The sequence below is a fragment of the Elaeis guineensis genome, chromosome 6 (assembly GCF_000442705.2).
Source record: "Elaeis guineensis isolate ETL-2024a chromosome 6, EG11, whole genome shotgun sequence".
Taxonomy (NCBI): Eukaryota; Viridiplantae; Streptophyta; class Magnoliopsida; order Arecales; family Arecaceae; genus Elaeis; species Elaeis guineensis.
In genome coordinates this window covers 122,997,465-123,069,553 of record NC_025998.2, presented here as the reverse complement: position 1 = coordinate 123,069,553, position 72,089 = coordinate 122,997,465, and the positions used below count along the sequence as shown (strand labels likewise).

Below are 72,089 nucleotides of genomic sequence, written 5' to 3'. Positions count from 1 at the left end.
TGCTTAGGGCTGAAAAGTATGCTTGAAATTTTCTTTTGAAACCCTTCTCTTTTTCTCTATCTTTCTTTCATTTTGTTGATTCCCACCTTTAAGTCCCTTTATATATCTTCAAATAATGGTGGAGAGTAATCTGGGCTAAAATAGAACTGTTAGACCACATTAAATGAGCATTAAATGCACTTAAAATGGGTTAAAAACTAGCCGTTGCAGAACTTTTTCGTCACAGGGGTCGACTCATAGGGTCGACTCATGCTCATGGATCGACTCATGGGGTCGACCTCTGTGGAAAACAGTAAAAAATAATGATTCTATAATTTTGGCCTAAAAACAGCAGAGGTCGACTCATGGGGTCGACTCATGCCTGGGGGTCGACCCATGGGGTCGACTCACAGACTGTGCCAGTCAAAAAATTTTGCGTGCCATTCAGCCCTTTGTGCCATGAGTCGACTCATGGGGTCGGCTCAATTTTACAAATATGAATATCTTTCAAAATACACATCCAAAAATTATAAAATTTTCTCCAATGGATCACAAATCTTCTGTTCTTGCTCTTGATGCTTTCAAATCAGAATTTGATAAAATTATGATTTTATCCCTGAAATACAATAAGTCTTTTTCAAGCAAAAATCATTAGTAACCCCCTCAAATACTTTGTAATCATCAAAATCATTCAAGGAGCAATACTTACCCCTGCAAGTCTAATACTCTGTCTGTCAATCTCAAAATACATCCCTCAAGCTGCTCAATGCATACCGACAGATCAGTAAGCATCTGAAAAATAGAAGAAATGTGAGGGATCAGAGTCTGGTCTGAGTTATCCTGAGATGTCAATCTCTGTGCAAAGACTGAAGTGGCAAACTGCTGAGATAGAATAGAGACTACACGCTGGGACATCATCTCAATCTGATCATCTGCTAGTCTGAACTCTGAAGGATGTATCCTATTTTCTGACTGTGAAATTGAAGCATCGTCCTCACAGACTCTGAAGGACCAACCTCGTGATCAGATATGAACTGAATATCTGGAGATGCTCTGTGATCATGAAAAGGTGAAGACAGTCCCTCCTCCTCTGCTTTATCCTCTGCTCTCTCCTCAACATCCTTTGTCCAATCGCCATCAGTCTTAGAAAAACCTATACGATATAGTGTGTGACGGTTGATGGTGTCGAAATGAGATAGTCTAGCAACTGCCTCCCCCTCAAAACTGATTCTGAACCTTCTAAAAATTAAGGTAAGTGCCATACCAAAAGGCAAGTGAGCCTTAAACCTGTTCAGGGTTTCCCTCGTGGCCTCAAACATCAATGCTGGAAGGTTCAGGAGGATTTGGATGATCACATGCTACATAATGTAAATGTCCCTACCAGATAGAAGGTCGTGTCTACCACTCCTAGGGACAAACAGTTTGATTACCAAGTGATGTAACAGCCTCATCTCAACAGAAAAAATTTTTGCTTCTAATTTATTTAGACTTCCAGTATAGGTTCTTACTAAGATAACATTAATTCCTTCTTCTTTAATAGAGAGCTTCATATTGGTATAGCCTTCATAAGGCAAATGCAGTATCTGTCCCAAATGTACTGGATCAAGAATAACATCAATACCTTTTACTATAGATTTCACTGTTCCATTGCTATAGCTCAAATTTAAGTAAAATTTCTTGACTAGATCAACATAAGTATTTTCCTTTAAAGAGCAATAAAATTTCTATCCTTGATACTTAATCTTCGATCCAATAGTGAACCCTTCTTTTTCAAAAAACTTGAAATCAATATTTTTTTCGGGCTCCACTTTTCAGTCAGAGAGAGGTACCTTGCTTGGGCTGATTGGAGACTGAGTGGAAGCTAAAGTAGGACCTAGAGCAGAGATTGGAGCAGGAGAGAGCTTGACTGCTAATCTCTTTCTGCGCACACTCTCTTCCAACCCACGAACAGATTTTCTTCTCTGTGGAAGCTTCATTTTGGGAGCCATTTGGTCAAGAGAGACTTGAAAGGAGCTTAGGAGACTAAATGTGAGGCAGAGAGGAAAGGATTATGGAAGAAAAAAGACAAAAATTTGAGGAGTTAAATCATCGGTTTGGAGAAGAGGGGATGATTCTAGGGCAAGCTCGAACCGCCCCAAATGAGGAAGGGAGAGGAGAGGAAGTTGGTTCCTTAACGGGTGATTTGAGAAGTGAAAATCGGTGGGAGGAAGAAGATGAAGGGCTGAGTCGGCTCAAGAAAAAATTTCCAATAAGAAGAGAGCGCCCAAAGGATTTTGACAAAATTACAAGTTTATCCTAGAGTCGACTCTGGGGGTCGACTCATGGCACAGAAAAATTCAAAAGAATGATGGGACAATTTTGAAAAAAAAATTTAAAACTCTGAGAGAAGGATGTTTACCCAAATATTTATCATGTGAATGATAGTTTTGAGCTTTTGAGCTCTTAAGAAAAATGAGAATTGAGCTCAATAGATTTGGTTCAATAAATTTTTGACATTAAGAATTTGGAATCAGACAGATACTTAAGCTGATGGATCAAGGATTCCTAGTTCTCTCCTAATTTTATAAAATCTATCTTCACTTATGGCCTTGGTAAAGATGTCAGCCAATTATTTTTCAGTACAAATAAAATCAAGAATTATATCTTTATTTTGGATATGTTCTCTTATGAAATGATGCCTAATTTCAATATGTTTTGATCTAAAATGCTGAATTAAATTTTTAGTTAGATTTATAGCACTGGTGTTATCACATCTTATGAGAGTTTCATTGAGTTTGATGTCAAAGTCTTCAAGTTGTTGCTTAATCCACAAGATTTGAGTACGACAACTTCCGACTGCAATGTATTCGACCTCGACCGTAGACAGTGCTATCGAGTTTTGCTTCTTGCTAAACTAAGAGATTAAGTTAACTTCAAAAAATTAGCAAGTTCCACTAGTACTTTTTTTATCTAATCTACATCCAGTAAAATTGGCATCTGAATATCCTATCAAGTCAATTGATGAGTCCTTAGAATATCATAGTCTTAGAGTTTGTGTACCATTTAAATATCTAAGAATTCTTTTAACTGCATTCAAGTGAGATTCTTTCGGATTTGATTGAAAGCGAGCACAAACACAAACACTAAACATAATATCTGATCTACTAGCAGTTAAATACAATAGAGAACCAATCATACCTCTATAAAATTTTAAGTCTATATTTTTACCTCCTTCATCCTTATTAAGCTTACATGATGGGCTCATGGGTGTATCAATTGCTTTGGAGTTCTTCATTCTAAATTTTTTGAGTAGTTCTCTTGTGTACTTGCTTTGGGTGATGAAAATTCTTTCCTTTGTTTGTTTGATTTGGACTCCGAGGAAGAATGTAAGTTCTCCCATCATGCTCATCTCGAACTCTTCCTGCATGAGCTTAGCAAAAATCTTGACAAAGAGTTTTATTAGTAGATCCAAAAATAATGTCATCAACATATATTTGTATAACTAATATATCATTTTGATTTCTTTTAATGAAAAGGGTTGCATCTACATTTTCTCTTGAAAAATCATTATTAAGCAAAAATTTGCTTAGCCTTTCATACTAAGCCCTAGGTGCTTGTTTCAAACCATATAATGCTTTATTTAATTTAAAAATATGATTAGAAAAAATATGATTTTCAAAATCTGAAGGTTGTTCTATATAAACTTCTTCATCAATATATCCATTTAGAAAAGTACTTTTGATATCCATTTGGAATAACTTAAAATTCATAAAGCAAGCATATGCAAGTAGAAGTCTAATTGTTTCTAATCTAGCAACAGGTGTAAAGGTCTCATCAAAATCAATTTCTTCTTCTCAATTATAACCTTTTGCAACTAATCTCACTTTATTTCTTATCACATTTTCATATTCATCCAATTTATTCCTATATACCCATTTTGTGTCAATTATTGAATAATTTTTAGATCTTGAAACTAAAATCCATATATTATTTCTTTCAAATTGATTAAGTTCTTCTTGCATTGCATTTATCCAATTGCAATCTTTTTCAGCTTCATCTATGATTTTAAGTTCAAGATGAGAGACAAAAGCAAAATGATTGAATGCATCTCTAAATGAAGAGCAAGTTCTTACACTATATGTAGGATCACCAATGATTAATTTCTTGGGGTGATTGTGATCATACCTCTATTCTTTGGATAGATCATTTGTACCTAGAGGTTGTTCTTGTTGTTCTTCACCTTCTTCATCCTGTTTGTCTTCATGTTCTTCATCATCTTGAATGGTTGAGTCTTTTAGAGTGATCTCCTTCATCCCTTCTATAAGAGGATCTGCATCATCAACACCTTCATTCTTCCTTGAAGGAAGATCATTAGTTTCATCAAAAATAATATGTATTGACTCCTCTACTATTAAAGTTCTTTTGTTGAAAACTCTAAAAGCTTTGCTAGAAGAGGAGTAAGCAAGAAAAATCACTTCATCAGATTTAGCATCAAATTTTTCCAGTCTTTCTTTACCATTGTTCAAAATAAAACATTGACAATCAAAAATATAAAAATATACAATATTTGATTTTCTTTCTTTCTAAAGCTCATAAGAGATTTTCTTTAAAATTGGTCTAATTAAAGCACAGTTTAATATGTAACATGCCATGTTAATTACTTCCGTCCAAAAATATCTTGGAATGTCGCTTTTGCATAGCATGGTATGGGCCATTTTTTTAAGGATTCTATTTTTTCTTTCTACTACCCCATTTTGTTGGGGTGTCCTAGGTGCTGAAAAGTTGTAGTCAATACCTTTTTTATCACAAAACTTTTCAAAATCTTAATTTTCAAATTCGGTTCCATGATCACTTTGAATATTTTGAATTGAAAATTTTTTTTCATTTGTGACTTTTCGATAAAATTTTGAGAAAACATGAAAAATTTCATCCTTATGTACTAAGAAGAAGACCCATATAAAATGAGAGAAATCATCAATAATCACAAAATCATATCATTTTTCACCTAGACTAGTAGTTCTAGTGGGTCCAAATAAATTCATGTGCAATAGTTCTAATGGCCTAGAAGTTGAAATAATACATTTAGATTTGAATGAGACTCGTGTTTGTTTATCCATTTGGTATACATCACAAATTCTATCCTTTTCAAAATTTAATTTGGGTAAGCTGATAATCAATTCCTTTTTAATAAGTTTTGAGAGTGAATGCATGCTAATATATGCAAGCCTACGATACCAAAGTCAACTAGTCTCATTAATCTTCGCATTCAAGGCTACTAGGCATTATATGTTTATTTTGAAAAGATCATTCAAATCTACCATATAAATATTACCATATCTATGCTCAATAAATTTAATGCCTTCATTAATAGGACTAGTTACTATGCAAACTGAAGATTCAAAAATGACTTTGTATCCTTTATCACAAAATTGACTGATGCTTAATAAATTATGTTTTAAACCATCTACTAATAAAATATTTTCAATATACTTGGAGGGAGTGATACCAATGTTACCTATACCGATGATCTTTCCTTTGTCATTATCTCCAAAGGTGACCATCCCTCTATTTTTAGCATCAAGTGTGATGAATTGGGATTCATCACCAGTCATGTGTCTTAAGCACCCGCTATCAAGATACCATCTCTGGTTTGCTCTTTGGGATGCAAGACACACCTATACACAAGAATCAAGTTTTGACTTTAGGTACCCAAGTTTTCTTGGGTCCTTTTAGGTTAGTCATAATGGTTCCTTTTGGAACCCATATTTTTTTTATATTGAAATTTTCAGATTTGTTGGAAAAATATGAATAAGATTTGTGTCCTACTTTACCACATTTAAAGCAAGTTATATTTGAAAACTTGTTGTATGATGAGTTTACAAAGATATTTTTCAAAAATTTTTATTTCTTTAAAGGGTTATATCCAAGACTGACTTTATCATAAATGGTCTTTTGATTGTCAAGTATCATGTAAAGCTTATTTGAACTTAAAGTAAACTTTTCAACCATTGATTTTAACTTGGCAATCTCAATTTTTAAGTTTAGATTTTCTTGAGATAAGATTGATTTTTCATTTGAAATATTCTCATTTTCTTTTAGTAAAAATTGATTCTTTGATTTTAATTCTTTGTTCTTTACCCCTAGCTTCTTTAGTTCATCAATTAGATCATAAAATACTTCATGAAGTTCTTCAAAGGTAAAGTCAATAGGGGTTTCAGTATTTACCTCATTTTCATATGCCATAAGGTACAAGTTGGCTTGTTCATTTGAGTCTTCTTCTTCGGAGCTTGACTCATCACTTCCGCTCCATGTAGCCATCATGGGCTTCTTCTTATACTTCTTGAGATCCTTCTTCAGTTGTGGACATTCAGACTTAAAGTGTCTCGGTTTCTTACATTCATAACAAATAAGGAATTGCTCCTTATCCTTTTCTTTGCTATGTTTCCTTTTTATAGGTGGCCTCTTCCTTATTCTTTGTCTTTTTTTCTTCAAAAACTTCTTAAATCTTTTAATAATGAGGGTCATTTCTTCATCCTGCTCTTCATTTTCTGTATCATCAGATTCTTCATCAGATTGAGCAGTAGATTTGAGGGCGATTGTCCTCTTCTTTTTGACATCTTCTTCTTGGTGTTGTTTCATGCTTAGCTCATGTATCATTAGCGATCCTAGAAGCTCCTCCAAGAGTAGGATATTCAGATCTTTGGCTTCTTGGATTGCGGTCATTTTGGCCTCCCAAGTCTTTGGTAAAGACCTAAAAATCTTTCTCACGAGATCACTGTTAGAATAAGACTTACCAAGACTTTATAGATCATTAATAATATTAGTAAAATGAGTAAATATTTCAGTTATTGATTCATCATACTCTATTTTAAAAAATTCATATTTATGCACAAGCATGTTAATTTTTGATTCCTTCACTTGATTAGTTTCTTCGTGAGTTACTTCTAATCTATCCCATATTTTTTTAGCTGACATGCATGTTGAAATACGATTGAATTCATTAGCATCTAGAGCACAATATAAAATATTCATGGCTTTAGCATTTAGTTGAGCCATTTTCTTATCAACCTCATCCCATTCTTTTTCGGATTTGATTGATTCCACACCATCAATTATTCTAGTGGGTGTGTGTGGTCTATTTACTATGATACTCCACATATCATAGTCAAGTATTTGAATAAAGATTTTCATCCGAGCTTTCCAATAGGTATAGTTTGACCCATTGAAAAGTGAAGGTCGGTTGGTGGACTGCCCCTCGGCTAGTGAAGCACCAACTTGAGTTGCCATAGATCTTTAGCTCTTTAATGGTTAAATCAAAGTAGGGCTAGAGCACCGAGCTCTGATACCACTTATTGCCCAGCTATGCAACCCAAGAGGGAGGAGGTGAATTAGATTTTTAAAAATTAACTTACAACTATGAGGATTATTTAATAATGAGCAGAATAAATATGGAGAGTAAAATTTATGCAAGATGTAGAAGTTGGATGCAAGAATATAAGAAGATAAGAAAATTTAAAAGGAGAGCAAGTAAGCACAACACAAACAAAAAAATTTATAGTGGTTCGGTGCCAACCTTGCACCTACGTCCACTCCCTAAGCTCCTACTTAAGAATTCAAATCTACTAAACCGTATTCAACCCGAATACAACGTCAAAACCTTCGACTCTAGCTATTCCAAGCTAGAACACTTAAGCCAACCCAATATAATTCAATTCAAGATTCGGGTCAACCTTTCCACGTTTTGGAATCCTTCTAAAATAAAATATCAACTCAAAATAGAGTATAGCAGTTAATCACACAGAAATATAGATGTAGCTCTTTTAATGAGCAAATAAAGCTTTAAATATACTTTACACAATAAGAACGAAGCTCTTCTAATTTTTCTCAAGGTAGTTGAAGACTTGAATGAGCTCTTGAGGGGTTGGTGAACTTGAAATAAAAGCTTCTTGAACTTTTAAGAGGGCTCTTGCTTAGGGTTGAAATGAATGCTTGAAGAACCTTTTCAAAACATTATTTATTTCCTCCTTTAAGTGCCTTTTATAACTTCAAATAATGGTGGAGAGTAATCTGGACTGAAATAAAGCTGTTGGAGTACATTAAATGGGTATTAAATATAGCCAAAATAAGCTGAAAACTAGTCGTTGCAGAATTTTTTCGTCACAGAGGTTGACTCATAAGGTCGACTCATGCTCATGAGTCGACTCATGGGGTCGACTTCTGTGGCACAGAATAGAAAATGACTGTTCTGTAATTTTGGCCTATACAGCAGCAGAGGTCGACTCATAGAGTCGACTCATGCTCAGGGGTCAACTCATGGGATCGACTCACAGAGTGTGCCAGTCAAAGAATTCAGCGTGCCGTTCAGCCCATTTTACCATGAGTCGACTCATGGGGTCGACTCAAATATATAAACATAATTTTCTTTCAAAATATATATTCAAAAATATTAAAATTATCTCCAATAGATTATAAATCTTGTGTTCTTGCTCTTGAGGCTTCCGAATCAGAACTTGATAAAATTATGATTTTGCTCCTGAAAAATAATAATTTTTTTTTCAAATCAAAATCAATAGTAACCCCCTCAAATGCTTTGTGTTGGTGCAAAAATTCGCTTGCGCCGGAGAAGCTGGAGTCGAGGGAGTCGCGGTCGCCATCGGGATCTGCAAAAGAAGTCTAAACCGGAGGTGGGGTTGCTCCGGCAAGATCCTCCGACGCTCAAGATAGTTCTCTGCCTCAACAAGATTGGAGTGCTCGAACGAAAATTTTAGCAGAGTTTTGGGATAGAAAATAGAGCTTAGGGAATAACGTATCTGGGGACTCCCTTTTATAGACGGAGGGAGCAACAGACTGATAGTGATGTTTGTAACCATCTGGCAGTGGGCTGTCCATGGTCAGAAGGAGTTTGTAGCGAAGGGTAGTGGAGTGAACTCGTGGCTATCACCGGGGCATGCCACGTGGAGTCTGCCGTGGGGAGTGGAGCGGCATCCGTTGTCGCGACTTGCCAGAGGATGGAAGAATCGTGTGGTATCCGTCGCAGGAAGTGGAGCAGGATCATGGCCATTATTGTGGCCTACCAGGGAGCGATGGAGCCGTGTGGAATCCGTCGCAAGAAGTGGAGCAGTGCTGTGGCCGTTACCGCGGCCTACCAGGGAGTGATGGAGCCACGCGGAATCTGTCGCAGGAGGTGGAGCAGAGTCGTGGCTGTTGCTGCGGTCTGCCAGGGGGTCCAGGCCTGTCGGCCGGAGTTCGATCGGAGTGTCTGGCAGAGAGAGGTGGCTAGCCCCCCGTTTGAGAGGAGCTCGGAGTTTGGCTCTCATGGGAGTTCGAATGGAGTCTTCCTTCAGTCAAAGTCGGGGGCGAGGTCCGGCTCCCGTGGGAGTCTGGACGGAGTCTTCCCGCAACTGGAGTCGGAGATAAGGTCCGGCTCCCGTAGGAGTCCGGGCGGAGTCTGCCTGCAATTGGAGTCGTGGGCGAAGCCCGACTCCCATAGGAATCCGGGCGGAGTCTACCTGCAATTGAGGTCGGAGATGAAATCTGGCTCCCGTAGGAGTCCGGATGAAGTTCACCAGCGGTCGAAGTCGGGGATGAAGCCCGGCTCCCGTAGGAGTCTGGGCGGAGTCTTCTCGTGGTTGAAGCTGGGAGCGAAGTCCGGCTCCCGTAGGAGTCTGAATGAAGTCCACCTGCAATTAAAGTCAGGGGCGAAGTCCGGCTCCCGTAGGAGTCCGGATGAAGTTTACCTGCAATTAAAGTCAGGGGCGAAGTCTGGCTCCCGTAGGAGTCCGGATGAAGTTTACCAGCGGTCGAAGTCGGGGATGAAGCCAGACTCCCGTAGGAGTCTGGGCGGAGTCTTCTCGCGGCCAGAGTCAGAGACGAGGTCTGGCTCCCGTAGGAGTTCGGGCGGAGTCTACCTGCAATTGAGGTCGGGGATGAAATCCGGCTCCCGTAGGAGTTCGGATGAAGTTTACCAGTGGTCGAAGTCGGGGACAAAGCCCGGCTCCCGTAGGAGTCCGGGCGGAGTCTTCTCGCGGTTGAAGCTGGGAGCGAAGTCCGGCTCCCGTAGGAGTCTGGATGAAGTCCACCAGCAATTAAAGTCAAGAGCGAAGTCCGACTCCCGTAGGAGTCCGGATGAAGTTTACCAGCGGTCGAAGTCAAAGACGAAGCCCGACTCCCGTAGGAGTCCGGGTGGAGTCTTCTCGCGGTCGGAGTCAGAGACGAGGTCTGGCTCCCATAGGAGTCTAGGCGAAGTCTACCTGCAATCACAGTCAGGGGTGAAGTCCGGCTCCCTTAGGAGTCCGGACAAAGTTTACTAGCAATCGGGGTCGAGGACGGAGCCCGGCTCGCGTAGGAGTCCGGGCAGAGTCTTCCCGTAGTCGGAGATGAGGTCTGGCTCCCGTAGGAGTCCGGGTGGAGTCTTTCCATAGTCGGAGTCGGAGACGAGGTCTGGCTCCCGTAGGAGTCCGAGCGGAGTCTTTCCGTAGCCGGGGTCGGAGACGAGGTCTGGCTCCCGTAGGAGTCCGGGCGGAGTCTACCTGCAATTGAGGTCGGAGACGAAATCCAGCTCCCGTAGGAGTCCGGATGAAGTTTACCAGCAGTCGAAGTCGGGGACGAAGCTCGGCTCCCGTAGGAGTCCGGGCGGAGTCTTCTCGCGGTCGGAGTCGGAGATGAGGTCTGGCTCCCGTAGGAGTCTAGGTGAAGTCTACCTGCAATTAGAGTCAGGGGCGAAGTCTGGCTCCCATAGGAGTGCGGACAAAGTTTACCTGCAGCTGGAGTCATGGGCGGATTTCGGCTCCCGTAGGAGCCCGGACGGGGTCTGCAGGTGAAGTCGTGGGCGAGGTCCGGCTCCCGTAGGAGTCCGAGTGGGGTCTGCAGGTGAAGTCGAGGGCGGAGTCCAGCTTCCGTAGGAGCCCGGGCGGGGTCTACAGGTGAAGTCGTGGGTGAGGTCTGGCTCTCGTAGGAGTCCGGACAAAGTCCGCCTGTGATTAAAGTCAGAGGCGAAGTCCGGCTCCCGTAGAAGTCCGGACAAAGTTTACCTGCAGCTGGAGTCGTGGGCGGAGTCCGGCTCCCGTAGGAGTCCGGACGAAGTCCGCCTGCAGTTGGAGTCGGGGGCGGAGTCCGGCTCTCGTAGGAGTCCGGACGAAGTCTGCCTGCAGTTGGAGTCGGGGGTGAGGTCTGGCTCCCGTAGGAGCCCGGGCGGGGTCTGCAGGTGAAGTCGTGGGCTAGGTCTGGCTCCCGTAGGAGTCCGGACAAAGTCCGCCTGCGATTAAAGTCAGAGGCGAAGTCCGGCTCCCGTAGGAGTCCGGACGAAGTTTACCTGCAGTTGGAGTCGTGGGCGGAGTCTGGCTCCCGTAGGAGTCCGGACGAAGTCTGCCTGCAGTTGGAGTCGGGGGCGAAGTCCGGCTCCCGTAGGAGTCCAGACAAATTCTGCCTGCAGTTGGAGTCGGGGGTGAGGTCCGGCTCCCGTAGGAGTCTGGATGTTGCGAAGAATCCGGTCGACGCTGGCGGGGTCCTGTCCATCGACGAAGCTTGGGAGTGTGGTGGAGGCTCGGCTGCTTGGGAGGTTTGAAGAGATGTTGCCAGAGGTCGAAAGTCAGTTGGATCCCCGGAGGGTCACTCTCGTCACGAACTTCGGCTAGGAGGTATTTTATACCCAACACCAGTCCCCCTACTTTCGAGTTCGAATTTCGAATGAAAGAAGTACAGAGAAATTTTTGCAGCCGCAGTTATCCCCTTGAATCCTGTGCACGATCGCCCCCAGATATTTTGGCATTAAATGCACGCGTGCTGGAGTCTTTTCGAATTGGGGTGATTCGAAGGGATCCTTCGAAATTCTCGCTGATATGTTGGCCCAGGTACGATACAGTAATGGCTCCGTCAGCTGTCCGCCACTTTTAGCCGCCTGTCGAGGCGAGTGGGACATGTGTCGAGTGCGGGTCGGCCTGGGGGATTCGCGATCATTATGGCATCGGATCCCAGGGTCTATTTAAACCTGCCTTTCCGCTTGGAAGTTCTATCGGTATCCGCCTTTTCTTCGAAAGCCCTGACCCTCCTTGGCGTCTTCTTTGGCCCTAGGCATCTTTCGAGTCATCCCTGTCCTCGCCCCCCTGCATCCTTCAGAGTGATCTAGGTTAGTCCCAGAACCTTCATTTTTCTTCTTGCCATTTAGGGGCCTTTTCTCCTCCATTTTCTTCTGTCGTATTTCTCTAATTTGGTCTCCCGCAACCTCTCGTCCTTTGTCCCGTCTAATTTTTTCAGGATCTTTAGGGTCTTCGTTTGAAGTCATTCAAAATATCTTCCGGCACCTCCGTCTCTAGCAGTTCCGGTAGTTCTTCCGCCTCAGCCCCCCTAGAGCCCCACTCTGTAAACGAACCCACTTCTGGGACCGAGCTTCGCTCGATTTTTGCGCTGGGTGCCATTCCCTGCTCCCTGACTTCGGATGAACTCCTACTGATAAGGGTTCAGTATGGAGTTCCTCCGGAGTACGACCTGGAGCTTCCTGGCCCCTCCGATCAGGCTAGCACTCCCCCACCTGATCGTTTCTGCCTGTATCAGGAGGTGTTCCGTGCCGGACTCCGGCTTCCACTTCCGCCCTTTGTCATCGCCCTTTTCCGCTTCTTAGATATCTCTTTAGCTTCAGTTGCTTCGAATTCCTTTAAGTTTTTGATAGGGTTCCTTTTCCTTTGCCACGTAGTCGAAGTTCAGCCATCTCTCTCTTTGTTTAGGCATTTTTACACCTTCAAGCATCACCCTTTGGCGAAGGACTGGTGGTATTTCTCCCCCCAGTTTGGCAAGAAGGGGTTGCTGAAAGGTGCTCCCTCTTCAATCCATAATTGGAAGGAGAAATACCTCTTCGTCCACTGTCCAACCTTGAGGCTGGGCCTGCCCCCTTGGGGCTCTCTGAGGGATGACGACCTTCAGGCCGTCCGGAAGCTTCTTGACTATTCCGCTCCTTCCCTTCCCAACCTTCTGAAGGAGCAATTTTTGTTCAACATCGGCTTGAGCCCCCAGGATCCTACGAGTATTCCATTTTTTCTTTTCTCTTCTTTTCTTCCGTCCTTCTTCTTTCTCTCTTCTTTCTCTCTTCTCTTTTTTTTTTTTTTTTGCGTGTCACTTCTTCCTTTTTTACCCCATTACTGATTTTCAATTTTCTTTTTAGGAATGGACGCCGAAGCGGCACGGATGCTCGCCAGGGGCCTCAAGGCCCACAAAAGAAAAGGTGCCGCGGCCTCCGGATCAGCAAAGAAGGCCAGGGTGGAGGAGACGAGCCCGGCCGCGTCTGTCCAGGCGGCTCCCGCGGTCGACGTTTTTTCGGACTCCGAGCCACCGGCCCCCCGGGCCTCTTCAAGGAGTCCGCCGACTGGGGCTCCCATTTTGGGGGGCTATTCCATGGAGGTGCCCAGAGTCGAGAGGGGGAGGAGAAGGAAGTCGGTGGCCCACAGGATGAGTAGCCACCGAGCTGTCGTTGAAGAGTCCCTTGGTTCCGAAGAAGAGCCAGAGAATCCCTTCAATGACAAGGACTTGATCAAGCAGTTGATCGACGGCTGCATTCTGCCTGAAGTCATCGAGAGGATTGACCGCACCGATCCTGAGCAGCGGGTTTGGGACTCCCTAGGGTCCTTTCTCGAGGTAAACAAGTCTCCATTTAATTGGCTTTCCGACCCTTTTCTGATCCCCTAGCCGCCCTTGCAGATTGGGCACCAGCTCTTTGCCAACATTGAGGCGACGAATCGGGCGAGGAGGGACGCCATCCAGGCGGAGGAGCGTCACCAGGCCGAAGTCGCCCGTCTCAAAGAAAAGACCGCTGAAGTAGTTGCCCTCCAAGAGGTCCTGGAGAAAGAAAAGCAGGCCCGGGAGGAAGAGAAGCAGACCTCGGAGGAGACGGTGAGAAAGGCGGAGGTCGAGGTCACCAATTTGACGGAGCAGATTCCGATCCTGGTCTCGGAGGTCAGGGTTCTTGCGGTAGAGGAGTTCAAGACCTCCGCAGAGATGAGGGATCTGAACATCCGATTCGGCCAGGAAGCATTCATCAAGGGGTTCGAGCTCTGCCAGGAGAAGGTGGCCAGGAAATTTCCCAAGCTCGACCTCAGCTTCTTGGGTGAGGAGTCTGAAGATGAGGCCGGCCCCTCTCCTGCCGCTACTGCTACCGTAGCCCTCCTTCCAGGGACACCGAGCTCCCCAACTCCTACCGCAGAGGTCTGAGACCTCCGACCTTGTATTTTTCTTTTACTGTAATTTTTTCTTTTCTTTTTGTCTCTAAGAAACATTCAATCAATAAAGTTGAATTTTTCATCGTGGATGGCTTCTCCTTTCTTCCTTCCCCCTTTTTGTTTTTCTTTCTGCGATGAGATGCGCCTTGACGCTTTTGTCTCCCGATGGCAGTGTCCTGTCGAAGTACTTCCCCAGCCCCTGGGGATTCCGCTGAAGTCTACGATCCAGTGGCTGAAGAAGAAAGTTCTTCATTTGATAAAAAGGTCGAAGAAGATGGAAGGCGAGTTTCGCAGGTTGAGGGAGGGTTACTCTGAAGCCACCTCGGAGGCCACCCGCTTTCGGAATCTCCACGTGAAGGGGATCATAGAGTACAGCCGAAGGAAGGCGGACTTCGTGAGGGAGCTTGAGGAACACAAAAAGAGCGCCAGCGATCGAATTTGGGCTCAAGCTGCCAAGATCAGTGCTCTCAGGGTGGAACTGTCAGCTGCGCAGGAGAGGATTGGCCAGCTGGAGGAAAGTTCATCCCGGCTCTTGGCTCGGGTCGACGGCGATCGGGAGTGGTCGAAGAAGGTCTCCGACCTTCAGCAGCAGCTTCAAGATACCGAGGTGGGTTACGACGTGCATCAGACCGGCTGGCGCAGGCAGGTGGATGAATACAAAGGGAGACTCAGAGTGGCGACCGACGAAGTTGCCCGTCTTCAAAGGCAGTTGGCTGGCAGGGTTCAGCTCGCTTCCGCTCGAGATTCCAGCGAACTCCAATCCCTGAGAAGAACTACAGAAGAGCTTTCTATCGCCCTTGGGGGGAGGACGGTCGAGCTGCAGCAATTGAAGATCCAGCTGGCATGTGAGCAGCAGGCCGTCAAGGATACGGAGGCAGAATCTGAGGTCCTGAGAAAGAGGCATCGAGAGGCGGAGAACGAAAGCCAGCGACTCCGTCGGGTGCTCCAGGATGCGCTGCTGAAAAAGAGAGAGCTAGAAGAAGAAGTTAAAAATCTGAGGCAGTCTTGGATAAGGGGTGAAGCAGATAATTCGAGGTCGGAAGGAGCAGAGCTTTCCTAGGGCTCTTTTTGGCCTTCCATCTTTCCATGCATATATTTTCTCTTTTGTTGTTTTGTTTTGTTCTTGTGGTTTTGCCTTTCTTCCTTTGGCCCTCTAGGCTTCGTGGTGTATATTTCGCAAATAGAATGAAAAAGAAATTTTGGGTTACCTCGTCCACGTATTGTATTAAATTATCGTCCGCCGAACTTCTTTTATCTTTTGACTTGTCTGACGTTGACGTCGTTTGGAGGTGCCCAGTCGTCGCCATGCTGATTTGCTTTTCTTATCGTCCATGGCCGTAGGCTCGAGCTTGATGGTCCGAACTCCGTATTACCTCGAAGGGGTCATTATTTTTCTGACCTGTGTCGAGAGCCTTCCCGTCTTTGTTGAGACGAGGCTCCCTAGGTCTTTGGTGTGGTTTATTTTTCATCTATAGCCGATGTAATTTGTCGCTTTCCTTTTTAACTTTCCTCCTCTTTTCCGAGCGAGGGTCCTCCCCTTGCTTTTTGTGGGGTCGCGTAGAAGTGTAGAGGTGCCATTGAGGGGACTTTTCCCTTTATCCAATTTGGTTGGGTGGCCGAGTTTTTGTCATCGTCGGGATGAGGTTCTCCTTCTGTTCTTGACGTAGTCGATCTCAGCTCAGGTTAAGATGAGGTTCTCATCCTGTTCCCAATGGGGCTGTGGGGGCACATAAGGGTCGTTGTAAGGGCCTCTCCTCCCACCCGATCTAAAAGAACCGGGCCTTCGACTTTGCTCATGTTAGGGCGAGGTTCTCCTCCTGTCCCTAACATGGCTGTGGGGGTGTATGTGGGCGCTATTCGGCCTCTCCCCCCATCCGGTCTAAGAGAATCGGGCCTTTGACTTTGCTCATGTTAGGGCGAGGTTCTCCTCCTGTCCCTAACATGGCTGTGGGGGCGCATAAGGATGTTGTAGGGCCTCTCCCCCCATCCGGTCTAAAAGAACCGGGCCTTTGACTTTGCTCGTGTTAGGGCGAGGTTCCCCTCCTGTCCCTAACATGGCTGTGGGGGCGCATAAGGGCGTTGTAGGGCCTCTTCCCCCATCCGGTCTAAAAGAACCGGGCCTTTGACTTTGCTCGTGTTAGGGCGAGGTTCTCCTCCTGTCCCTAACATGGCTGTGGGGGCGCATAAGGGCATTGTAGGGCCTCTCCCCCCATCCGATCTAAAAGAACTGGGCCTTTGACTTTGCCTAAGTTAGGGTGAGGTTCTCCTCCTGTCCCTAACGTGGCCCTGGGGGCACTCAAGGGCCGTTATATAGGCCTCTCCCCCGATCCGATCTTAAAATAATCAGATTTTTATTTTGCTCATGTTAGGACGAGGTTCTCATCCTGTTCCTAACATGACCATGGGGCACTCAAGGGCCGTTATATGGGCCTCTCCCCCGGTCCGATCTTAGAATAATCGGACTTTCATTTTGCTCATGTTAGGACGAAGTTCTCCTCCTGTTCCTAACATGACCATGGGGGCACTCGAGGACCGTTATATGGGTCTCTCCTCCGATCCGATCTTAAAAAAATCGGACTTTCATTTTGCTCATGTTAGGATGAGATTCTCCTCCTGTTCCTAACATGACCTTGTTTTAATTGTTTGAAGGGGTCGTCCCCAATCGTAACAAATCCATGCCAAAAAAGAAAGACATGCAAAGTCGAAAGGACTTTTGATTCAAAGCAAAGTCGTGAGTAGTACATTTACAAGTTTCTCGAGTTCCATGGTCGCGGAAGGTCTGCTCCTCCTTGAGGCCCTCCGGTGATGGAGTCGATGGTCCCGATCGGAGGCCGATCTCCGGGCTGCTCCTCCCTCCTTGGCGGTTCAGGTTGCGACAGGGCTCTTGGCCGATCTTCTCTACCCTCAGGCCGGCGTCGAATGAACCAATCGAGTCGACCTCATCGAATGAGTTCCTCGATCTCGTCTCAGAGCTGGATGCATTTCTCCGTGTCGTGACCGTGGTCACGATGGTAGAGACAGAACTTGTTGGGGTTGCGCTTCCTGGGGTGTGTGCGCATCCTCTCCGGCCTAGGGAGCTGCTCCCTGACCTCCATCAGTACCTGGATCTTCGAGGCATTGAGGGGGGCGTAGTTGCAAAATTTTCTCGGTGGAGAACCCCACCGAAACCCGAGATCCGGACCTCTCTGCCTACGTGCCCGGGGAGGAGTATGGACACGCTTGTGCCCAGGAGGGGTTCGAGAACGTGGCCGAGCTTCTCTCGGTCCTTTTTCGACTGCGGGCTTAATCGAGTCTCCCGTCTGTCGCTCTCTCGCGGTCTCCTCATCCTTCATTTTGAAGGCTTCTTCCACTCGGACGTACCCTTCAGCTCGAGCCAACAAATCAGCAAAATCCCTGGGGTACTTCTTCTCCAGGGAGAACAAAAGGTCATTCTTCTGAAGGCCGCCCTTCAAAGCGGCCATTGCTATCGATTGGTCCAAATTCCGGACCTCCAGCGCTGCGACATTGAAACGGTTGATGTAGGCCCGAATGGACTCCCCCTCCCTCTGCTTGATATTGATGAGGGACTCCGAACCCTTCCGGGGGTGCCGGCTGCTGACGAAATGGGCCACAAATTGATGGCTCATCTGATCGAAGGAAAAGATGGTACCCGACTTCAGCATCGAGTACCAGTTTCTCGCCGCTCCCTTCAAGGTGGATGGGAATGCTCGGCACAGAATGGCGTCGGGCGCACCGTGAAGCAGCATCATCGTTCGGAAGGCCTCTAGATGATCGATCGGGTCCGAAGTCTCGTCGTAGCTTTCAAATTGGGGGAGCTTGAAGTTTGGCGGGATCGGTTCCTGCATGATCATTTGAGAAAAGGGGGGGTCAGTACAAATATCCTCACCATAAGCGGGAGGAGCGTGGCGGAGTTCTTCGATCCGCCGGTTCATTTCCTGGAGCCTCCGGTCCAGAAAATCCTCGTGACTACAGGTCTCGAGGGTCCTCTGGCAGAATGGGGGAAGAGATCTCCCAGGGGTGGAGTCGTGGTCTGATTGAGGGCTCTCCACCCTCAGGTTCGTCTCCCCAGGAAAGACGGGGCGGCCGGCCCAAGTGGCCGCCCCGTCGTCGGATTCTGACGTTTTGGTGACACTCTTTCCAGGCGCACTGATGCCTGCAGCTGCTGCTGCTGTTGCATGGCCTGCACAGCTTCGGTGAGGCCTTTGACCTGCTGCGCCAGTAGGTCGAATTACTTCGTGCCAATCGCCATTGCCGGAGGAGGAGGTAGAGGCTGGGAGACTGGAGGTGAAGCCGAAGCCTGAGATCTGACCGCGGAGGCCGTGGATCGCCGTGTGGATGTCTTGCGGGGAGGCATCGGGCAAAGACCAAGTGGAGGAAGGAGGAGAGGGCGTCGAAAAAGATGCCCGGGGGCAATCCCGTTGAGCGCTCCTTTAAGAACAAGGGTACTGCGAAGGTTCGCCCTTCCTCTAGCACCAATCCTGTTGGTGCAAAAATTCGCTTGCGTCGGAGAAGCTGGAGTCGAGGGAGTCGCGATCGCCGCCGGGACCTACAAAAGAAGTCTAAACCGGAGGTGAGGTTGCTCCGACAAGACCCTCCAACGCTCAAGTCAGTTCTCTACCTCAACAAGAATGGAATGCTCGAACAAAAATTTTAGCAGAGTTTTGGGATAGAAAATAGAACTTAGAGAATAACGTATCTGGGGTCCCCCTTTTATAGGAGGAGGGAGCAACAGACTGATAGTGATGTTTGTAACCGTCTGGCAGTGGGTTGCCCATGGTCAGGAGGAGTTTGTGGCGAAGGGTAGTGGAGTGGACCTGTGGCTATCACCGGGGTGTGCCACATGGAGTCTGCCGCGGGGAGTGGAGCGGTGTCCGTTGTCGCGACTTGCCAGAGGATGGAAGAATCGTGTGGTATCCGTCGCAGGAAGTGGAGCAGGATCGTGGCCATTATTATGGCCTGCCAGGGAGCGATGGAGCCGCGTGAAATCCGTCGCAGGAAGTGGAGCAGTGCTGTGGCCGTTATCGCGGCCTACCAGAGAGTGATGGAGCCGCGCGGAATCTGTCGCAGGAGGTGGAGCAGAGTCGTGGCTGTTGCTGCGGCCTGCCAAGGGGTCCAGGCCTGTCGGTCGGAGTTCGGCCGGAGTGTCTGGCGGAGAGAGGTGGCTAGACCCCCGTCTGAGAGGAGCTCGGAGTCTGACTCTTGTGGGAGTCCGGATGGAGTCTTCCTTCAGTCAAAGTCGAGGGCGAGGTCCGGCTCCCGTGGGAGTCCGGACGGAGTCTTCCCGCAGCTGGAGTCGGAGACGAGGTCCGGCTCCCGTAGGAGTTCGGACGGAGTCTGCCTGCAATTGGAGTCATGGGCGAAGCCCGGCTCCCGTAGGAATCCAGGCAGAGTCTACCTGCAATTGAGGTCGGGGATGAAATCCGGCTCCCGTAGGAGTCCGGATGAAGTTTACCAGCGGTCGAAGTCGGGGACGAAGCTCGGCTCCCGTAGGAGTCCGGGCGGAGTCTTCTCGCGGTTGAAGCTGGGAGCGAAGTCCGGCTCCCGTAGGAGTCTGGATGAAGTCCACCTGCAATTAAAGTCAGGGGCGAAGTCCGGCTCCCGTAGGAGTCCGGATGAAGTTTACCTGCAATTAAAGTCAGGGGCGAAGTCCAGCTCCCGTAAGAGTCCAGATGAAGTTTACCAGCGGTCGAAGTCAGGGACGAAGCTCGGCTCCCGTAGGAGTCCAGGCGGAGTCTTCTCGCGACCGGAGTCAGAGACGAGGTCTGGCTCCCGTAGGAGTCCGGGCGGAGTCTACCTGCAATTGAGGTCGGGGACGAAATCCGACTCCCGTAGGAGTCCGAATGAAGTTTACCAGCGGTCGAAGTCGGGGATGAAGCCCGGCTCCCGTAGGAGTTCGGGCGGAGTCTTCTCGCGATTGAAGCTGGGAGCGAAGTCCGACTCCCGTAGGAGTCCGAATGAAGTCCACCTGCAATTAAAGTCAGGGGCGAAGTCCATCTCCCGTAGGAGTCCGGATGAAGTTTACCAGCAGTCGAAGTCGGGGATGAAGCCCGGCTCCCGTAGGAGTCCAGGCGGAGTCTTCTCGCAGCCGGAGTCGGAGATGAGGTCTGGCTCCCGTAGGAGTCTAGGCGAAGTCTACCTGCAATCACAGTCAGGGGTGAAGTCTGGCTCCCTTAGGAGTCCGGACAAAGTTTACCAGCAATCGGGGTCGAGGATGGAGCCCGGCTCCCGTAGGAGTCCAGGCGAAGTCTTTCCGTAGCCGGAGTCGGAGACGAGGTCTAGCTCCCGTAGGAGTCCGGGCGGAGTCTTCCCGTAGTCAGAGTTAGAGACGAGGTCTGGCTCCCATAGGAGTCCGGGCGGAGTCTTCCCGTAGCCGGGGTCGGAGACGAGGTCTGGCTCCCGTAGGAGTCCGGGCGGAGTCTACCTGCAATTGAGGTCGGGGACAAAATTCGGCTCCCGTAGGAGTCCGGATGAAGTTTACCAGCGGTCGAAGTCGGGGATGAAGCCCGACTCCCGTAGGAGTCCGGGCGGAGTCTTCTCGCGGCCGGAGTCGGAGACGAGGTCTGGCTCTCGTATGAGTCTAGGCGAAGTCTACCTGCAATTAGAGTCAGGGGCAAAGTCTGGCTCCCTAGGAGTCCGGACAAAGTTTACCTGCAGCTGGAGTCGTGGGCGGAGTCCGGCTCCCGTAGGAGCCCGAGCGGGGTCTACAGGTGAAGTCGTGGGCGAGGTCCGGTTCCCGTAGGAGTCCGGGCGGGGTCTGCAGGTGAAGTCGAAGGCGGAGTTCGGCTCCCATAGGAGCCCGGGCGGGGTCTGCAGGTGAAGTCATGGGCGAGGTCTGGCTCCCGTAGGAGTCCGGACAAAGTCCGCCTGCGATTAAAGTCAGAGGCAAAGTCTGGCTCCCGTAGGAGTCCGGATGAAGTTTACCTGCAGCTGGAGTCGTGGGCAGAATCCGGCTCCCATAGGAGTTCGGACGAAGTCTGCCTGCAGTTGGAGTCGGGGGTGGAGTCCGGCTCCCGTAGGAGTCCGGACGAAGTCTGCCTGCAGTTGGAGTCCGTGGCGAGGTCCGGCTCCCGTAGGAGCCCGGACGGGGTCTGCAGGTGAAGTCGTGGGCGAGGTCTGGCTCCCGTAGGAGTCCAGACAAAGTCCGCCTGTGATTAAAGTCAGAGGCGAAGTCCGGCTCCCGTAGGAGTCCGGACAAAGTTTACCTGCAGCTGGAGTCATGGGCGGAGTCTGGCTCCCGTAGGAATCCGGACGAAGTCTGCCTGCGGTTGGAGTCGGGGGCGGAGTCCGGCTCCCGTAGGAGTCCGGACGAAGTCTGCCTGCAGTTGGAGTCGGGGGCGAGGTCCAGCTCTTGTAGGAGTCCGGACGTTGCGAAGAATCCGGTCGACGCTGGCGGGGTCCTGCCCGTCGACAAAGCTTGGGAGTGTGGCGGAGGCTCGGCTGCCTAGGAGGTTTGAAGAGACGTTGCCAGAGGTCGAAAGTCAGTTGGATCCCCGGAGGGTCACTCTCGTCACGAACTTCGGTTGGGGGGTATTTTATATCCAACACCTTGTAATCATCAAAATCAATTCAAGAAGAGCAATAAGCAATAAAGAAATGAGCAATAAGCAATAAAGAAATTAGTAATAAACAAAATTATTAAGTAAATGTGTCAAAGAACCAAAATCATCAGCTCCTTTTTTATCTAATTTTTAAAGTAAATTTTAAATTGATCTTCAAACTGCTTATGATGTATTTCGTTCAAATACTTGGCTATGATATTGAAGTGATGCATCATCATAAATTTCAAATTCATGTTCAATGCTTTATATATGCTTTTTCTCAAATATTTTGTCATCATCAAAAAAGGAGAGATTGTTGCTCCTTGAATTGATTTTGATGATTGCAAAGCATTTGAGGGGGTTACTAATGATTTTGGCTTGAAAAAAGATTTATTGTATGTCAGGGGCAAAATCATAATTTTATCAAGTTCTGATTCGGAAACCTCAAGAGCAAAAACACAAGATTTGTAATCTATTGAAGGTAATTTTAATATTTTTGAATATATATTTTAAAAGAAAATCATGTTTATATATTTGAGTCAACCCCATGAGTTGACTCATGGCAAAAGGGGCTAACGGCACGCTGAATTCTTTGGCTGGCACACTCTGTGAGTCGACCCCATGAGTCGACCCTTGAGCATGAATCGACCCTATAAGTCGACCTCTGCTGCTGTGTAGGTCAAAATTACAGAACAGTCATTTTCTGTTCTGTGCCACAGAAGTTGATCCTATGAGTCGACTCATGAGTATGAGTCAACCCCTGTGACGAAAAAATTCTGTAACGGTTAATTTTCAGCTCGTTTTGGCTATATTTAATGCCCATTTAATGTGCTCCAACGGCTCTATTTCAGTCCAGATTACTCTCCACCATTATTTGGAGTTATAAAAGGTACTTAAAGGAGGGAATAAACAATGTTTTGAAAAGGTTCTTCAAGCATTCATTTCAACCCTAAGCAAGAGTCCTCTTAAAAGTTCAAAAAGCTTTTATTTCAAGTTCACCAACCCCTCAAAAGCTCATTCAAGTCTTCAACCACCTTGAAAAAAATCAGAAGAGCTTCATTTTTATTATATAAAGTATATTTAAAGCTTTATTTGCTCATTAAAGGAGCTACATCTGTATTTCTGTGTGATTAACTGCTATACTCTATTTTGAGTTGATATTTTATTTTGGAAGGGTTTCAAAATATGAAAAGATTGATCCGAACCTTGAATCGGATTGTATTGGGTTGGCTTGTATCCGAAAAATAAGTATTCTAGCTTGAAATAGCTAGAGTCGGAGGTTCCGACGTTGTATTCGGATTGAATACGATTTAGTGGATTTGAATTTTCAAGTAGGAGTTTGGAAAGTGGACGTAGGTATAAGGTTGGCACCGAACCACTATAAATCTTTTTGTTTGTGTTGTGCTTACTTGCTCTCCTTTTAAATTTTCTTATCTTCTTACATTCTTGCATCCAACTTTTATACCTTGTATAAATTTTACTCTCCACATTTATCTTGCTCATTGTTAAATAATCCTCATAGTTGTAAGTTAATTTTTAAATTTTTAAAAATCTAATTCACCCCCCCTCCTCTTGGGTTGCATAGCTGGGCTACATTCTTTATATCATATTATTTTGATTGCAAATTATTTGAGAAATCTAAATCAAAATAATCTTGATTGTATAAGAAATTGTATATGTATAAATCTTATGAAATAAAATTTATCATTCTCATAAGATACCTAGTCATTGAAACCTCTAAAAATTTTGCATGTTCAAAGAACATTAAGATAAGACACTTATTCATAAAAGATTGTGTACTTTATATTATTGCTTTTCAAGATTGCACCTTAGTTTGATCGTCTTTAGAGCCTTGAAAATTTCCTAGTGAACCTTACCCAGAGAGCCTTCATCTAGATTCTCCCTTAATTTGATCAAATTTGTATTGATTCTCAATTCTCCCAAATTAATTCATCTAATCTGACTTAAATGTCATTTTTGATCAATGATTTGATTTATTCTTGATCAATACTTTTTTTGAGCTAATTTTTCTTGGATCATAACTCCTTGAATTGTTTTCTATATTGATCATGAGCCAACTCTTGGCCCTATAGCGTTGATCGTGATTTTTGAAAAAAAATATATAATCACATTTTATAATCATATTTTGCAATTCAATGAAATATAATTTTTTATAAAAATACAATGTGTTTGATGCTTATATTTATGTGTATTTGCTTAATTGAGTATTTACTTTGTTCACCAAATTCAGGAAAAGAAAAATATATTTTTGTCAAATATATTTTTTTAAAATTAAATAAATATGCATGATTTGGAAGAAAAGGGAGAGAATTAAGAAAAATAAATTTTTTTGATATTTATTATTAAAAAAAAGAGGGGAGATCATTTTTGAACTCAATAAGAAAAATTATTAAGCATTTATACTTTTCTTTCATTGATTTAGTCATATGGATCTATTTGAGTATTTATGTGGTTTTGTTCATTTGATTTATTTTGAAAATTTTATTTATACTTTGCATGGTTTGATTCTATTATCACTTTTGACAATCAAGTAGCATCAATAAATGAATTTTCTATATATATATATATATATATATATATATATATATATATATATATATATATATATATATATATATGATCTGCTTAAGTCCTTGAAAATTGGCATCAAACTGAATTTGAAAAATATTTTTTGCTCAGATTAATTATTATTGAAAAATGAATTTCACAAATGTTTTTTTTAAATTTTTAATTAGTATCAAGAAACTTTTTTTAAAAAAATTATTGTTTGATTTGAATTTTAATACAATTGATATCAAGAAAATATTTTTTGGAAATTATCACAATTAAGGATCTTTAAAGGAATAAAATTAAATTTCATTTTATGTGATATCAGACATCTTATTATTTGCCTTGTATTTCATTGATCTATCTTTTGGCAGAAAGAAAGATTATGTTTGTCTCAAATCTGATCTTGTATGACTATAATCTTGATATGATACACCTTTGCTGAACTTAATTCATTAATACTCCTTAAAATAATGAAAAAAAATATTTTTTTTGAATTGGTATCAGCCCTATCATGACTTATCAATCTTGATCTAATTCCTTCATTTTGGAAATATTTTATCTTTCTTCAAATAGTAGAATTTAAATAATTCATCTTTATCACTCAAAAACTAAAGCAATTGGAATCAAAAGCTAAAATTGATTTTCTAAAACTAGCCAAGTTTTTATTCAAAATTCAAAAAGGGAGAGAAGAGAAAAGAAAGAAGGGTTATTTTGAGCTTTTTGATGATTCTATCCATTTCCTCCCTTGAGCTTTTTGATGCTATCAAAAAAAAAAGAAGAGGATACATTAAGTATATGCTTGTGCTAACATGATATTTTATGATTTATTTATGAAGTATGTTTTCAATGTATCTATTTATTTACTTTATATGAATTATGCATAAATTGACATAAATTTTAAAACCACACTATAAGTATATGCTTGAGCTAATATGATATTTTATGATTTGCTCATGAAGTATATTTTCAATGTATCCACTTATTTACTTCATGTGAATTATGCATAAATTGATATGAATCTTAGAACTATACTATATTTTATTTTGTATATACTCAAAATTTTATCATCATCAAAAAGAAAGATTGTTGATTCTAGGATTGATTTTGATAAGTATAAAACTTTAGAATATGATACTAATGAATGCATGTTTTTCAAGGAATTAATTTATTTTATAAGGAGCATAATGAGCTTGAATATTTAAAGAAATATGAAAAAATTTAAAAAAATAAATTATAAAGTTAAAGAAGTATTTGAAATATTTTGAAAGTAAAAATAAATAATTGGACAAAGATACATTATGAAAAATCAAGTAAAGAAGGCTTAGAATTGACTCCAAGAGGTTTCAAATTGACTCTAGCACATTGAAATCAAATGGTATAGAGCTCGAGTCAACTTCTGAAAAACTTGAGTCAACTCTCTTAGAAAAATAAAAGAATACATTTTATAAGTGTAGTCCTCAAGCTAACTCCTATAATCTTTGAGTCGACTCTAGATCTACTTGAGTTGACTCTGGACTTGCTCGAGTCGACTCCAACTCTAACAGCTAGTTCTGCAAAAATTTAAATTCACTTCAAATAATTTTTAATAGCTAGTTTTTAATTCCTAACGGTTAGAAATGGTTAGTTTGGCTTTTGTAAAGGATTTAAATGCTTCCAAACTCAATAAAGAGCCAAGAGAAGAGGATTGAAAAAAAAATACATCATTCTTTAGAGTGTTTATTAAATATCCTTAAGAAAGAAAAAAAGAAAAAAAATTTGTACTAAAAATTCAATGAGCTATCAAAAGTGATCTTCTCCATCATCTACTATATGCTCTCAATCATTAAGAGAAATTCAAGCTTCAAAAGAACCAACTCATTAGTAATTTCTCCATACCCAAAAAAGTTTTATTTTTTATTTATTTTATGCTGAAATTTCTATTTTATATCTTAGAATTTTCTTTATAAGTTTTTTTGGGGTAAAAGAAACTTAGGTTAAGCCCATCCAAGCTCAAAATTAGACTTATAAGATTTTAGTTGATGATCCTGCAAAATTATCTGGATTGATTGTGAATCCAGAAAATAATCAGTGTAAAGGTTTTAGTTGGTGATCTCAAAAAATTAACTAAATTTATTTGTAAGCCTGAATAAAATAAACACACTATGATCGAGCTGATTATAGTAAAATTTCTAATGAGAGCTTGGAGAGTGGATGTAGGTATAAGGTTGCACCGAATCACTAAAATTTTTTTAAGTTTGTATTATGCCTTCTCTTGCTCGCTTTACTTGCTTTTAATTTTTGCTTTATATTATTTTAAATCTTGCATTGCTTTTTTTTTTATATCTTAATTTCACTGTAATACATTGCATGCACCATACAATCACTCAAGTTAGCTTAATTTGAAGCATATTATTATTTTAATTGAGATTTGATAAAAGTTTCTAAAGAATCTAATGCACCCCTCCTCTTGGGTTGCTAATCTTATTGGGCAACAGGATGAAAAAAGAGGAAAGAACCATCGGATCTCGGTTAACTGATGGTTCGCCCTCTCAATCGCTGGGAAAAAAGGTGATGGCTCTTAGGGAGAGGACAGTGATCCGCCGATTGGGTGTTTCTGATGACCACTAGCCAGGATGTGGTGGAGAGGAGCATTGATTTTAGGCGGCCTCCTTCTCAACTGATCTCCCACAAGATCGACTAGTCATCAGCACCAACGGTTGGGAGATGGTTGCTGGTGTTTGGGAATGGCCAGTGACCCATCGATAAAGGTTGATTAAGGGAGGGTCGCCAGCCATAGTGTTCCCCTTATCTCGTTATCAATGAAAGGAAAAGAAGATGAAGTGGGTTTAAGTTTTTGAGTTTCGAGTTTCGACCCATAAACTTGAATCTAGATACATCAGAGTTAAATCCCAACCCACTAGCCCCTTAAGGCTAAATCAAGTTGAGCCATTTTGTTTTGATTTGAGTTTTACAATTAAGCCTTTGATATAGCACTGTTTATATAAATATTCTCGTAAAATTATATTTTAATCTCTATAATAGAGTTTGTTACATAAAGACCCTTGATTATTATTTACTTTTGGTAATAAATTATTACATAAAGGTCTCATGATAGTTATGATAAGATCTCTATCATATGATTTTATTACATAAAAATCCATAAATTTTTACATCGCATGCTTTTTATATGCTATTTAATTTATTTATATACTAATAAAATATTATAGGTCTATTATCATATCTTTGATGATATATTTATGTCTTATTTTGCATGTAAAGTTTATTGATACTATTTATAAAGAACTGTAAGTTTTTAGTTTGATTGTTTTGGTGTGGTCACCAAAGTGACTGTGAACTCTTAAAACTAGAAACTTTCTATAATGAACAATTCTAAATAAATATAATTGATCTAATAAAGTTTTAATAATATTATAGTTATGTCTAAACTACTGAAGTATTGATTCACTCCCAAAGGAGCATCTTCATATTCGATATTTAAAATATAATATTATAATATTTGTTTGTACCTAATGTGCATGTCTTGTTAGGTTCATTAATGATATGATATATCACTAAATATGTATAGCCACTAGCATGTTATATCACCCATCCAAAAGAGAAACATAATGATGCATTTAGTTGTTTGCCAAAGTTAAATATCAAGAAATTCATTTATTTTGAATAAAGTTTATTTGATCTTATTATTTGATGATAATGTAAGCATGCATCTTTTGCAGCATTAATTCCCATAGTGATTAATAGCAGCATAGGAAAAAAAAATTTCTTAGTGAATCAATTTTTTTTGAATGAAAAAGAGAATAATGCTTATATTAGAATGTGTTGACTTTGATCTAGTGTTTCGAGTGGATGAATCTTCACTGCTTATGGATAAAAATATATCAAAATAGAAGAACTTTTTTGAAAAATGAGAGCATTCCAATCACCTCAGTTTGTTCCTAATCAAATCCAACGTGATCAGACATATTAGAGAATCTATTTCTTTATATGACAAGGTATGTGATTTCTTAAGTGCTATGAAGTAGCAATTCGTAAACTCTGATAAAGCAAAGAGTAGCATCCTAATGATGAGATTAGTCTCTACAAACTATACAAGAAAATTTGGTACACATGAGCATATCATGGAGATAAGGGATATGGCAATACAGTTAAATGATATTAAGGTTTCTATATTATATGTCTTCTTGGTCTATTTTATTCTCATTTCTTTTCCATCAGAATATAATCTCTTTAAGATCTTCTATAATACACATAATAAAGATTGGATATTTAATTAATTACCGACCAAATGTCTGCAAGAGGAGGAGAGATTGAGAGGAGAGAAAACAGAGAGTATAAACTTTGCTTCACTTCAGATTAGTGGGAAAATAGGAAAAGAAAAAAGTGTACCAAAAAAATAGGGAAGAAAGTATTAATTGCAGCATTAGATGAAGATATTAATGAAGTTACTAAATACTTCTATAAAAAGAAGGGGACACCTGAAGAAAAATTGCAAGAAATATGAAAAATGATTGAAAAAGAAAGATACCCTTTACTCTTTTATATATTTTGAATCCAATTTAGTAAATATTTCTAATTTTACCTGATGGATTGACTCTAGTGCATCTATGCACATTGCCACCAACAACTTGCAGGACTTTCTATCAAAAAGGTCTTTGATTGAAGTGAACGATCCATTGTCACCCAAGCACATTCACTTATTAAGGTGGTTGGATGCTATAGAATAGTCATAGATTCTGGATTCCTCTTAGATTTGGATAGAATTTTTTTTATATATATTTTTTATAATTTTAGTTTTTTGAAATAGCATTGGATAAAGTTGGTTTTCATGTTTCTTTTAGAAACTCTAAATTTGATCCAATAAAAGATTCTATAGTTATTGACTCTCGTTTGCTATGTGATGACCTTTATAAATTATTTTTATATTATTTATTTAAGTATTTTTTTCTTTCAAATTCTTCTTATAATAAAAGAGATAAATTTAATGAAAACTTCTCTACATTATGGCACTGGAGATTAGGACATATCTCCAAAGAGAGATTCAAAAGGTTGGTGAAGGATGAAGGATGAGATCTTATGATCATTAAACTTCATTGATTTTGAGATTTGTGTTGATTGCATAAAGACAACATAGACATACATATAAAAAGAATACTAGAAGGAATAAGAGAACTTTGGAAGTCATTCACACCGACGTATATAGACTTTTTTTCTCCATGTCTAACAAGTGAAAAATATTTCATTACATTCATTGATAATTATTCACGATATATGTATTTATACCTTTCGTTAATAATACTGATGTCTTTGAGGCCTTTAAGAAATTCAAAATAAAAATAGAAAGACAATCAAAAAAAATAATTAAAGTAGTCAGATATGCAGAGATAGCGAATACTATTGTAGATATACTGAGATGGGACAAAGACCATGATCATTAGTGAAATTTCTAAAGAAACAAGAGATTGTATATCAATATACAATGCCTGGCAAACTATATTAAGATAGTATAGTTGAAAGAAGGGATCAAATACTTAAAAAAATGGTTCAGACTATGATAAGTTATTCTACTCTACCTATTTATTTATGAGATGAAGCTATAAAGATAACTATATATATCTTAAATAAGATCCCTACTAAGACAGTTCAAAGGACTCCTCATGTATTATAGATTGGTAGCAAACTTAGTTTGGCATATATGCATATATGGGGATGTCTAGCTGAAGTCAAAGTTTACAACCGTAAGAATAAGATATTTAATCTCAGAACAACTGATGATTTTTTTATCGATTATTCAAAGAGATCAAAAGGGTATAGATTCTATTGTTCATCTCATATGCCATAGATAGTAAAAACTAATAAAGCTAGACTTCTAAAAGATGGTATATTTAATGGGAGCAAAGAATCTCAAGATATTATCTTTGAAAAAAATATAAGAAATAAATTTTGAACCTGAAAAGCAAACTGAAGTAATGATTCTTATAATTATTCCTCAGGATAATATTCAGGAAGGACCACCATCTCATTAAGTTCCATCCTGTAAGATTTCTATTACTGAAGTTACTGTTAAACTACCGTCATAAGCAGATCAAGGGACAGCTCTTTAGAGATCTACTAGAATAAAAAAAATCTGCTATACCTTCATATTATATGATGTGACTGATATGAGTGAAAAGGATGATGATTTTGAGATATTCTTATAAGCCATGAATGGTGAGCTCCTTATAATAATTGGATGCCATGAAAAAAGAACTAAATTTTATGGATAAAAACTATATCTAGAAATTAGTTGACCTACTTGAAGGAGTGCAACCAATAGGTTGCAAGTAGATTTGTGGTTAGCTGCTGGGTAGCCAAACTTGGCACTCCATCCATCTGATCACCACCATCATATGATTTAAGGTCATGCACCAACTCCTCCTCCATTCGCTCCAAATCTTGCATCACTTTTCCCACTGAATTCTATGTATCAGGCTCTAGTTTTCGTGCTAGTACTGCACAGCTATCTCCTACATTCATCAAATATACATCCTCACCCTTCATCAGTATCACCAAGACTATCATGCTCTAGCTTTCATGCTAGAACTGCACAGCTGTCTCCCACATTCATCAAATATACATCCTCACCCTTCATCAGCATCACCAAGACACACGAGCCTATCAATGCCAGCTCGGGGTTCTTCGAGACCATCTTATCTGCAATGTCCAAATAGGCAGCCTTTATTTTCCTTAGAGCCTAAGACAGAGCCTTCAACACCTCTTTGTGGTTCGTAGCGACTCTTAAGCTCAACTGGCTCAATTGCTCCTTTAGCTTTTGATCAAGCTCCAGCCATTCACCACCATTCCACCTCTGTGTTTCTCCTCCCATATCTCGGCCACCCCCTTACACCACCTCTTTTTTCCTTCTTTGCAACAACCATCAACCCCTCGCTGAGAGGTGGTGATTGTTATATCGAATTCGCCAGTGGAGTCATCATAAGACCAAAAAGAATCTCAATGATAAGATTGAATAATATCAAGATGGATTTGTGGTAAAGAGGTTTATACGAATGGAGGGCACTGATTTAAAAAAAATCTATTCTTTTATTTCTTCAAAAGATTTTTTTAGGATTGTCATAGCCTTAATAGCTTATTTTGACTTAGAGCCACTTCAAATTGATATAAAAATAGCCTTCCTCAATGATGATCTACAAGAATAGGTCTATATGAAATAGTCCGAGGACTTTGTTGTCAGTGGATAAGAGAATATGATTTATAGATTAAATAAATTTATTTATAGACTTACATAGGCTTTTAGATAGCAGTATCTCAAATTTAATGAGATAATCACTTCTTTTGAGTTAAAAAAAATACTATTGATCAATGTATATATCGAAAAGTCAGTGAAAGTAAGTTCATAATTTTAGTATTATATGTGGATGATATTTTAATTATCAGTAGTGATCTTGATTTACTCAAAGAAATGAAACAGTTTCTATCTCAAAATTTTGAGATAAAAGATATGGATGAAGTTGCTTATGTTATCGTCATTGAGATCCATAGAGATAGATCTTTAGAATTATTTGGACTATCTCAAAGGACTTACATCTCTAAAGTATTATAAAAAGTTGGGATAAACAAATATTCTCTTAGATGTGCTCGTATTGTAAAAAGTGATAAACTTAATAAACTTTAATATCCAAGAACTGAGATCGAAAGAGAGAAATGAGGTCCATACCCTATGCATCTATTGTTGGAAGTTTGAATTATACATAGATTTGTACGTGTCTAGATATTTCTTTTGCTATATCGATGCTGGGGCAATATCAACATGATCTATAAATGGAGCATTGAAAAGCTACATAAAAAGTCATGCATTATCTATAGAATATAAAAGAATATATACTCACGTACAGACGATCTATTCATCTTGAAGTTATTGGCTATTTAGATTTGAACTTTACTGCATGCACCGACAGTAAAAGTCTACCACCAGATATATCTTTCTTCTTATAGAAGGTGCTATATCTTGGATGAGTATAAAACAAGATTTTATCACTATATCTACTATGAAAATATAGTACATAGCCTATTATGAGATTTTCTCATAACTCATCTAGTTATGAAATCTTATCACAGGACTTAGAATTATTGACTCTATTAGTAGACCGATCAAGATATACTGTAATAATAATTCAGCAATAAGATTCTTCAACAATATGAAGAATATTAAAAGTATATAGACATTAAATACTTTACTCTTCGTGAAAGAATAAAAGAAAACATAGTATCTATAGAATATATTAGTATGGAGCTGATGATTGCAGATCCATTGACTAAAGCATCTATTCACAGAATTTTCAGAGATCATATGGATCATAAGAAACTTATTAACTCATTTTATAATTAATATATATTAGATACTATATATAAAATCATCATATTAGATTTTACAATAAAGTTCAATTTATTTTATTTTTTATTGATCAGCTATTTTTCATGTGACCTAAAGATGATCAAGAAATAGGCATAAAGTCTTATCTATTGATAAAATAAAATTCTATATAAAGAACTTGGTTATGAGACATCATTAGTATTGTGATGCATGAAAGATCATATGTTGATCGATAATACATTTGTCGCTATGATTCATACCGATGATTATTTGTAATCAAGTATACAATGTATATCCTAATGGAGGAATAAGTTTTAAATATGACCACATCAATTTTTAATTATTAAATCATTATAAAATTTTATTAAAATTTTTTGAAATACTTTATAAAATTAAAATGAAGATACTTGTATTTGGTTGGGCCAAATGGAAGAATGTTGGAATTTATCTAATTAATCCTATTTGGATATGGCCCATACTAACACACATCAAGATTTATTTTATATATTTCAGATCAATCTGAACTCTAACAAAAGATAAATCTCTAATAAAGTGATAAGAATATATTTGATGGTTTGATAAAATTGAATTCTACATAACCATCATGGATAATATTCATTTTTTAACTTTTGCCACTGATTTAGATACTGCCTTTGATGGACGAGACATCCCCTATAGACTTGGTCCCTAACTAATTTGAGAGATTATGAGATCTTCCCCATCAAGAATAATCAGAGTTAGAATTGAAAAATTAAGGTGCTGCTCGATGATAGCAAGCAACACATCAAGCTCGATTCTCTTATGGTTGCAAGCTAGTTGATTCAAGAGATCCTGGATGGCATCATGCTGGCTTCTTCTTCATGTTGGTGTTATTACCCATAAAGTTCTAATAATTGCTTCGATTGTTATGATTTATTTCTCTTTAAGAAGTATTTTTGAGATTTTTCATTTTTATAGAAATTTAGTGCATTGATTGAATGTAAGGAATTAAAAGGGTCATCATAAGAAAGTTTATAAGAACACATATTTTATAACAAAAATTAAAGAAGTATAATCATCTAAAGAAATCAGCTCAATTGCAAAAATAGGGGATAAATGATAGAGCTTAGATTTGATCATTGACAACTAAATCAGCTAACCATCATAAGCACGCTTGGTAGCCTCCACTAAACAAACAATAAAGATAGTTAAAGCTCACTAACGAGAAGCAATTACAACTTAGCTCCATAAAAGCATGTCCCATGCGGTTATTGTCCATGGTGCACATAACATGTGGGTAGTTACTGCATGCCAAGTAATTAAGGTGAGCATTCGTCCTTCGCGAAAACCGACATCAACCTCCATTTTATATAAACCAGATCCAAGGGATCTCTAGATATACTTAGGACTCATTTGGTTGATAGAAATAAAAGAGGAGAAAGTATGGTCAATAGAAAAAAAAAATAAAGAAACCTCTTTTGTTTGGTTGGAGTTTTTCAAAGAAGAAAGATTGAAAAGTGGCATTCCTATAGAAATAAATTTTCTATATTTTATGAGAAAAAAAATCCATGTGAGATGTGTTTTTGGCTTTCCCATGAGGAAGGAATAGGGATTTTTTTTTTTAAAAGCACTTAAAGCCATGAGTAGAATAGAGTAGGTTTTTTCTTTATGAAAGATATAATAGGCATTTTAGTATTTCAGAAAAATAAATATTCAATCAAATATATAGCACTCTAGAATATAACATTTTTCTATGATCAATCAAACATACCAAAACCACTTTTCCAAGCATCATATTCTCAAGAATCAACTTTTCAGAAAAATATTTTAATAAAAAAATTTTCTTCTCATGAATCAAACGAGCACTTATCCTCACACTCTCTTCAACTTTAGATTGCTTAGATCTCCGCTATTTTTCATAGCTCAACCTATCTTAGGTATCGGAGGTATCCATCCGAATAAAGTCCAGCAACCTTCATTGCTCTTTTTTTTTTTTTTAATTTTGCAAATTTGATCTCGTACTCCAATCAAATGACTCCAAGCAGAAACTACACTGACCAAGCACCAAACTCAAAGCACTTGATTGAATTAGGGTAGATTTTAGCAGCAACATTAATAAATATATTTATCCTTCTCAAGGGAGCAATACCACAGCTAAATTTGGTGCATCCATATCACTTGTGAAGTCCACATTCACCATATTTTGTATCACATTAATAAGAATGAATTTAATATGCATAATTCTATTCAGTAACCCTTTAGAGTAGTTAATCCATCATTGCATTACATATTTGTTATGCCACATGATTATTGCATATGAGAATGCTGCCATACAAAACTATTGTGACAAATATAATAAAGTCAAGGGGCATGGTGAAAATTGCACAAAATTGAGTAGGTAAAGAAAGCCACCAATAATGGGACATCTTGATAAGCAGCCGAATTCACCCAAATTTGAGGGTTTTTTTGAAATTATATTTTTCAAAAGTCAGAAAGTCTCCATTCCTTCCAACTTACAAAACCCTAAATTGATGATGTATGTTCTGATAACGTTTATCGCAAGTGGTTTTCAAACTCGAACGCGGAGATAGTCTTCAAAAGACCAAGACGGAGACAGACTCCTTATAAATTTTGAAAGTTGTATTTAACACTCTACATCCGGACCTTCGATCGGCCGTTCATTCCCTTGCGGAGTGAAAAATTAAAACCTTCGGCAGCGTTCTAACACCCCATCCAGCTTTAAAAAAAACCCTTCTGCGTGTTCTCTTTCCCCCGCCTCTCATCTTCCCGGTTGCTCTCTAGGGTTTATTTGGCGGTCGAGGGTGGGGCCTTCGGTGATGGGGGAAGTGGAGCCGTCTTCGTCTTCTGCGCCGTCTATGTCGTCGCCGGTGTCAGAGCAGGGGAAGCTTTTCGTAGGCGGGATCTCCTCAGAAACGAGGGAAGAGGTTCTCGTGGACCATTTCAAGAAGTACGGGGAGGTGAAAGAGGTGGTGGTCATGAGAGACAGGATCACGGGTAACTGTCGGGGTTTCGGGTTCGTCAAATTTTTGGATCCACAGGTGGCGGAGAGGGTTCTTCAAGAAAAGAAGAAGCACGTAATTCTTGGGAGAACGGTTAGTGCTGTTCTAAACCTTTCTTCTCTCACTGTTCCATCTTTATGGAGGAAAGAAATAAATAAATAAAGATTTTTTTCTGAATTTCCTGGTGGATTTTCTTCTCTATTTTTAGGTTTTGGGTGTATTTTTCTTGGTTATGCATGTTTTTCTTTCCGAGAAATATTGGGCTGGAAGGTTTTTTTTTTTTTAATAATTATTTTTTATTTTTTTTGTGTAAATTGTTCTCTTATGTAAAGGAGTATTTAAAAAAAAAAAAAGGTAATGCCGGTCGTTTCATCTCTGTTATGACTATTATCTCATATGCTTTTTGTTTTGTTTCGCTTAATAGAATTTTATTTCTCAAATAGTTTTTCGGAGAGTATTAACTAAACAAGGGCATAATTCCCTTCTGAAAATATGTTTAGGGGTTATATTTTGGTTTACAAGGAATTGTTGTAATTTGAGAGGAATGTTTTTTTTTTGGAAATCATGATTTCTTTATGTAGTCTTGTTTCCTGTGGTTGAAAAAAATCAATAATACAAATAATAATCTTGCTACTTCCTTTTTCAAATTCCCGTTTTTCTTTGGATTTGATTGTGCACGTTAATCAGTGATTTATATGGCTTTCTTCACTTTTTTTTTTTTGGCACTTCTGTTTTGTTTATTTTTTTCCACTTCTATTTTGTTTATTAGGTAGAAGTGAAGAAAGCCATGCCAAGAGCTAAACAAAATCAAAGTCACCAAGCCCTCCACCACCAATACGCAAATCAGAGCCCCTATCGTAGTAGAGGGTTGAATAGGAGCAGTACTAACAATGACAGTAGCAACAGGAATCACTCTAAATCGAAGAAGATTTTTGTAGGTGGTTTGTCTGATAATATCACGGAAGATGATTTCAAGAATTACTTTCAGAACTTTGGTACGATAACTGATGTGGTTGTGATGTATGATAGTGCAACCCACCGGCCAAGAGGCTTTGGCTTCATCACCTTTGATTCTGAGGAGGCTGTGGAAAATGTAATGCAGAAAAGTTTCCATGAGTTGAATGGTAAATTGGTAGAGGTCAAGATAGCAGTGCCAAAGGATGGCAATAATCATAGCAATAACAGCAATCGCAATAATAATAATTATAACTCACAAATGATGGGTGCAAGAGGACCAGCATTTAGTAATCACCCTGCTGGGATTTACTCACCTCACACTCCTAGGTATGGATTTTTTCATGGTTATGCACCACCACCTTGGTATGCTTATGGTGGTGGTTATTATGGAGGATATGCTGTTGGAAGCTATGGTGGGATTGGTTATGGAGTTCCAAGTCCAGGCCCAAGGGGCTTTTGGAATGTTCAGGAATTGGTGCCCTCAGGGCGTGGTCTGGTGCCTAACACTGCTACGTATCCTGTCTATGCCAATAGAGGCTTTGGCGGCAGTTTTCGGGGGGTTGCTGCTTTTGATAATGGCATGGAGTACCAAACCAGCTCTGATGTGCAAACACCAGCTGTTGCTAGTACAGCACCATCGCAAGTTGAATCTGTGAAGTTGGAAGCTCAGTAATATCTTGGTTGGTACTCTGCCTATTTCCCCTCTTACTTTCTTTTGGTTGATTTTCTATATTAAATGTTTGATATGAAGCATGTTACAGTTCCACCTGTCCTAGTTCACAAAAGAAACAATGAACTGTTAGTGTTGCTGACACATTCTGTTCTGATATAAAATACATGTGCGCATTGGTCATGCCCTGTGGTAGAACTTGTGAGGCTTTTGGTTGTCGGTAGTCAGTGGATGTGGTTGGCAGTATGGTGGCCAAAAAAAAAAAAAAAAAAACTTATTGTGGCTCCTCCAGCTAGGACACCTCCCCTCGAAACCCCCCTTCCCCCCAAATGCGTGCTGGATGTTGTGCTAATCTGCCAACTTCTTGTATCTACTGAGTGTAATGAAATCCTTGATAAATGGATCATTCCTTGTAATCATCTTTTCACAAAATTACTCCATATAACAAGTGAATAACCAAGCAAAATCCTGTAGATCTGCTTACCACCAGAAATCCTAAGAGAACCATCTGCAACAAATGGTACATATATTCCCTGAGCCATGGCATCCAAGATCTTAGATCTTGTGACCCTTGTACTGTTTCTATAATGGGGCCTTAATTAGTGCTAGATCTCCATTTGTTTGCTTAATGTCTTTCTTTGTTAGATTTAGCCTTATGAATGCTAAATCTTGATATGTGAAAGTTTGGTCAAAAGATTATCCATATGTAAGAGATGATAACCATGGCCACCTCATACCCTTTCAGCATACAAATACTAACTACTCTTTCTCCCTCTCTTCCACAAGTTCTATCATCTCATCAAGAAGGTGACTTCTTGCCATTTAAATCACCATTTTTGTTTTCTTAAAATTTTGTATCAAAAGGATAGTGACTTCGTGCCTATGATTTAACTCTGTCCATATATTTAGAATGAGATTGTTGTCACTAGCTAATATGCAAGTTATTAATGTCTGAAAGAAAATAATAATTGAAACATGACATTACTTTGTGTTTGCAAAAATTAACTCTAGTTAGTAATTATTAGCCTCCTAAGTAGTGATTTCTGGCTCTGCCCATGGTGTTGTCTCTTTTGGTGCAATTCCAAATCAATGATGTAAAGTTTGTTTGCTAGGCAACTAAACAGAGCTGTTCTTACCCAGAAAAAGTAGAATTCAGGGACTGTTCTTTTTTAGGGTAAAAAATTATCTAGGAATCTATATTTTTCTAGATAAGTAATTTTCAGACAACATTTGACAAGAAAATAATTTATCCATGTTCTTTTATGCATTGAAAAATAGTTCGAGAATATGTTCTTTTATCTATATTTTTCATAATATCTTTTATTATATAAATATTATTATATATAATAATATAGTATAATATAATATAATATAATATATTTTATATGTTATAATATATGATATTATATAATATATATTCATCGAAATAATATATGTTACATATATAATATATTATAATATAATATAGTATATAATATTAATATATATTAAAATAATACATTATTACATTATATTATATTCTATTATAATAATAGTATAAGATATTAATATTATATTATAATAATAAAATAAGATATCACAGTATAACATTATATTATTATAATGATATATTATATTAAAATAATAAAATATTATTATCCAATAATAATATTATATTATATAATATAAGATGTATATTTATTATTATATTATTATTATAGAGTTAGAGGTATATTAGAGATAAAAAAAAAAGATTATTTTTTCGGTTGATGGGAAAATGACATATCCACCTCTTAGGTGGGTAAGACTTTCCCTCCATTTCATAGATAAATACTATCTATAGAAAAATAATTTATCCACCTAGAGAAATGGGAGAATATGGGTAAGTTGTTGAGAGAAATGGGAGAATATGGGTAAGTTGGTCAACAGAAAGTTGACCAACTTTCTCGTGATATTTACCTACCAAAGAATGGGCCCTCAGTTCAATGATATATGCTACATGCAAAAAGGGCATGCTGTTTGCCTGTTTCAGTTACAGTAGCCTAGTAGCTTTCCTTACGTGCAGCCAGTGTGTTCCCCACTTGAGATTGGAACACCTCATGACTGATGTTTTTGACATCTTTTGCTGCTTGGTTACATTAGTTGGTAATTTAATTGCATGAACTTGTAGTGTATTTTGAGTAGATTGATGTTTGTTTTTAGTGGTTGGGACCTGTAAATGATGCTTTGAACCTGGAAGCTAACCTGAATGATTTATTAATAATTTGGATTATGAACGTTGAAACCCTTTGGAAGACAATTTCTTGAATTTATCTTGTTCAATCATCCACAGTTATTTATCTAGAAATATGTGGTTTGAGCTACATTCCCATTAGGTCATATATATTTATACACTGCCCTTTAGTTTATTATAATATTTGTAGTTTCAGTCTGCAGTTCCACCTATTTGTTTCTTTGCATTAATATGAATCTAACTTAGTAGTTGGCAGCATAAAAAAGTTCATAATGAGTTCTTTCTTGTTTAATGGTTGACTAATCTCTGCTGGTAAGAAATCTTTAACCAAAATTCATAGGCAATCCTCAAGCCACATGCCATGACATAACCCAAATTGAAGCACCATTAATGTCATAATTTGGATGGAGGAAGAAAACTCTACTAATAATGCCCATTTCTTACATTTTGTTGATTCATATTTGTAATCAAGTGGAAGATGCTTCTACAAAACAGCATACATAGTGAAAGAAGGGAAGCAATAGAGCCAGAGCCTAACATAATAAACCTAAAAATTTATAGAACAATGCCAAAAGAAAGCCTTGGGAGAAAGCCCTCAGCCTATAGGAAGATACCTGAATTAATAAGAACATAAAATTTACTCTCAAACTAGGAGTTCTTAAAGAGTTGAAGGCCCTTTCTTTTAAACCTAAGAGTACAAAATAATTGAACTCCATTTTTTCTGGCCATCCAAATAACCATGGACACAGTTATTCCATGTTATGACTCTCTCCTCAACTAGGTCGGCTACAAACAAGATTTTTTTTATTTTTTATTTTTTTATTTTTTTTTTAAGAGGAGGAAGAAGAAGAAGTTTGAAGAGGAACAAACAGTGCCCAGCTAGACAATTTCATGCCTTCTTGTACCAAACACATGTTTCACCTCCATTGTTTGACCCATACAAGACCTGACAATGGATTAGTGGAAAGACCCTTCTAGCCTTAGACCCTAAAATTGTATGCTATTTTCAAGTTTTCTACCATTGAAATCAGATACCTGGGAACTGACATCTTTCATTATACATGATAGTTGAGATTGACTCACTTGAGACAAAAGAGTAGTTGCCAGAGGCTGGAGAAGGGACTCCATAGCTTTAGAAAGTCATAGGCTTCTTAGATCTAGAGTGCAAAAACTAGGGTTGGCTGAGTAAGGCCGAGCTTGGATGGGGGTTGCAAGGGAGGAGCTGGAGGCCCTGGCAGCGGCCATCGATACAAAGAGAGGAGCCACATATGAAGATTAAGAGGTGAGTCTTTTCACCTCAAGGTGGGGAGAGGGAAGAAATACCTATTAAAAGGAGTCCCACTTGGTTCCCAAGCATCCCACCTCTAAACCAGTGAAACGAGTTTGGCCTAGGCCGCTTGCACCCCAAGCGGTTCAAGCAATTTGGAACTTTGGATGCAGTTCATCCTGATCCCCTTGAATTGTAGCTACTTCGATTGAGCTGACTTTAGTTTGGTATGATCTGAGCATTTCACACCTAACTGGCTGCCTTTTGAAATCTTAGTCTGTCCATATATCTGCCTGAGGCCAAGTTACTTGACTTGCCAGATTTTGAAATCCTAGTCTGTCCATTTGCCTACCTGAGACCAAGTTACTTGCTTTAATTACATGCGCAGATGGTTGCCTAGTCCATTTTTGAAATATTGTCTGCATATTGGATTTGACTCTAGATAATACACACACACACACACACACACACACACACACACACACACTTGCTTTAATTACATGCGCAGATGATTGCCTAGTCCATTTTTGAAATATTGTCTGAGTATTGGATTTGACTCTAGATAATCTACACATACACATACACATACACATACACATACATATACATATACATATACATATATATACATGTAAATATACATATACATATATATATACATATTAAAATGGAGGCATCTCAATGCAAATGCCTCCGTTCGCCACATGTTCATGTTATTTGTTTGACATATGTATGGGATTTTTATGGGAGAGGTGTTTCTGATAGAGCACGAGGCATCAGTTTTTTTTGTGTTTTTTTGGCTTTGCACCTTCCGCCTTCCATTTTCCCATAGCTTCTTTGACCCCGCCCTCATCGCTGATATCGATCGCCTCCACAACCACCTCTGCCGGCTGCACTGTCAAAGATGGAGCTAGCATTGAGGTGGTGAAGCGGCCCCACGGTCGACCCCTCGGGTCCAAGAACACGCCCAAGCCATCGGTGATCATCACCTAGGAGGCGAAGCCGTCCGCCACGATGTGCCCTCACGTGCTCGAGATCCCAGGCGGCCATGATGTGGTGGACTTGCTCGCGCACTTTCCACAGCTGCGGAACCTCGGGATTTGCATCCTTTCTGACACCGACGTCATCATCAACGTCGCTGTTCACTAGCCCTCCCTCCCCGCACTCCCGCCACATGGGGCAGTGTTGCCGGTGGGGGCGACCATCAGGTTCTATGGCCCATTCGAGATCTTGTCCATCTCTGCCACATTCCTCTCCTTGGTGGTGCTGTCCCCAGCCTCCACCACTGTGAGCCTGTTGAACGGCTCCAAGAGAGCCCAACACCTTTTTTTGGTGAAAGAGAACCTTGTGCCTTCCTCCAATTCCATCTCTCTCTTTCGCCCTCCCTCTCCCCTTCCCCCTTCTCCTCCTCAAGCTGTCTCAGCCCTCTTAAGTGGAGAAATCTGTAGGACATCAGCTTCAGCCCCAATCCAATGGCTCATAATCATGGTGGATAAGTGATTTGAAAGGGGAAAATAGTTTTTGTTTTACCAAACCAGTATGGGCTACTGGCCCAAATACAAGCTCAATTATAACAAAAATAGCTTCTTCATGCCACACTAAAGAGTATAAACTCGATATCATGTCTTGGTGAGAAGGGTAATGAACCCTACCCTGTTTCCCATCTCTTACAATGATCCAAACATTCCCAGAATATCACAGCCTTTTGGAATTTTCTAGCCTATCACAACACGTTTCCAGTTTGCGGGAGGTGGGTGAGCGCTTAGGAAGGTTAGAAGCAAGAAAAAGAAAAAAATGCTCTGCGCATCGCATGGGTTAATACGCTAGTTTTAACTTATTTATATGTAATTTGGCCATATGACAATCCATGTAAGCCTATGTTGTTGTATAGAATTGCAATGAAGTGCGGTTGGGGCCAATGCAAATCAATCAGGTAGTTTTGTTAAGTGGGCTTGTATTGATTCTTGTTATATGATGCTGCTAATCTTCTGCCAAGACAAGTCAATCACATCATAATTTATTTGATGGTGATCATAATTTGAATACCGTGCACCATTTGCATTTTCAATGTTTTGAATCGACATAGAAAGCACCATTCAACAAGAAGAATGATTGCTCCCTTTTCTCTAATTTAACACTTCCCAGGACTGGAGGCATCACATTTTTTGCAGCTGCCTCCATGTGTTTGCTTCAATGGAAGCATCGAGAAAGGAGACATCTGTCGACTTGCAGAGTTTTTTTCATAACTTAGTCCATGCTAGTTCATTCTTTGTATATGAATATAGAAGAGTGTAAAGAGGGAAGAGCTAATGAGGAAGGAAAAGAGATAGGAGACAAGGATGAGATCTGCATGTAGCTTGGAAAAGAAGAAGCATGTTGTGATTTTCTAGATACTTCTGAAGTCTAGGGCCCTATTTAATGTAATAGATTAACTAGTGTCTTATATGCATCATTGCAATATTACATCTACCTTATCAATTAAAATTTTATCAGAGTAAAACTGTTATCTTGGAACTTTTGTGCTTCAGCAGTACATTTCTCCATTTTGAAATGTTGGGCTTGAAAGATATATGCCAAATTGGCCTGCTTATCTTTTACTTTAGATCCAGAAACAGATCTGTCAGAAATATCTACGAGATCCAGTCAGTTCTCACTGAAGAGTCAACATGAACACTGGACTTGAGTCCCATGCAGTATGTTTATGGTGTCCAAAAATATTAGAAATAAAAATGTGTCAATATACTCTAACATCACATATGACAGATGAATATCACAATGCACTCAACTCAGGGATTGCAGCATTTGCTTATGTTACGGATAGGTTTTGCTTGGGCTGTTTGGTGGATTAGAAATATCCGTGAGATTATATGCTCAGAATCCTTACATCTGTTTACATCTTCCGACAGTTTGACAAACACTATTAATGGATATCCACTGTCAGTTGTGCATCAAACCACATCTTTACTGACATACACTTCATCCTTTTCTTTTCCCTGATCACATTTTATACTCGTTCAACTATAATTAGTTTTGATTCTTGACATGATGAAGCTTGGGACTGTTGGAAGGACTTGTTCTTTCTACCGTTGACTTGGATATTACACTGTCACTTCATTCTATTAACCAACTCCGAGAGACAGGGCTGTCCACTTGAGGTGGATCTCAGGACTGAGAGGGCATATGATATGCTCCAGTTCCAGTTCTGGTTGCCAAGAGGGTTCACCCTGCATATGATCTCATATAACTCTCCCTTTTGCTCCTTGTCTTAGCAGTTGCTTCACATGTATGTAGATTAACATTTCTTGTTAACAATAGTTTTAGGCGTCTTTCCAGCACAAGCTGACTTTGTTTTATGGAATAAGTGGACCTGGGATGTTGTCTGCCTGAACCACTTACAGCCACAACATATCTACTACCAGTTACAACATTGCTTTGAATATTGCCATAGTTCACTAGTATTACGCTTTCTGAAACTAAAATGCACAGAAAAGCTTAGGCTGGAAATTTCTTTATGTCTTTAGTTATCGATTGTAGTTACTTTCCATTAAAATTTTGTGCAACTGATTGAACAAATTTCTTACTAGCAGAAATCGGAGTTTTTATTGTGAAATGAAGTGATTTAGGTTGGCTACTGAAAGTGTTCAAATCTTGTATAAATGGCTGCTAACCAAAATCAGTAATCTGGGAACAGGATGTTACCTTGTGCGCTTGACACACGTTCCTTGCAATGTAGCTGGTAATTCTTCTGAAGCCTGAATCTCGCAGTGCTCTGATGAATATAGCCATTGACATGAACTCAACTTTCTTCTATACGTTTGTGCTTGACTGAAAACTTGATTGGTAATTGGATGGGTGGCCTGGGAGGACCACATGTTATATTTTTTAATTCTTAAATTCTGTCTTCATAATTTATTGTTTGGATGGATATGGTATTCTTTGCATGAACGGCAGGGATGGCATCCTGGTGCTTGCGCACCATAATCATCAGCAACACCTTTTCCTCAGCCCATGTCAAGCTGATATTTTTTTTAAGCTAGCAGCCTAATTTCATGAGGATGGATCTTATTTTTCTTAAACACCTGGAATCACGCACATGATAGATTTGGTTCTGGCAGAAGAAACTGCTGCTTATATGAGAATGTAATTTGTGTTAGTATCCAATGAGGTATTGAGTTGTCAGGTATTGTTAAAGATCCTGAGCAAAGAAAGACTTGGGGTTTTAACAAGCCTAGGTGTAGACGTGTAGTAATAGAGGCTTGGGCTGAGGAAATTGGGTGCTCTGGAACAAGATTTATTCTGACCATGGATGCTTCCTGAAAATGGTGTGGGAAGGGTAACAGGTGTGTGAGGCTGGAGAAAAGTTTTCCAAACTTGCAAGCTGATGTTTTTGTTTACCATAAGTTACCACTTGAGATTAATTTCTTGTGCCTTGTAAGCCATCAGAATCTAGCTTTTGCAAACATATGTGGGTGGTTTGGGCTGGGAGTAAAGCAACAAGGTTGCTGGGATGCATGCTTGGGATGAAGAGGTAGTGACCCCTTGCGTGTGCATGAGGGGCACGTCAGTGGAAGAAGGACCTCGGCTGGAGGTAGACGAGCTTGGATTTCTGGTTAGAAAGCTTGCTTCCTTTGCTACTTCATGGCGGTGGGCCGCAGTGAGCGGACCTTATTTGTTTCTTGCGTTGTTGATAGATAACTTGGTTCACGTTTGGGCTTGCAGCAATGGGTATGGCACCATGCTCATGATATGGACTCATGGAAACATGGAGTTTCACCAACTAGGATCCTCTATAATAGGGCCCACTTACCATGGTGTTGTGCATCTTTGGATGGCTGTTTATACTGTCCATCTTTGGATGGCTGTCATCGGGAGATAAATGGCTATCAAACAACATGCGCCATGTATGACATGGCATGTGCTCATGGACTGCTTAGATGGGCGGCCACAGAAGTACAGCCATTTGCGGTGCCGTGCGCTGCAAGGATTCTTTCTCCGGTTTCACATTGCTTTTAGGGTTGTTTTAGGATATATGGTAATATGACACAATGGAGATAAAAGTGGAGTTGAGAGGAATAGGCCCCATATTGGGTAGTTGTGGGGATAGATTAATACAGGTAGAAGTGAATGTTGCTTTTTGGGTACATTAGTGTATGTTTCTTGCTCAACTTTGAGATATTGTAGCTTCTTTGTCAATTTTGAGATATTGTAGCTTCATAGTCTTGACATGGATGACATTCATATACGACAATTCAGTTCCATCAACATATATTGAGAGTAATTCGGATGAGTTTTAGGTTAAACTAAGTGGAAAAGCTACAATATGATATGGTGCGGAAATAATTGAATATATTTGTCTCTGCTTGCCTATTTTGTTGAGCTAAATCTTTTGGATATTGCGAGGTGATGGTTTAGCTCCAGTTTATGATAATGTCTAAGGAGTATTAGGCATAAAAATTTGGATGTTGGTGGATGAGGAATAATAGATCTCTATTTGTCTAGAAGCATAATTTTGATCATCCAATTCTGCACTTCTTGCATTTTTTGTAGGACCTCTTCCTTCGATCATCTCCTTGAGATAGGTTGCTCTCAAGAGTCCTATGTTTGGCTGCTTGAATGCCTTATCTGTAGGATTAATCCAATACATTAGATGGTCGTAAGTCGAAGATATGCCCGGGGGCAATCTAGAATCTCCATCATCAGTTCAATTATTGAATGCACAAGTTTTTGTGACACCATGATCAGACTTTTCAATGGTCGCACGAGTTTCTTCTTTCTTGGTCTTTGCCTTTATCCACAGAGTATCCTGAAGAGCCCCCTAGGAATTATTTATATGAGGCATTGAGGCGTCAAGGGTTAAATTAGAAAACAAATCTGAGACTTCACTCTTAATGCTGAAATCTCCAAAAATAGTCTCCTAACAAATTTTTATTTGCTAATCAGAAAAATAGCAGACGAGCAAAAGTGACTGAGCACTCTCTTATTTCTTTTGTACAATCTTTATTATAGTTAAGTAACCTTGTTATCTAATACAACTCTAATGTAATAAGGGCCACTTTTTAGTGGGTCATCGGGCAGCTTGTCCAATATGGCTTTTGGACTCGCGGAATGCAAGCATAAACCCTGGAACAGGATGGCCGAAAGAGAACCGTGTTTCTGGCATCATAAGGTCTAATCAAATCAAATCAAGCCTTGTCATTCCCATTCACAATACATTTGATCCTGCCAATTTTGTGTCATTCCATCCCAAGTCCTTATGTCTCCGCGTAGGGCCATAGATAGGTTAAGAGGCATGGGGGCCAATGGAAATCATCCAGGGACCCAGAAGCTCACATAATAGAATGTGACCTCTCGTCATTTCCGGGCTACTCGGTCTTGTCTTATTAGCACACAGAAGAACTGGAGAGGACTTTGTTCAGAAGCATTTCCTCATCCGATAAAAGGAATGTGACGCATTGCTTTTATGTGCTTCCATGCCAAAAAAGAAATGACAAGACATGTAAAGTTGGTGACAATAGATGGTAAAATTCATCTGCCAATAGCGTTGGTGGATCCGGGCTAGAATTGGGTGGTTTGTTGTGTTAGCCACTTGCACTGGTGGACCCAAAGCTTAGGTCTGTGGTTTTGGTGTCTTCTATCCAATTAGCGGTTCAAAGCTTATTTTTGGGGTTACGATGTTTTCACTCCGATTAATGGTTTATGTCGGTCGGTTTGTGTGTATTTACTTAATGGCGCTGGGGACATGCGACGTAGGAAAGAATGGGTGGTTGTGACAATGGAGTGAGATAAAATATTAAGATTGCATTTAATGTATTGCCAGGTAAATTTAATATGGATTATCTGTAGTCTATATAAATTATCAGTAATATTGATTACTGTATTTGATACACACAGATAATGCTACAGTAAAATTATTGAAAATCTTGATTGACATGTTTGGTATTATAAAATATCAAATTTTTAAAATATTTTTAAATCAAATTTATTAAAAATTGCATCCCATACATAAAATTTTTAATTTTTAAAAATAAAAGAATAAAAATATATTATATATTATAATATATTATATATATAATATATAATATAATATAATGTTATTTTTTATTTTTTTATTTTTTTCTTCTTTCTCCTTCCCCGCACGCTACAACTCCCTTAACCCCCCGGCTGCTCCACCCCCGGCTCCCTGGCAGTCGCATCTCCGGTATCGCCTTCGGTCTCCCAACTATCCATGCCACCCCCTGCACCGACAGCACCGTACCCTGACCCCCTGGCGAATCCATACCCTGCACCCTCCTCCGCCGCCTCCATTACTGCCTTCACTCACCTGCACCGCCGCCCTCACTGCATCGTCGGTCCCCCGCACCCCACCCCCTGCAGCCCTCCGCACTGCCCCCTGGCCACCTGCACCGCTCGTGTTGCCCCCGCAGCCCCTTGGTGAGGGCTACAACGGTGGCCCGTTGATCGGCTAGTTTCTGACCGCTACCGATTGGATTTATAGAGGGGGGTGCCGGTTTTGGCCCCCCCTCTTTCCACTGCCCATCGTGAGGAAGAAAATCGTGGGATTTTTTGAGGGTATTTTTATCCAAAAAATATTACAAGATTACCAAATATATGGTAATTTGAATAGCCACCTCTTTCTAAGGTAATCCATATTACCTCCTAAGAGATAATTTGGATTGCCAAGATAATTCAGATTGCCACTTAAAAAACATACCAAACACAGTAATGTGGTGGGCCCATGTTAAATTGCCAATAATCTGAATAGATTGTCAGCTACCAAATGCAACCTAAGGGGTATTTGCTTGGGAGAAGTTGGGATTAGAAATCAGAATAATAATGAGTGATGCGCATTCCAACCGTTTGGTTTGAAGAGTTTCATTTCGATTTCGATTTCGATTTCGATTTGGAAGTGGTATGGGAATGGCCCAATCTTATTTAAATTTTCATTTCGATTCTAATTTTTGTCATGAACTAAATACTTTAGAGAATTTAGCATTTCAATTTCAATTTTGATTCTCATTCCAATTCTAATTTCCATTGCAAACCAAACACCCCTTAATATTTTAGACAGCTAGTTATAAATGCTCTCCAAGTTTTAGTTGTGTACTCTTGTTTCTCTTTTTTACAACAGCGTCTCATGGATGGATAAGTGTCAGTGTTCTCATATTTACCTAAATAGGGCATTAATAGCTTGAGCTTTTAGGTTGAATTAGATTCTGACTTATATCCAAGCACTTTCTTGGTTGGACTCAAACTCTCAGTTTCTTCCTAACAACTTTTATGAAAGGAGTAATTCTTTGTATACCGCATCCAATGTAAAAAAAATATATCACCCTATCTAATTAGGCTATGTAGCTATCACTTTTTAATGTATATTTAGTACCTACAGCTCTATTTTTTCATTTAAAATTTTGAATAATAAAAAATATCTCTCATCTTCTGAAAGAATTATGATATCCTATGGATATCCTACGATCAAATTATGACTTCCTACTCGTAATTTAGCTATAAGATGTTATAAAAAAGAGAGGATCATTTTTATCATTCAAAAATTTTATAAATTTTCAATGATAAAAATATCTTTCTCTTTTTATAACTTCTTGAAGAAAAATTATGATATCACGTATGCAGGAAGTTATAATTTGACCGTAGGATGTCATAATATGGCTACAAGATGTCATAATTTTTTCAGAATATGAAGAGTATTTTTATCATTCAAAATTTTAAATAAAAATGAGAACTACATGCATTAGATATGCATTGAAAAATAGTGGCTACGTACTCCAATGTGATTAGGAGGTGCACTACGTCAATTTTATTGCACTGCACGTAGTGTACAAAGATTTTCTCTTTATGAAAGTTGATAGTTAAATGTATGCAGGAAGTCATAATTTGACCGCAGGTGTCATAATATAGCTACAAAATGTCATAATTTTTTCAAAATGTGAGGATCATTTTTATCATTCAAAATTTCAAACAAAAAATAGAACTGCATGCATTAAATATGCATTGAAAAGTGATGACTACGTGTTCTAATATGATTAGACGGTGCATTTGACGTTAATTATATTATACTGTATGCGGTGCACAGAGACTTTCTCTTTATAAAAATTGATGGTTAAAGGTATTGTCATTGATGGCTCTTGTTAAGAAGGAAAATATGTGGACCCAAAATTGGAGTCATGATGGCAGTGGGTATGCCAAGTAGTGCAACAAGTAAACTTGATGAAGGAAGATGCTGGATTTGAGCATGAGCTTAGGCATGGTTATCGGAAAAGTGAACTCTTTGGGAAAGTACAGCGAAAACATGGCACTTGGCGAGCGGGTGACTATTGGACTTGAGTGATAATATATTGTAATAAAACATGATACTAAGAGAGTGGGCTCTTAGGTTAGATTAGTAATACATGGTGGACTTAAAAGTAATTAGAGGCAGAGCTTAATTACTGGATTGGACTCAAAGTTGGCTCATACTCAAGGGGTGAGAAGTTGAGGACCATATGTGAGATTTAATCTCTTGTAGAATAATTAATGGTAGATAGATGGATTCATATGGATGAACTTTTTAGGTCTAAAACTTGATTATTTAAGCTTTTAAATTGAAGCGGGTTTTGACTTGCTATATCAAGTCCTTTGGTTGATTAGACTCGAGCTCTTCATTTCTCCCGAACACCTTCCTGGTCTAGGTTTTCCATCATTCTCAACTCTTCAGCTTATCTTTAGGCAAATGGATTAGAAGAAAGATGATAGGAAGTAGGATGTAGAGTTTTCTGGGTTGGAATCAAAATTTGTAAACTTGTTAGACATACAACGACTTGTGAACTTTTCAAACATACAACAAACTTCTTAATGACCTTCTGTAAATGCTTGTAAATGTTTAAGGATTAGGTGTAAGGTTTAGTCCCACATAAACAATTACTTGGAAATAAGATGATTGATATGGATGATTGGGTCCAAAATCTAATAGCACAAGATTTTAAATTGAATTGGGTTCCAATATGTATGTCAAGTGCTCCTAATATTAGAATTCCCTATATTCTAACGAGTGATATCAATTACAATGGCTAACAATCCTGAAACAACTTTAAAGCTGTAAAGGTATTCTCTTTTGGCTCTTACAAAGCACAATAACATGCAGGTTGTGATGGCCATGATATGTTGAGTGGATGCGGCAAAGAGTGGAGTTGATGGAGCTAGAAGCTAGGTTAAAAGTATAGTGAAATTTGGCTGTTGGAGACCAGAATATAACACATTATGGTAAAGTGTGGCTCTTAGAGAGTGGATTCTTGGATAGTTGTAGATTATGGTACACTAAAAAAGTAATTCGGCATAGAGCTTGATTAGATAGTTGTAGATTGGACTCAAGAGGGAGTTCAAATTAACTGGCATGCGGAGGTGTGAAGCTTGACTAGATAGCAATGAACTTGAGGGGGAGCTAAGATTATCTCGCACTTGAAGGGTGAGCTAAGATTAATTCGGTGGAGGTGAACGAGGATATCTAAATTTCGAGTATTCCTCTCTTCCACTGACCGATCTTTATTAGCTATGAGGTGGAGGACCACATGGGGTGTTTGACTTGTTACTATCGACGACTCGAGTTGGAGAGCTCAAGAGACCATTCGGCTTTTTGGGGCTCACTGACGGAGCAGATCCTTGCCATCCCAGTTTCGATGCACCCTAGTCAGGATGTGAGGGTCTAGAGATATTCCTCCTGCATAGAGGTTCCCTTGAGGGACCTCTTTCAGTTGTATGGACCAATGCCGACCAGGAGGATTGAGACTGCTTGGATTTGGAGAGTAGTCGCTCATTCTAGGATGAGGATTTTTCTATTAAAGCTTGCTTGGAACCGGCTTCCCATACGAACTCTTCTCAAAGATAGGGGCATGGAGATTCCAACCTTGTGTCTAGTCTGTGGGATGGAGAATGAGTCTGCTAAGCACGCCGTTCTGCGCTGCTTTAAGACGAGAGTCATCTAGAGACAGACTGGTGGCTATCCGTGGGAGATGAATAATGATCCGTGGCTGGATTCCTTCCTGTGCTTGATTCGTCAGAGCTTGATCGATAGGACGATCGCGGTTGGTGGTCGAATGGCTTATATTGCTTACCAGATTTAGCTGTCGAGCAACAGCATAGTCTTTGATGGGGAGGTGATTCCTGCTCTCAGGTAATGGAGAGAGCTATCTATCTTGCTCTGAAGTATTGCCAATTTGACACTACCATTCCGTCCCATGATAATCCCGATCCTTGGAGAGCCCTGGCTGCCCCGATAGCGACCCATAGGGTACTTTCCATCTTTTGGGAGCCCCCACCCTCGGGGTCTGTCAAGATGAAATTTGATGGTAGTATCAGGGATGGGAGAGGTAGTACGGACTTCGTCATTCGTAGCCCTGATGCTAGACTCTTGGTAGCAGGTGGTTCCCACCTCTTTAAGCCTTTTGTCCCGAGTGCGGAACTTTATGCCATCTTGGCAGATGTCACCTTTGCTAAGCAGCAATTTCATGCAGAGAGAATCTACCTTGAGAGTGACTCTGCTACCGTCATTGCTTGAATTCGGAGAGGTGCAAGACAGCTCGAGGTTCATCTGCTTATCCGGGATGTCTGGATCTTCTTCCACCAAGCTGTTGCGGTTAGAGTTTGGCATGTTTACTGGAAAGCTAATACTGCATCAAATTAGGTGGTGGCATATATTGCGGAGCACTCCGGTGATTAGATTTGGAGACAGGATGAAGATTGCATGTTGGCCCTGCGGGACTGTGATCTTGATCTTTTGGGTTGCTCTCCCACCAGACTGGTGTGACCGTCCGTTTGTATCAGAAAAAAAAAAAAAAGAAGAGGGAGGGGGGAAAGCTGTTCAAGATCATGTATGTGATTTAGTTTGAACATAATAATTAGTGGAAAGCAAGGAGATCGATACAGATGATTGATTGTAAAACCAATAACTTAAGCTTTGAGGTTGAATTGAGTTCCTATATGTATATCAAGTCCTTTTGTTACTTTAACTTCGTTGCCATTTACATGCTCCGGACTTGTGCTAGAATTTATTATTGCTGTTGTTAGACGTATGTGCACTCATAGATGCACCACATGCACATTAAACTATCTCATTGATCTCTTCAAATTCAAGGTTAGTGGAAAAGAAAAACAATCCAAAATTAATATAGGTTGTACGCTTGGGATTTAGGTATTTCTATAATTTTAAAAAATCTAAATAATATCTTTTAGTTAATTTTTTTAGATAATATATTGGATCCTAACATAATCACTTAATAATTTCATTCATTAATATAAATCCATAAGTGGAGGTAAAATTAGTAAAGTTACTACTCAACTGCTTGATATCTTCAACTAAATATTTAAGGTATCATAAAGTTCTTTATTCACCATTTATCATCCTTCAAAAGAGGCAAATGGTCCGCTTCTACCCTACCCAAATCCCATTGTAATGCTGTCCTTATTAGGAGGCAAACTTAATTGATTAATTGATTATAGCCTTTATATCATTCTTTATGATTCCACAATAAAAGAACTAAATGCAACCGTAGATCTGGATAATAACATCAATGGCCTTCAAATACGTCTCTAATGACACCATCTACACCAGCCTTTGACGAGATCCCATCTAAAGACCCATATGTTGCAATTCTGAGCCAACCTGTAGGTGCCGATTTTAACCATTTGTACCACATTCTGATCTCTCCACCAATCTAATATACAAGGCTTTATGGAAATTTATGTAGCATTTTTTTATTACTAGTATGATTACTATTATTGTCATTATGTATTGTGAGTCCTTAAGACAGATTAATAGTTGTTTTTGCAACTTTTTCTATTTTAGTCCTCTTCCATCTCAATATCTAATTATGTTTCTCTTCCAAATTAGCGAGCTTGCAAAAGATAAGCAAGACTTTTTAATCTCATTTATAATTGCCAACACCTAACCCAACTTCTATAAGCCAACTTTAGATGCATCCTGTGACATCTCTTTATTTAGGGTCATAATTAGCAAGGCTACCAAGATTTTCCAAGTCACTAAAGTATTTAAGCAAGTACCCAGTACATGCCATAATTCCTCACCGCTGAATTGCATCCTGGGCATTCTTTATTATATTATAATCTCCTTTGATTTAGGGGACCCGCAATGTTCTCAATATGATTTGCATGTGCATTCTCTCCCTACATATGTAATGTCAAATATATTCTCTTGTGTTTTTGTATATGTGCACACATGCATAAAGAGAGAGAAAGTTGGCTAAACGAATTTTCATTCAGGATTAGTCACATCTAGATTGGCTAATAGAGATTCTATATTAATGATTAAAATTATTATATTTAATCTATTATTTTTAAACTATTTATATATAAAAAAATAGATTATTTAAAAATTTCTTATCTATGTACCAACTAGTCAAAAATTTAATAATTTAAATAATATGAAATAATATATTTTTTAACTACTTGAAGTATAGACTATAAAATTCTAAATTATATAATTTTTTTTATATATAAGTAGATTAGAGATCGTCAATTATACGAAGTAATTCAAAATATCGATATGGAACCCCATCATTCAATATGAGGCTAATAAGACTTGAATGGAGATCCACTTGAATATAGTTAAATCTATTTATCAATTTATATATACTATTGTGGTGTAGAAAGGAGGATATTATTAGTCCCGTATTGATTGTGGTCAAGAGGATTTTGGCTTATATAGAAAAAGATCATCTTTCTCATATAAGACATCTTTTGAATGATAAAATTATGAAATCTATGGATCAGAATGGATAATGCCGGCCGACCATGGAGCCTTTGGTCGCAACATATGGTACTATTGTATTAGTAATAAACATCTATATCAAACACATAAGCCTTCAGCTTATGGAGAAATCTCTGCCAAAAAAGGCCATCATTCTCAGTTTACATTGACAATCATGACAAGACTACACGTTAGAGAATAACGCATAGGATATTGTCATTGGGCACCAAGCATTATAACTTTATTCACATTAGATATCCCTTTATGAGGGAGTTTACCATTAGGGTCCATGGTACACTAGAACTAAACAGGAGCTTCCATTAGAACCATGTGGAAAAGATCAGATGTGAGTCTCCACATCTTAATGGTCCTACGTAAAGTGACAACATCGCAAAATCTCCTATCAACAAACCACATTTCTGCAAGCAAGATGGCCCCTTCTTTTATTTCAAATGAAGACGTGATAAATAGAAAGCAAAAGTGGAAAGCAAATAAGTTCTTTTCAGCCTTGCAGCATTGTCCTGAAGACAACTTTTGCCTTGAAGGCTGTCTCTTTCTTCCCCTGCTCCTTTAATCATACATGACAGGGAGGAAGAGGGAATGTGGAAGCTTACACACTATTGAACTTTAGGGTGAATCCCACCACCAATAGATTTATGTGGAGATTTCCAAAATTAGGTTCTTAGGCTTGGTCATTTTTGTGATTTGGTCCTTAATGTCACCCTTCTTGCTAGGCTTTGCCATTCTTAGACCCTTTTTCCTCAAAGCCCAACCACCTTACATGTTTGTTTGGAGATCCAGTGCGCTTGTTCTCTTTTTCCTACCACATCACCATGAAACTCCCAACAGGGGAACCTACATTATGAGGTCAACAAAAGTGTCCTTTTTTTTTCAAAATAAAGAGGTCGTCGAGGTGCATCTAAGGTGATTTGGACTCATCACACATTGCTTTTAGATGTTGACCTGTCATAAATAGAGGCAAATAGAGAGAGGGGTTAAGAGGTCAAAGCACAAAGAAACATGGGAAATTGGCAGGGGGAGGCAGAGTGGGAGAGAAGAAGCTTTAATGGGGACTTTAATAGGGGAAGCAGGGGGAATGTCATGTGAGTTAGCTGCTGGCCTCTCTCTCTCTCTCTCTCTCTGCTATTGACTTTTTGATATGGTTCTCTATTCTCCAAAGCTGTTGTGGCTCTTGTTAGGTTGCTATCTAAAAGCCCTTTTCTCCATTTCCTTTTAGGCTGTTTGCACTCTTTGTTTGGCAATTGGCATCCTGCTTGGATTTTGTTTGGATCCTGTGATTCATTCCCTTGTGAATGACAGGAAGCAGAATTTAAATGCACTATTACTGTGGACTGTACATTGGCAGGTCGCTTTTCCTCTTTTAATCCTTCTCTCTTACTTTTACCATGTCAGTCCATATTTAGAATGGTTTCTTGGCTCCCTTAGGGAGGGGTTCACTGTTGGACAATAGAGGTCAAAGTAGAAGGGCTAAAAGAGAGATTTGTCTCATTCCAAAAACTTGATTAGATTATTTATGTCACTTTTTTAAACATTTTCATGGCATTTTTTCCCCATTCATACAAGAAGGTTATCATACCATGGACATGCTGGCAAGGTTTAAAATTAGGGGTATCATAACGTTACACAAAGGCCTCTCATTAAGTAATATCCATTGATAACAGGAATTCAAATTATATTATTATATGGTTGTTAATTGTTCTATTATAATGACTGTCATATAAGGCGACCAAGGGATGTTATTTAACATCTTGATTGCTCATTTGATTAAGACTGTTTTTCGAATTAAAATCTCTACGGCAGCTGCACTTTTTTTAATTATATAAAAAGTGACCCAAGTAAATACCATCTTTATTTTCGAGTTATTGTCTGTTGTTTAAGGACTGCATCTCTCTTTTCGGCAGCAAGGACAACTGCGATTCTTTTCCAGTTTGGTTGCACCTCAAAATTTGAATTTTGAATGGATCTTTTATTTTGTTCTCTCTTAACGTTGTCCATCTTATAACAATGTCTAATTATCTAAGCACTGTCCTCAATATTCCCTTCCTTTTAGTGCATTGATTGTGGCTAATGCCTAGTACGTAATTATTTTATCAACGGTGGGTTAGATTCCTATTGAGGGTGCTGCTTCATGCTCCACGCCACCTTAAAAAATTTGAGGTTCCATGTTGTTTTATCTCCGTATAAAAGCCATGCTGGTCTTTAAAACTTTATATATCCATAAAAATAGCTAAAGCTTGGAGATACCAAAAGCTTGAGGTCGAACTTTGGAATTTGAAGTGGTTTTATCAGCATATTTGAAAGTTTTTGGTTGGAATTTGGACGGCGTCCCCTTGGCTCTTTCTAAACATAGAGAGAGAGGGCCGACCATCAATCACTAAGAGTGACTCTACTGTCATTATCAATTACCAATGGATTTAGGGCTAGATAGGGATATCTACAGCTTATCCACTTTTGCGTGACATCTGGAGAGTCTCTAGAGGTTATGTCTCTTTGGATGCTAGGTATATTTATCTTGAGATGAATACGGCTGCGGATTGGATCATCTCCCTTTGTGGTGGAGTAATTTAAAAGGAGTTTTGTGGACTAATTAATTATCTAGTTCTGTTGTTTTGCATGGTACTTTATTTTCTAATTGTATTGGATATATTTATACCAGACAGGTATGATCTCTCCATCTTATGAAAAGAGAGAGAGAGATTAATGGGGATGCATGAATCAAAGGAGAGAGAGAGATTCTAATGAGAATGCATGTATCAAAGGAGAAGTGCAACCTAGGCAGGTGGGAAAAAAAAAAAAAGGGATGGAAGAGAGGATATTTGTGGATGGATTCCATCCATTCTCACTAAGTTTTTTTTTTTTTTTTTTTGGGGTGAACTTTCTCTTTTGGGTATGATTAATTTTGAGCAAGACTTGGTATAACATGCTACTCCATGACTTGTCCACTCACACGTGTAGGACTGAGCCCCCTGTGTGTCCATATGAGACCAATACCATCTCGGTACCAAGGATGCCACATATCACTTCAGGATAAGAGGGACACAGATGGGCTGTCTTTTCCTCCTTTCCTTTCACCAGAGACCATTGTTCCTCGAGGCAGCCAAACCAGGTGCTACCAAGATCTCTGTCCAGTGGGATTTGGATTTGATACCACTGGGAACTGAGGGTAATCCTGCTCCTGTAATCCTCAGAGAAGGCAGCACCATCAGTGTCTCCCGGGTCCTGGTCATGGAATTTGTCTGTTGCCCAACTTTTGTTTGAAGGACCTACAAGTTTTACTTTATTTCATTAAAACTAGAAAATAGAGCAGGGCCCAAGGCTGTGTCTCCACGTAGGCATTCTTGCAGACATGAGATGGGTCCCAACTTTCAAGGTGGATAGCCCACCCTTGTGAGGATCTAGCCAATATCCTCTATGCTTGACAGAAGGATGCTTTAGGATAACGGCCGCTATAACGTCCTTGCCCACCATAACGGTTCCAAGGTTCCCTATTACATGTCAAACATGTAATTCCCGGTATGTTAATTTACCATTGTTTTGTAGCGGTGGAAACCATTAAAGGGGAATAGTGGCTATTACTTGATAATATTATTATTTACAAATTAAATTATTACTTTATATCAATGATTCAATTTTTTTATTTTGTTGTTGATGATGCATTGATAATCCAATCATATTGAGTGTTAATACAACAAGCATAATTAAAATATAATTTATTTTTGAGCTCCACTATGTAATTGTTGAATGAAGTCTAAAGATAATGCTTCATAAAAAAATGAAAGTAAATCAAATAATATCTATTTGAATCTATTTTAGTATTCAAATTTATCCGAATATAGATAAAAATTTGAGCCTTCATCATATATCGGTATTTGTATCCATGTTCGTCAAAAAAAAAAATAAATATGGATATAGATAAATAACTATCAAATCCGTATTCGAATATCCAATTTTATTTATAATCTTATTTAATTTTATATAATACTCATAAATTTTTAAAATAAAAAAATGACTATATTAACATATTATTAACTTGATTAATCATCCACTTAGCAATATTTTTGATTATGTAATCATTAATTTTAATTATCCATCTTATATTGATGTATCCATGCTTTCCATATCCGATTTGCATCCGTATCCATTTAAAACAAAGATGGATATAAATTTTTGCATCCGATTAATATCTGTATTCATATTTATCAAATAAAATAAATATGAATATAAATATCCAATTCGATTTCAACCATACTTTATAAATATAAATTATTCGATCTTACGTAAATACGCAGAATCACGGTTATAAAGATGTATAAATACTGTTAACAACCAATGATTTTTCTAGCATTATTTAATTAGAGGATAGATTCATCGAATAAAGGCTGTTATTTTTTTTATACTAATCATCTATGCTTCAAAGATGGAAAGATGTTCTCTTACCATTATTTTCATGGAACACCAACGAGGAAAATGAATGCAATTAAAGCTGCTATAATTCTCTACCAAAAAAAAAAAAAAAAAGCTGCTATAATAGGACAACGTTAACTTCAGCAGAAGGTCCAACCGATACCTAATTTTGTCCAACGCAAGAGCAAATGGTTTCAATACGAACGATTCAAGATGAAACATGTAAGGGAGAGGGATAGCTTATTAATTTATACACCCAATTATGCCATAAATATAGAACGAATATTTTATGATGACGACGATGATGACATAAATTATTTTGCTTGATAACATTACACAGAGGATTACTAATATTAACAAGAGAGAGAATTCTCGATCAGTATTTTACTGAAGTACCGAACATTCAACAGTGTTTGGCTTACAAGAAAGACTTGCAAAAAGCAAGTTCATTGAGATCTCATTTACCATGACATGCATCATTTACCATAACAAGTTCATCGAAAGCGAGCACGTTAGGGCAGCTGCATGTGGTTCTGGCAGCCTCGTGCCAGTCCGGCCGGACCATTGATACGGCGAGCATGGTCGGTTCAGTTCGGTCCGGACCTCGAAGGCCAGGTCGAACTGTGCATCCGAAGCCATGGTCTACATGGTCCTCGACACACTTCGAGCTGCGCTTAAATGGCTTGGAGTCGTGCATCTCGGTTCAATCCAATCAAGCCAAAGGTCACCAAGGGGATAAATTATTGATTATAATTGTTCTACAACATATATGGTAGACTATCCAATAAAGAGTCAACACATCGTTCATTATTGAAAAAAGATTCACTGTTGTCTAAGTTTAATTAAAAATTTTGAATGAAAAAAAATTCAGTATTGACGGTTAGCTCACATCTTTTAATAGTTTGAATAAAAAAATTTTTTTTTTTTGGAATGATATATTAAATTTTTACTGAATGATCCAAAATACATACGGTAGAATGATTATAATTAATAATTTTTCCAACGGAGATCGTGTTTGGGCCTCTTTGTGGTGATAGCTTGGTCACTATTTTGGTTTCAGACCAAATGGATCTTCCTTTTTTTTTTTTTTTTTTTTGAGTAGTCCGGACCAATTCTTTGCTAAAAGATTTGAGTTAAATAAGAAGTTCCGAGAGGATCCTTGGTGTGGGATAGAATGGTATGATTTTTTGGCTTAATAATCCTCTTTCGTTTAAGACCAAAGTTTGTGTGTGTGTTTATATATATATATATATATATATTGGATGGGAGATTTGAATAAGGCTCATTGGATTTGGGTTCAAATTCGATCAGATTAAATCTAGACAATGGAGGTCCTACAACGATAATCTAAGCCGTTGGATATGACCTACTATCTTAAAACTGTTTGTACACAAAAAATCATATAATTTGAAAACCTCTAGCCTATACATCAAATGATCAAAAAATACATCTAATTCAATTTTATTTAGATTATATAATTTTTGATTATTTGATGTATAGGTTAAAAATATTTAAATTATATAATTTTTTGTGTGCAAACAGTTTTAAGATAGTAAATTATATTCAATAGCTACAATCATTGATCTAAGATCTCTATCATAGAGTTTTGATCTGACTAGACCTGAGTCCAAATACAATCTATCTGATTCTAGCCTGACTCTATATGTTGGAGCATATTGTGAATGGAATGGTCTTCTTAAACTGGTTGAATAAGCTGGTAAATAGTTGGCTTAATTGGTTGGCATCTTTTTTAAAGAATTTGCTCTCGGAAAAAACCTAGTATTTAAATCTTGATAGAAGGCATTTATCTCCATATATAACTCAAAAAATTGGTTAAATAAGCTTTTTTGTTTGATTGGCCGCCTAGAAGTTCTAACAAAGTTGAGATGAGTCATGAGTTGAGTAAATTACAGCCGTTAGATTTGCTTTAGAGTGTGTGACATTGAGGAGGGTTAGTGTGGTAGTGCCATGCAACAAATTGGAAAAAATAAATAGATTCCCATTGTTTGTTGATATGTATATTTTATTTTTCTAAATAGGATGAGAGACACCTAAGACGGGTCTGTTTGTGCGTGCATGCATTAACGAAATAAATCGCCATAAGTCTGTTCTTATATGAATTGATTTTCTCTAGCAGGGTGGGTGTTGCATACCTCAGGTTGGAGGCAAATCAACAAATAAAAGATGAGCATGAAGCAACAGTCCAACTTAAAAAGTGATAACAATGAAAGAAAGCTTAATGACCCCATTCACTGAGACTCCCTTTTCATATCTTTGGAGCCTCCTTCTTCGAGGTTTGTCAAAATAAACTTTGATACCAATATCAGGGATGAAAAGGATGGTGTGAGGTTTGTCATCCACTGTCTAGATGCCAAATTGCTGGCGGCTGAAGGCTTTCATCTATTCGAGCCTTCAGTCCCGGATGCTGAGCTTTATACCGTTTGAATGGATATTATCTTTGCTAGGCATGAGCTGCAAGCGGAGAAGATTTTCATCGAGGAAGACTTAAATACCGTCATTAAATGGATTTGTGACAGCATGAGGTAGTTGGAAGTCTATCCACTCTGGACCACACTTCGCTTCTCTGCTACGATGGTGGTGTGGCATGTCTATCGGGAGGAAAATAGTGTGATAAATTGGATCGCGTCGTATGTAGCGGAGAATTTTAGAGACTGAATTTGGTGACAAGATGAGAGCTATTCGCCAGCTGTGTGGATCTTTTGTACTCAGATTTTCTGAACTGCTCTAACATCAGAGTGGTATGATTATCCGTATGTACCAAAAAAAAAAAAAGAAAGCTTAAAACATCTTATGTTCTACAACAACTAATCCAGCAATATTCTAAATAATAGCAAAACTAATATCATGTGAAAGGCATCTGAATTTATTGAGAAATATATTTTTATTCAATTTATCGAGAAATACATGTTAAACATATTGCAAAATATTTGCTAAACTATTGATCTTTTTGCGGTAATATGAGAGCAATAAATTAATTATCTAAATAAATATGTGTGTGCTACTACTCACCAGAAAAGTTAGAGAAATTGTGGGTTTTATAATTTTGAACCTGTTGCAGCCTATCTCTAATGAGGTAGTCGGTCGGGAGTCGAGTTGTGCGTTTGGACGGTGAACGGTAAGAAACCTACAAAAAGAAGTCCACTTGTCAGAAGTTGTTCGATGGGAGACCCTCCGATGCCTAAGTCAATCAAGGAAAAAGAATAGCTAAAGAGCCAAAATGAGAGCTCAAAATAGCAGAATGGAGTCTAGCTTGATTTTGCGTACCTGATCTCTTATTATTTATCGGTATCTATAAGTCTAGGAAAGCCTTTACCATGCAATCTTTGTCCCTAAATACTCGAAATATGGGAGTTATAGCATTTAGTGGACGGTTACCTCATTAAATAGCATTAAAATCGAGTAATGGGCCGCTCATAGGCGATTATTGCACTCCACATTCGCATGTAGTTAATACTCATGTCGAATAATTATTGTTGATTGAGATCGGCTACAAATTGAGATAAGATGAAGGAGATCGAAAGTAAACCGAGGTGAGCATTCTACTTACTAGCAGATCTGGATAATTGATTAGCAGATAACACTGGAGAGGCAGGTCGGTCATTGGCAGATATAATCGGAGGAGCAGGTCAGTTATAGGCTGATGTAATATTTAACTCAGGTAATAATAATCTGCTACCACATGTCCAGATGATGTTGAAGTTGGACTTATGATGAGCTCGGCCTTCCGATGAGATTGGTTTTCTGATGATCTCGGCCTTCTAATGAGGTCGGTCTTTCGATGATGTTGATCTTATGATGAGCTCTTCAAAGGAAGAAAAGTAGTCAGCTAAGCGACGAGGATCTACCCCAATAGAATCTTTAAGGACTTTCATTATCATGATATTGACTATTCAAAGAAGGAACAATGGTTGACTAGATTAGGAACTAAGCAACATGGAACTAAGCTTCATTGATTTTGATGGTTGAAAAGAGGTCCCTCATCATTATTACAACCTCAAACTCATAAGTAGCTACTATTACTTGGTGCAATAAATGTCACTATTTTGTTTTGATATGCTTTCTGATTTGTGCTACATGAACTATTATTATTATGCATGATAGTCATTATTTCTTTTACTAATCTAATATTTTGGACTCTCCCACTCCTTCCAACTCTCTTGTTTTAGGCAATGGTAATTGTAAGCCAGCCACCTTTATTTGAGTGCTAAGTGCCTCTTTTTTGGCTAATTAGTCTACTAAATGTCATCTTGATCTTCTTATCATGATGACTCTACAAGAGAGATATCTAGTTTCACAAACAAAAATCATATGAGGTGAGCACCAAAGAAGAAAATATGGGATAACCTTCCCAGTATGCCACATTTTTTCTAGCACCAATCTTAGAAGTAGAAGTCTAAAAGGCAAGGACTTTACCTTTTAATGGAATTGTTGGTCTTATTATTAAAAAAAAAAATGAAAGGAAATCATGCACAACATCTTCTTTTTTTTATTATTAAGCCTCTTTATCCATCCTCCTCCTCCTCAAGCCATCTCTCTCATCATATTCCATCTTCTTTTTGAGTCCTTTTCTCCCTCAAATCTCTCTTCTAAAATCTTTGCATCCAAGAGTTCATAAAATTTAACAAATAATATGTATATAATTTTATATTAAACAAAGCTAGAAGGTTGTGCACTGTATACTAGTACCAATAAATTCCAAATTCTAGAAAATGTATATTGATTTACCTAGTAATGTGTGTCTACTTGCTAGATGACTTAATATGTCTGATATATATCACATGATCATATAATATGTATGGATAAAAAATATATCTTAAAAATTATATATCGATTTATTTCAAGATGTATATTAGATCATATTAGATGTGTATCAAGGAGACTTATAGTATATATAAAAAAGTTATTGAGTATATATCATTTGACTATATGGTATGTACCAGTGAACATGATATTTTAGAAATTATATATCAATTTGCTTGAAAATTTATATTGCGTTGTTAGTAACTAATTTGTTATATATCTATCAGCTGATCGTGTACTATATATTGGTAAACATAATTTTTTAAAAATTATATATCAATTTATTTAAATGTATATATTAGCTTCTTAAATGACTAATTTATTTGGTATTTATTATCTGATCATGTAGTATGTATCAGTAAAAAATATATTTTAAAAATAAAAAAAAATATATATATAATTTTTTTTTAATTTATTAATCATGGGATTGATGGTTCCATTAGTAAAAAAAATTTTTGACTTTTAAGCTTCTATTTTAAGACAGGCATTAGGAAAAGTGTTGTAAACTTGGAAGCCTGTCCTGCATTTACTTCTATGGTACCCGCCCTATATAATTTTTGTTCTAGTTTCTTGGCTCCAAAATTTTCCACCCACAAACCGGTGCACACCATGTGGCCCCTCCGACTTGCATAACACGCACATATTGCACATTGCACGGCACTCAATTTGCAAGTAGGTGCAAAATAATCCGCGTGCCACCACTTTATATATACCTCCCTTCTGCATCATTTTTCTTAGTCAAATCTTTCGTAGTCTTTCTAAAAGAATAACAATAATATAATAACAAAGAAAGAAACCAAAGTTTTCAAAAAAAAAAAAAAAAAACGGAGAAACGAAAGGAGATGGTGTTCCTAGTCGTACTCCTTGCATTACTTTGTGGCATGTAATCTTATTGATCTGATAAACTTAGAAAGTTGTACATTGATAATGAAGTGCTGGATTTATGGAAACTAAGTGAAGTTTTGGATTTATGGAAACTAAGACATGGTAGGTTAAAACCATTGCAAGAAAATCTCTACACTCAGATGCTGCTATGGTGTCCCAACTTCGGCCATTTGTCATTTTTAGTATTTGTTTTTTTTTTTTTTTGAGAGGTGTGGAGAGTAGTGGGAGAACCCAACTACTCACCAATTTTATTCAGTGTAAAAAGGTTTAGGAATTGCAAAGAGAGATTACAAGGTAATATATCCTAGCTCATTACAAAATCTAAAAATAATAAAGCTATTCAGAAATAAAAAATCCAAAATGAGATAAGGAAGAGACTTAATTGAATCCATCTGGAAATACGAAATCCAAAAGAGGAGACTCAGAGAGTAGTAACTATTCAAACAATTGCAGCAATGGATACTCTAGAAAATACTAGGCTGCAGAGCAGAGTTCCATCATTGTCTTCCATCCCAACAGATGCATTTAGAGGAGGTAATAGGTTCAGCTGTGTAAGCAAAAATTGAGTGATATAATCTAGTAAAAAAATATCCATCCAAATTGCAGAAAATTTAGACCAAGAGTAAGCTTCTTTTATTAGCATTAACTGATGCTAAGAAAGAAGCAAGAGGGGCAATATAAAATAAATAAGAAGGAGCTTGCAAATCATTAACAACAGATGTTAGCATCAGAAATTTCCTCTTTTAATAAATTTTTGACCAGAGAAGCTGCAACAGGTAGCTCAGATAGTTTACAGAGGATGGTCCATTCTAGAAATAGATAGATCACCTTTCTGAATACATCCTTTTCGCAAGAGTTTTTCTTTAGAAATATTCTTGAATTTTTTCCCTCCCAACATCTAGAAACAATAGTTGCCACTAGTATGAAGATAGGATTGAAAGAATTGAAATACTATTTACACCAAATGGAGCAGACTTGAGATAAAGAGGCAGCCATAGGAGGAACATTCAGCCTATCATTGACCTAATACCAAATTTTGGAAAAAAAGGTGCAATTAATGAATAGATGATCCAAATATTCAACATCATCAGCACACAAAACACAACCACCAATATTTTTACTCAATTTTTTTCTAAGAAGCTCCTTGATATTAAGTTTATTTGAAAGTGCTAGCCACAGCAAATATTTGATTTTTAATAGTAGTTTACTCTTCCAAATCAACTTGGCCATAGACCACTTCATACCTCTAGAGATAAGAAAGTTATATAAGGAACATGAAGAAAAGTTGTCTAAAGGTTCTAACTGCCAAATAATTTTCTTGCTTAACAATTGGAGTCAGAGTGGTAGGTCGAATGCCCCAAGTTCCTCGTCTATTATTGAAAAAGGAGGCCCCAAGAGTGGTATTTGTTATTTATTATTTATATTTTTCAGAACAACATGTGTAGCAGTTAGTTGATTCAATATCAGAATGATGGTAGGATTATAAAAAGAGGTCTTATCAAACTGCGATTTTTCATCCTCACCATTCGTCACATATTTGATATTTTTTTTATATATCTCTGCAAACACTTAGGTGGAATTTAGTTAGCATTTAGCAACACTAACTACTAGGTCCATACAGCTATAGTCCAAGGAGCTCAATTGTATGATGTGCCCTCTTTTTTCTCACAAACTGCATTGTTTTGTACTTAATCAACACTGCTAACGAGAGGATAAATCAAGACCCCTTGATGTTGCAAAACCATGACACCACTTCCGCCTCTTTGAAAGGGACTTCTGAGTCGTTGTGAAAGCGAAAGGAGGGATAGATTGGAATAGATTGTGGTGAGGCATAGCTCTATCTCGGGAGACATAATTCCAAGCAGTGCTAAAGCGGTATGAGTTGTTGGGCTCAATCATCATGACAGTAATCAGAAAAAGAGAAGGTCGGAAGGATACGTAGTAGTTGTTATTGTTGTTGTACCTGAGTGCCCTTCATTCCCCCCCAATCTCACCAATGCTTTCTGAAACCAAATCATTCTACGAGCAGCTTTGTCGATGGATGGCCATGCACATTCCCATGCACCACATAAGGCTATAACAGACACTTTATTACTGACCACTATCCATTACAATATTCACACCATCAAACAGTTCAAGGACCAAAGGTCCTAAAGAGGCAGAAAGTGGCCCCTTGCTATTGCATCCCATGGATCCCACATCTCTACAATATATCCAGAAGATTTAAAAATACCAGTGTTGTGTTTTATCAGATTTTGTAAAGAAGATTTGATACCCATACTATTTGCTCATGGGGCTTCAAAGCATATTTTTATACCAATTATTTGGCTGAAGTTGCATCTTTTACATATCTTACAACAACATGACAATATACTTATACTCAGACTCTCCAATAGCAAGTGCATTTCTAATGTTCTTTGGCCATTGCACATCATTCATGGAATAGGTGAAGCTCATCCTGTTGACCCACATTCCACTTTTTGTCTGGAAGCAGTTGTTGACTACTTTGAGAACGTTGAAGGGTGGCACGAAGTTTTCACCTGTACACATGTTGATAGTTTAGCAACCCCTGCTCCTTTACTCCATTGCACCTATTTTAACCGTATTGCTTTATGATGAAATATCAATATCAAGGTATTAATGCAGTCTCCTCCCTTCTCTTTCTTCTTCTAACTTTATCTTTTCTCTCTCTTCTTTTGTTGCTTTACAATTTTTTATAAAAGAAGGGGCTTTAATTGGCATAAGTCGAATTTGAAAACATTTGTTTTAATTAGATCCTTCTGTTGCAGTATAGACTAGCACAGAGCTAGAGCTGTTGTGAAGTGACTCGTTGGACAATTGCCCTCCCTATCAATCAATCTCATGGCCAGGAGACTGAAAAAAAGAAGCTTTGTTTTGGCCCTCGGACTGCCAACCACCTCTTGATAGCGAGCAACCAACCCCCAGCGAGCAAAGGTAGAGAAGGAAAAGCCTCCATTAATTATAGATGTGTTTTCCAAGCTTTTCCTTCTGGGCAAGAGGCACGCCGAGACCCCATTGTGGGTGCAACCTTGTCTGGCCTTTAAGCCTTCTCAGCGGGGAGGGTTTTAGCTAGTTGGGTTTAAGGGTCTTAAGAAAAGGCAGGAAGTGGCGAAAGAGAAAGAAAAGCTAAAGACATCGTCTTTCTCAGAACACAGATCCCAATGGAGTGCAGGAGTGTGGAATTTACCCAGCATTTGTTTGGTGGGAACTCATTCCTTTTGCTTAGTTTAAAGGGACTACCTGTGTTCTCCCTATTGCTTTTGCCATGCTCCTCCAGGTGAGAATGTGAGACATTGGGAAAACAAGCATACACACATATAGATTTCCACCATGAGAATTCACTTGGGTTTGAACACAAAACCCCAAGTCTCATATGGTGGAAAACAAGAAGGGATGGGTATGATTAGTGTACTCTCCAATGATTGAGCTGCCTCTCCTTGGGTGTTGCTACAATCTCTTTGTAGTGTGAGGGAGGAGGATGAAGTCCATGAACAATAATAACTGGTTGGGTTTTTCTCTCTCCCCCCACATGAGCATGGAGGTGTCTGGTGACCCACACCAACAACCAAGTAGTCAGAATCATCATCACCAATCTCAGCCCACACCTGCTGCTGTCTCTTCTAGCAGCTTCTTCCCCTCCCCTTCTCACTTGAACAGCTCAGATATTTGTTATGGGGTTGGAGAGAATGGGGGATTCTATTCTCAGCTATCTTCCATGCCACTCAGGTCTGATGGCTCCCTTTGCATCATGGAAGCACTTAGCAGGTCACAACAAGAAGGTTTGTCCCATTGCTTCTTTCTTTGTTTAGCTTCTGCTTCCAGGTTCCAAACAAGCAGCTGTCTCTAAAACACTTGCTATCTTCTTGTCCTTTTTTTCTACTCTATGTGCTGTAGGAATGGTGCCATCTCCATCCCCGAAACTGGAAGACTTCTTAGGCTGTGGTCCAAACATGGGGACCCATCAGTATGGGAACAGTGACAGAGGAGCAATGGCTTTAAGCTTAGATAGCATGTACTACCGCCAAAACCCAGAGCCTGAGGGCAACAGAGGTCATCCTCTAGACCTCCTCCAACAGCCATTTAAGCAGCACATTCATGTGCAACAGCAACAGCAGCAGCAGCAGCAGCAGCAGCCTTCTCCTTACTTCCAGCCATTGCAGGAAGGCATGTGCTCTCTGCTCCCAGGCCATGAGATGTATCAACCACCATTGGAAGAAGAAACCATGACTGTTGATGGGATTCCAGGCTTGAAGAGCTGGGTCTCCAGTAGCTTCAGTGGTGGCAACAATGGGCTGGGTGGGGAAGGGGGTGTGGGATCTGGCGGACCTCTTGGTGCAATGGGTTATAGTGACTTGCAGTCTTTAAGCTTGTCCATGAGCCCTGGTTCTCAGTCCAGTTGTGTTACAGCTCCCCAGAATATCTCTCCTGCTGCAACAAACTACTACATGGCTTTAGATGGAAGTAAAAAGAGAGGGACTGGGAAAGGGGGGCAAAAGCAACCTGTTCATAGGAAATCTATTGATACATTTGGACAAAGAACATCTCAGTATAGAGGCGTCACAAGGTCAGTACTGTATAGGAGTTCTTAGTTCGTTCTAGTACTGTTGATGGTTTGTTTTCTTTTTGGATCTTTTTTTCTCTCCTCTATATTGTTTATTCCATAGTATGGTTCTACTTTGTTCTTTTTGATGCTCTGTTTATATAAAAATTCTTGCCTTGCTGTTGTTTATTTTCTTTTTGCGCTTTATTTGCTTTATTTTATATGTTCGCATTTCCCCTTTTTTTTTTTTTTTTTGTTTTATACACGGTTCAAGCCATTCTATTTCTTTTTTCTTTTTTTGAATGAAAAAGCCAGTCTATTTTCATTTCAAAATTTTTCTCCATGATCATAGAAAGACTTCGGTTTTGTGCTTCAGGCATAGGTGGACTGGTAGATATGAAGCCCATCTTTGGGACAATAGTTGCAAGAAGGAAGGCCAAACAAGGAAAGGAAGACAAGGTTTCTGAAACAAACTATATCCATTACCACCTTATCATTACAAGTATCTTATTCGGTCTATGATACCTATCTGACTATTTTTAAGAGTAAACTGACTATTATACTATATTTGGTTTGTCGTGCTCTTCCCTGGGGATGTCATGAATGAAATCCATGTTTCTTGTGCAGTTTACTTGGGTAAGCCCCTCCTCTCTTTATCTGAACATCGAACACTTCCATCTGTTTCAGTCTCCTTATTCTTCATAAGACGCATCTAGTTGTCTCCAGGACCTGTAAAATTTTTTACTCAGCTCTTCCATCTCTGGATTAATTCCAGGGGGGTATGACACCGAAGAGAAAGCTGCAAGAGCCTATGACTTGGCAGCACTCAAATACTGGGGACCTTCCACACATATCAACTTCCCGGTATGATTGAATCAGTTCCGGCTTTTCGTTACAGAAATTTAAACTCCTTTAAGCTGGAAAAATGTCTGAACTAGTCTTCATTCAGTTGGAAGATTATCAAGAAGAGCTCGAAGAAATGAAGAACATGAGTCGACAAGAATATGTTGCCCACTTGAGAAGGTAAATGTTCTCCCTTGATGTCGCACACCTCATCCAGTTCATGTTGCTCATAATATTTCATTTCTTGTTCATCTCTGTAACTGTCTCAGAAAAAGTAGTGGATTCTCACGAGGAGCTTCTATGTACCGAGGAGTAACGAGGTTAATATTGCTATTATTCATAATTATGCAACGTTATTCTCTTATTTCTTCAAGAATTTTCTCTATGGCTGTTGCCCCTATTCATCTCCAGGCATCACCAACATGGAAGATGGCAAGCTCGAATTGGGAGGGTTTCAGGAAACAAAGATCTTTATCTTGGAACTTTTAGTAAGTTTTTGAGGTTCACTTACTACTAGATGCTTTGTTGTGCATTGCATGCTTCTATCATTAAAGGTGACCCCACTCACATCCTTAAGAGTTTTTTATGAGGTTAGAATCCAATCACGGTGCTCTCAATCTGAGACATGTGGTTACCGGCAATGCATGCTTTGTTTCAAGCTACACGTTAGTTTTAAAACCTATGGTCATTCTTTTCATAAGGCTGATCTCTTGATAGCTGCATGCCTCTTGTTTGACTGTTTTATAGTCTTCAAAACTGTAAAGGCAAAAAGAAAAGCACTCACCTCTCTGATGTCCTGTGACTTGAACTCTTTAAAGCCATCTTTAGAAATGATGGCTATATTATAATGCAATAGTTTAGATGAGTCTTGTTTGTTAGTAGTGGTGCTTTTCACTCACACAAGTGGGATCAACTCTCAGGTACTCAAGAGGAAGCAGCTGAGGCTTATGACATTGCTGCAATTAAATTCCGAGGGGTGAATGCCGTCACCAACTTCGACATAACACGATATGATGTCGAAAAGATCATGGCAAGCAGCACTCTGCTGGCTGCCGAGCTTGCCAGGAGGAACAAAGATGCTGAAGCTCTCAATGATGCTCTTTTGGCCCGGAACAGCAACAGAGAGCTTAATTTAACTGAAGATAACAGTAGTGGTGGTTCTGATTGGAAAATGTCCCTCTATCAATCGCCTCAGCAAACATCACCAATCTCAGAAGAACATTGTGAGAAACTGATACCTGGAGGGGATGCATTTAGTAACCCATGCTACTCCGCAAGCCTTCTTGGTCTTGTTGGCATGGATGCAGAGGGTTCAGCCCAAGCGATTGGTAATTCTGGGAATATGGGAAACGCCCATCTATCCAATGCTTCATCAATGGTTACTAGTCCTGATCGTAGTGGTCTCTCCATGCTCTTTGCTGGTCCCCCAAGGAAGTTTATCAATTCTACTTCAGTGAATTCATCAATTCCATCGACTCAGCTAAGGTCTACAATGCCGGTATTCGCTGCTTGGACTGATACTTAAACCTCCATTATCATGGTGGCAACAAAGAAACGGGATGAAGGTGGAAGCAAGCAGTACAAGAAAAGGAAGAAGATGGTGTTGTTTGTAGTGGAGATTAGTGGTGCATGACGTTTTGAGGTCCAGAGATGGAGCAGGCCTCTGTCCTTTTCCAGTGGTTTAGGTGGTTTTAACTTGGTCTTTTGGGCCACGTGGGGAAGGGTTTTGGCATGTGGGGCCTAAAGGTTTAAGGCAATGATTTCACTTTATCTGTATGAAATGATGTTGGTAATTTGGGTGGTCTATTCTAATGTTTAATCTACTTTTCTCCTTGCCAGGTATAATATTAAGTTCTTTGACCATAACCTCACCCTTTTCTCTGATCCCTTGCAGTTCATATCTCTAACCTTACCTTTTTTCTTCCGTCAGCTTTGTTTAAAGACTTCCAACATTCCAAACTGCTTGTCTTAAAAGCATAGGTTGATGATGGGTGCTGCTGGGACTTCTCAAGATTCACCCTAATATTAGACTGAGCTTTTCGAGGAATTGATATTAT

The 72,089-nt window shown here is 39.2% G+C and overlaps 2 protein-coding genes across 4 annotated transcripts; both read left to right on the top strand.

The window, feature by feature from the left end:
- Window positions 1-35,196: 35,196 nt before the first annotated feature.
- On the top strand, window positions 35,197-44,652 carry LOC105060065 (heterogeneous nuclear ribonucleoprotein 1). Of its 3 annotated transcripts, none has more exons than XM_010943655.4 (3): window positions 35,197-35,731; window positions 36,408-37,275; window positions 44,332-44,652. In XM_010943655.4, exons 1-2 carry the CDS (start codon window positions 35,456-35,458, stop codon window positions 37,266-37,268), a joined length of 1,137 nt encoding a protein of 378 aa, XP_010941957.1. In that variant the 5' UTR covers window positions 35,197-35,455; the 3' UTR covers window positions 37,269-37,275; window positions 44,332-44,652. The 3 variants fall into 3 exon arrangements, with proteins under 3 accessions (XP_010941957.1, XP_029116299.1, XP_010941956.1); XM_029260466.2 differs by lacking the exon at window positions 44,332-44,652 and adding an exon at window positions 42,890-43,427; XM_010943654.4 differs by having other exon boundaries at window positions 35,198-35,731; window positions 44,436-44,652.
- Window positions 44,653-67,923: 23,271 nt separating this feature from the next.
- Window positions 67,924-71,859, top strand: LOC105060067 (AP2-like ethylene-responsive transcription factor ANT). Its single transcript, XM_010943657.4, has 9 exons — window positions 67,924-68,428; window positions 68,544-69,213; window positions 69,566-69,648; window positions 69,817-69,825; window positions 69,965-70,053; window positions 70,139-70,212; window positions 70,302-70,352; window positions 70,444-70,520; window positions 70,953-71,859. The coding sequence occupies exons 1-9, from the start codon at window positions 68,128-68,130 to the stop codon at window positions 71,555-71,557; spliced, it is 1,959 nt and encodes a 652-aa protein (XP_010941959.1). The 5' UTR covers window positions 67,924-68,127; the 3' UTR covers window positions 71,558-71,859.
- Window positions 71,860-72,089: the final 230 nt, after the last annotated feature.

Coding starts and splice junctions, on each gene's coding strand:
- LOC105060065 (XM_010943655.4), top strand. CDS start 35,456: ATGGGGGAAGTGGAGCCGTCTTCGTCTTCTGCGCCGTCTATGTCGTCG. Junction 35,732..36,407: donor ACGTAATTCTTGGGAGAACG/GTTAGTGCTGTT, acceptor TTTGTTTATTAG/GTAGAAGTGAAGAAAGCCAT.
- LOC105060067 (XM_010943657.4), top strand. CDS start 68,128: ATGAAGTCCATGAACAATAATAACTGGTTGGGTTTTTCTCTCTCCCCC. Junction 70,213..70,301: donor TATGTTGCCCACTTGAGAAG/GTAAATGTTCTC, acceptor TAACTGTCTCAG/AAAAAGTAGTGGATTCTCAC. Junction 70,521..70,952: donor TCTTTATCTTGGAACTTTTA/GTAAGTTTTTGA, acceptor ATCAACTCTCAG/GTACTCAAGAGGAAGCAGCT.